Source organism: Chrysemys picta, chromosome 2 (assembly GCF_011386835.1).
Source record: "Chrysemys picta bellii isolate R12L10 chromosome 2, ASM1138683v2, whole genome shotgun sequence".
Classification (NCBI taxonomy): domain Eukaryota; kingdom Metazoa; phylum Chordata; order Testudines; family Emydidae; genus Chrysemys; species Chrysemys picta.
Window position 1 is genome coordinate 165,283,000 of NC_088792.1, and position 72,089 is coordinate 165,355,088.

General features: G+C 41.5%; 1 long non-coding RNA gene across 1 annotated transcript; it reads left to right on the forward strand.

Annotated features, from left to right (window-relative positions):
* Positions 1-23,585: 23,585 nt before the first annotated feature.
* LOC135981586 (uncharacterized) lies at positions 23,586-30,694 on the forward strand. The gene is made up of 3 exons (XR_010598674.1): positions 23,586-24,375; positions 25,037-25,160; positions 25,259-30,694. It is a non-coding gene; the product is annotated as an uncharacterized LOC135981586 (long non-coding RNA).
* Positions 30,695-72,089: the final 41,395 nt, after the last annotated feature.

A 72,089-nucleotide genomic window follows, 5' to 3' on the forward strand; every position in this document is an offset into this window, starting at 1 on the left:
GTGGTCCGGGAAGTAAATACCTTCCTGCAGCCATCTAAACAGACCAGAGTTCCTGAAAACACAAGCGTCATGAAACTTGCCCGGCCATCCGACGTTGATGTTGGTAAAACGTCCCCTATGTCCCACCAGTGCTTGCAGCACCATTGAAAAGTAGCCCTTTTGGTTAATGTACTGGCTGGCCTGGTGGTCTGGTCCCAGGATAGGGATGTGAGTTCCATCTATAGCCCCACCGCAATTTGGGAATCCCATCGCAGTGAAGTCATCTATGATCACCTGCACGTTTCCCAGGGTCACTACCTTTGAGAGCAGTAGCTCAATGATTGCGTTGGCTACTTGCATCACAGCAACCCCCACGGTAGTTTTGCCCACTCCAAATTGATTCGTGACTGACTGGTAGCTGTCTGGCGTTGCAAGCTTCCAGAGGGCTATGGCCACTCACTTCTGGACAGTCAGGGCTGCTCACATCTGGGTGTCCTTGCGCTTCAGGGCAGGGGACAGCAACTCACAAAGTTCCAGGAAAGTTCCCTTCCGCATCCGAAAGTTTCGCAGCCACTGTGATTCATCCCAGACCTGCAGCACTATGTGGTCCCACCAGTTCGTGCTTGTTTCCCGGGCCCAGAATCGCCATTCTACAGCATCCACATGACCCATTGCCACCATGATGTCCACGGCGTGGGGTCCCGTGCTTTGTGAGAGGTCTGTGCCCCTCTCAGACTTAATGTCCTCAACGCGCTGCCGTAGCCTCCTCGCCCGATTTCTCAGCATCTGCCTTTGAAAAAGGTGGATGATAATGCGCGAGGTGTTGACAAGGGCCATAACTGCAGCGATGATCGCAGTGGACTCCATGCTCACGGTGCTGTGGCGTCCGCACTGTCAATCACCAGAAAAGTGCACAAACTGATTGCCCGCCGGCGCTTTCACGGAGGGAGGGCGGGAGTGAGGGTTGAATGACGACAGTTACCCAAAACCACCCTCGACATATTTTTTGCCCTAGCAGGCATTGGGGGCTCGACCCAGAATTCCAATGGGCAGCGGGGACTGTGGGATAGCTACCCACAGTGCACTGCTTCCAATGTCGACGCTTGCCCCATTAGTGTGGATTCACAAAGTCGAATTACTGTCCTTAGTGTGGATACACACATTTGACTTTGTAATATCGGTTCCACAAATTCGCTTTAAGTAAAATCGAACTACTCTCGTAGTGTAGACATACCCTAGGAATCACATTTATTGATGTCTGATCAGGGCATGAAAGAAACACCGCTAAATGCAGATTTAGAAGAGATACTTTTGACCACCAAAGCTAACTAGGATTCAGAAGAACTGGGACTCAAAGTTCACACCCAAATTCTCTTGGGTGAAAAGTGAATCTATCACAAAAATAAGTGGGGCTAAAAATATTCCTGCCACACCCTCATATTTCAATAATTCACTAGAATCATCTCCATACTGTTCAGATTGAGCTTCAACCAAGGTGCTGTTAAAATCCATTCTCTCTTGCCCCCTTCCTCACCATTTTTATAACCTCTCTGCCCCTGCTGTGCATACTCCCCCCACCTTCTTCCCTTGTCTTCTCTGTTCCTCTTTTCCCCTTCCTTTAATCTCCTTTCTTCCTTCTTTTGCCTCTAATTCCCTTCCACCAAAATGCCACCCCCAAAATTAAAACAACAATAATAAATTATGGCACTAACGTGAGGGTTGCAGACCAACCCTCTGTTCTGTCATGTTTTGTTCCTTTCCCCGCAGCCCTTACGCAGACACTGAGAAATGGGGCTAACAAAATAGATCCAATTGCCCAAAGCCATCCTTTGCAAATCAGAGAGGAGAAAGCATAACTACTCAAAAGCAAATCTATACATCTTGACCAAGGTACACTAAATAAATAAATAAAACCAGATGGTCAGACACGTCAGAAGCTGCTGACAAGTTGAGATATTAAATTTGCATGTCTGCTGATTGTCCATTGATTGTCTATTGATAATGGATAGCACCAACCAATAAAACTAAAGCTATCAGTGATATATCCAAATCAAAACCTAAGATGAAAGGTGACAGTTATGGGGCTAGCTGCTCTTCTACCTTTCTGGTCTCTCTGGGTACATCTCTGCAGGTGTTGGGCATCTTGCTGCCCCTGTCGTGGTATGGAATCTTCCAATTCTTAAGTTGGTCTGGGACCTGTGTACACTATACTTTTTATACAAACAACTTATCATCCTGAAGGTCCAGCTGGGTTTTGCATTTCCACCCTTGAGGAACCTATGACTAATGAGATTAATCAATAGCCTTCTTAAAACAGAGTAATTTTTTTAGTAATTGTAACAAAGCATCAGATAAAAAGGATTTTAAAACAAACAACCTGTACAAGTGTCTGTCTTACCTAAAGTACTATCACGCTATAATTGCAACCAAGACTGGCTTAGAGTCTTCACATATCTCAATGGGTTCCTGTGTATGAGCATCTTTCAATCTGGTTGTCCCTGCTCCCCTGAGAGTGTCTTTTTTAATCCTGCCAGTTTCCTTTGTTCTCTGAGAAGTTTCTTCAAGTACTAGCAGGCTTGGGGCTCCTGGTCAAACAAGTTGCTCCAGGAGAGCAAGCCAGATTTGTCAGAGCCTATGGTTCTGGCACTGTCCCTTTCTCAACTTTAAGTGGTGGAAACTTTTTCATGACTATCTTGAGCCAGTTCCTTCTTCCTGCCTGGACCATTCCAGATGGTCCTATATTGGCAAACACTTAATCAAAAATATCCTTACAGGAAACACACCATGTGAGTCGCAGGCTTTGATATAGTCTTAATTATTAAAGAGCACCTGAAAACAGTCACAAAAGGGAGCAAGGAAATCTAAGGATACCAGATAAAACCAAAGTTGTCTGGCTAGAAACTTCTCACTAATCTTCCCAATAAGACAAAATAAATAAATAAATAAATAAAATAGGGACAGGGCAACAAGTGCTGAGATTATCAGTGGTTTATCAATTCTTGTTTGATGGTAGCTAGCACCACAGAGAGATATTTACAAATGCCTTATTGAATGTTGAAGTCCAGAAGACAACAATCCATGAAGAATCCAACAGCTGTGCTGACAAGCTCAGAGTATTCAGCTACAAATGGCCTGATCCTCATCATAACTTGGTGATCTACATGCCAGCAGAATCATAAACATAGATCTTGCCACAGGGACACAGAAAATAGGCAGATGCTCAAAACAACTTGTCTCTTCAGATGGCTCCCACATTGTCAGCAAGATGATGGGTGTGGGGTGGAGGGCAAATCACACTTTCCCCATCTTCTCTTTGTTTTGTAGAAGGCTGGTAGCTTGCATCATCATCCAGCCAGATCTATATGAGATATGCAGAGTAACACTCCACACCAGAAATGTGAACTGTGAGCCTTATTTACAACAGATTTGGCATTATATAGTTGCTTAAATACTCCCAGAATACTCCCATGTCACCCAAGTTACTTGAAAATTTCTCTGTGGGAATCAAAGGGATTTATTGAAAGAGCCTAAAATGGAAAAAGCCTAGTCTGAGTACACAAGCTGATATTATCAAAGATTGTTCCTTTTACTTTCTTTCCTTCAAGTGGCTATTCTTGTGGAAATTGCTTCAGTCCAGCCATTGAGCAAGGCACAGCCCCTTATGTTATATTTCTCTCTTAACCATCTTTCTTAAAACTAAGATGGTTTTATGTCTCCACTCTGAGTTTTTTCCCTAATGTGGTCACTGAATTCCACTTAAATCAGTTTATTTTCATGCCAGTATTTCTCTCTAGGTCTCATATCTCCCCAGGAGCTGTCATTCTGAAGATGGATGTTAAATGAGCTCTCTGCTTTTACCTAGAAAGAACTGGAGAGTTTTGTAAATCTTCACATCTCTAGTAGTATGCAGAAGGGCAAGGGGGAAAACTACCCCTATCCAAATTTTATTGAAATGGATAGTACAGTATATCAAGACCTGCCATAAAGAAGCAAAAATCCCAGTCTCGGAAGATCTCAAGGCAAATTTTGTCAAAACTATTGTGTCTTTGAAGGTTTGCCTTGGCAATTTTCCCAACTTCTCTACAAAGCAGTTCCTTGGAGTTCAGTAAACACAATTAAATAGAATTACTGTTTGGATGCAGAGGGGAGATCAGGGATCCACTTTAGGGAAATGGTTCTGAAGTCTATATTTTTAGTTAATTTACTCCTCAGCCCTACTTCTGTGAAAGAGGAGTTCACTGCTTGGTAGTCTCTGAGAGTGGGTAACCATGAGGTAATGTCATAAAGGAGAAACCTAGGTTAATATCTAGTAACTATAATTCTCTAAAAAATATCTCCACAGATCCACATTCTCAGTTGCTCTGGCACTTCTTCTCTTTGGAATTTGTCTTCTAGAGTATGGTCTGAGGACATTGGGGGGAGGGGGGGGAAGAGGCAAAGGTATAGGGCCAAATTTTGTTCTAATTTATACTGATAACATTGCTGTCTTCCAATTTATAATGGTGTAATTGGGAACAGAGCTTACTCATGTATCAGCATTGATGAAGGAGTTGCAACTGACCAGCAGTAACGTGTATTTGGATTTCTGTTAGAAATGAACCTGAACACACGTCCAGTTGCTGCTCCCTGGATTCATCCTACCATCCCTTTCACAATTGCTGGGACTCTACTGCTGCTCTCTCCCCATTGCAGGTTTGGACCATAACTTGGCACCTCTTGTTACTTTACTATACAAGGAGCAAGATATAACCTTCTGGTTTGAGGGCTAGATTCTACTGTCTTGTGCACACACTGGTGTAATTCTGGAATAATACCATGGAAGACAATGACTGAGAGCAGAATCTAGCCTTTTAAATTTGGTGATACTCCAGTTTTCATTTGGCCCAGAAAAAGTGACTAGCTATGAAGATATTGTGCCATGACCTACAGGCAGATGAATGCTGCCATGTTAAATATCAACAGAGGACATCGTATCACATTTGTCTTTGGCTTCTGACCTTGAAATGTATGTTGAATGTGGAAACTAAATTAACTACACTACTTTACTAGTGCCCCGTCCTGCAAACACAAACTCAATATATCCAGTTTCCTGAAGTAGTACACAGAAGAAAGTTTAACATCTTTCCCCCCCATTCTTTCACTACCAACCTATAGACATTATTTCCCCTAATTGTTTTGCCCACCCTTGATATCTCCTCCATCCTTCTCTATTCAATTGCTTCTGTTTTCTGCAGCACATCAGCATGCTATTCTCCATCTAAATAACACTATTTATACTCTGGGGCTGATTTCTCCATTTTTGACAGTTTCTAAAACAGAAATTCCTATGATTTTGTTTAGAATGTCTTCATTGGAATTATTGCACAATATATTTAGTCAGGCAGGGGGTAGGTACAATTAAGATGAACATCCAGAAATCTCAAACTCAGATTACCACGAGGGCCACATAAGGACTAGTACATTGGCCCGAGGGCCGTATCATAGAAACCTTTTCATACAATGATACAAAAGTATAGTCAAAAATTAAAAAAAAAAAAAAAAAAGAACAATTACAGCAATTTTTCCCTGTGGGTGCTCCGGAGCACCCACGGAGTCAGCGCCTATGGCAGGCCGAAGGAAATAACTCTGCAGGCCGCGTGTTTGAGATCCCTGCTTTACACTAATGTACAATCTTTAAAGCACCACACAGGCATTTGTCATTACATTCTTGTGTCATTTTCATAATGGTATGTCAATTAGACATTTCATTACTCATAGTTAAATAGCTATTAAAGGCCTTTAGATGCTGTCTAAATTCTCTGAGGGATGTCTATGGTTTTCATATTTACGGGTATGTCCAATAAGCAACATTGAGTAAATTCTGGGAAATGTCACTATGTATTAGAACAACATTATCATGAAAAATCTTAAATTGATTACTAGATGTGACAGTCCAGTAGCCAGAAAAGTCTCATGTGATCCTCTTTTCCCAGTTGCTAGTGTGTCAATAGTTGAAAAAAATCTATTGATGGGTTAGGAGTGGGAGTGCTAATTATTTTAGATTGCCTGACTCTCTCCTGGAAAATTGGACTGTTTGGTAATCCAAAGGTGTAATACACATACTATATATGTTTATTAAAGTATATAGTGCCATAAGTGTGGAATGGCAGGCTGAAATATACCCAGACCTCTGTATGGTAACAGAATTGTTAGAACAAAGCTACCCAAACCTGAACTCTCCCACTGCTTTGAGTTTGCATTGTACTAAAAAGTTGATATTAAAATATGTGCTTTAAATTTTCCCCTCATTTCTAAGCTCTCAGCGGATAATTTAATCAATGTTATGGTGACTCATGTGGGACCAAGTCAGGATTCCAGTTACATCAGATCTGCCACTTTAACTGATCTGGATTCCCATTAAGTAAGCTGTAGTACAAGGATTCTGTGGCCCATAAAACATGCAAGTGTGAGCCTCTCAGTCTTTGCTGAACTTCATCTCATCATAGAGAAATCATCCTCTGATCTGACAAGGTCTTTGTTAGGGATGTACTTATTTATAAGTTTCATTACTGCAGGCGTGTGAGAATAAGAATGTACTGGGAGAGCTTAATTTATCACTAAAAGTTACATTCAAAAGAGAGTTATAAATCTTTCAGTCACTTCTTGTGTGAGAAAAAAATATTTATCATTATTTAATTAAGTGATGAGTCTGATTAATTTTAAACCTAAAAATAGCAGTCTAATCACTTTGCTGTGACTTGTCAGAATACAGCCTGCTACCCTAAACTGGAATTGTTGTTTTTGTTATTCCCTCTTCCCCCCCCCCCCCCAAGTATTTTGCTGCCAGATAAATGTCTTTCAGGAATATTTATATGGTGACACCTAGTGGCATTAAATTACACTTGAATATTCTTTGTTGATAGCCAGTGGTATCATTGTGCCACATGGCCAGTTTGCTTCCTGGAAGTGGTATTGTGAATTTGATTACATGTCCTTTTCAGTTGTATGGAAATGTATTTACAATTGCTTGTCTCACAGTACTTTGTATGGATCCACTAACACCTATGTAACACTTCTCAATCCCTTCAGCTTCACAACAGGAGTCATCCTTTTTAGAGGTTATTTTGCACCAGGGAGCCTCCTTCTGTAATGGTAGTAATGCCATACATACCTTCTGCCTCCAACTTTAAGCTAAACCAGATGCAAACTCTTACAATGCCCTTCATGACTGGCAGTGAAAAAGGTCACTTCTTTGCATGGACATTCTCCCATATATTTATAGAACAAGGAGGAGACTGATACCACAACACACCTGTCCCAGTAGTCAGAACCGTGGGATTTACATAAGACAAAGTGGATGAAGTCTTCTCTCCTCCTTTCTGTTTTCACCCTCCTCCCACTGAACATTACTCATTTTCTGGAATGACCTTTACAAGTAGCGAAGCATATGGAAAGCACATATATTCTGAGCTAAAGATGATTGATGATAGAGGAAAAACTGGCATAATTGCAGCTTAATATCCAAACAGACACCTTACCTACAGCCAGATAAATACTGTACTCTTTGCAGTACCAGTTAAACTGAGATTTTCACTGAGCCTAAGTGACTTAGGAGCACAAATCCTAATGAAAGTCTGTGGGACTTGTGCTCCTAAGTCACTTACATGCTGTTGAAAAATCCCATCCTTAAACATCAATGACACTTGATTCTCATTTAGTCCAAGACTAAATTAATATACATTCACAACTGACTTACCATATTTAAAGGCAGAAGCAGAAGTTAGCAGGTAACACAGTTATTCATGAATCCTCGTATTCAGGTTTAGGTATCATACTTTTTATTTATTCCATTGGATTCATGTTCCCATCTATCCGGTGGGGTAGAATGTGGAATAGGGAGATATATGGTATACAATGGCATACATGGGGTGACTTACTGTATTTAACGTTAGATTATAGGCTTTTTGCACATATATAAAGCCACAAGGCACAATCCTTCAGAATTTACTCATGTCCACATTTGCGCTAAAGTGAAAAGGGTGGCTTACACGGTATGAGAATACCATTCAAATGGTAGTTATTTTCTTTGTATTCATAGCTGGACATGCTAATTAAAGCCAGTATTAGAACTAACACTTCTGTATCAACAATCTGAATTCATCATGGACCAAACCCTGCTTGCCTTACCCTTGTGAGTAATTCACTACAATGAGTAAAATAAATAGGATCTGGCGCCATATAACTGAATAAAATAATAGGCTCTAGTGTTTCTCTACCCAGTTACTAAGAAACTCTCCTAGGAACAAAAATCAGAAGCTAAACTGTATCTTCAAAGTAAAAGAATCTTTTTTGTTTATATTAGGAAAAATTAAGTACATTCAAAATCATGGTTTAATCCCAGGAGAAAAATCTAGTCCAGTTGATTGCATTTCCTAGAAGGAATGTTACAGACAGTTCAAGGAAGTTAAGGTCCTGATCTAAATCTTATTGAAGTCAATGGAAAAACTCTCAGTGACTTTATGAGCTTTGGATCAAGCCCTTAGTGAACATTTTTTCCTATCACAAATATACAAGATGGAACAGAGAAATCGATGCGATAAAGTACAGAAGCTTTCATATGATGAAGGAATGTCTCTAGAATATAAACTGTCTCAATTATCAAATAGGTTTTCTGAAGGGTAATAAATTAGAGAGGAAAAAAGCAGAGAAAAAGAATGCATTATAAATATCTGTGTATATATACAGGCTATATACATAAACCTGCATAGAAAAGTAGTAGATATAAGCATGCTTTATAGAAAAAAGAAACCTTAAAGAAAACTAAATCAGATAGTAGTGTAATTAGAAGCTGAGTTCTATTATGTCAGAGTCACTGCTGTTTTAATTTAAAGGCAAAAATCATTACTAGCCAAAAAGGGAAGAGGATAATAAAGCAAATTAATAGGCTAACAAACACACAGTTATGTTAAGACTTTTAAAATCATTTACAGAATTTTTGTTTTTCTTATTTGCTTGAATTACAGGCAGAGGTAAAAGTAGTTTTGCATTTAACTAAAAAAAAATTAAAAGTAGATGCTTTTCTATTTTAGTATTTTACAATATGTATTTGATTTTTATTTACAAGGTGAAAATTCACTATTTCCTAGTTTTGCCAGAGATGTGAATTTTTTCTGGCAGATCTCTGAAGAAGCACACCATGAATTCTAATTTTTAAATCATTCACATTATACTCAGGAGACATAGGCACAAATCAAAAGCACTGGAGTTACTGTCAGCATGCCTAAAGTTATTTGATAATTAATGATACTAATATGTTCACTTCAGGTTTGTATCTCCAATGGCTCCCCACAAGTATTATCATTTCCACTGTACTACAGTGCTGATCCTCAGCTGCTGTTACATTTTTCATAGCTCCACTGACTTCAATAGAGCTATGACAATTTACATCAGCTGAACATCTGCCTCTATTCATGACACTTTTTAGACAACTACAAGAAAGTGGATCCTGCCCCAAGAAACTGTACCTAGTACTGATCCTGCGAATACTTTTGTATGTATTTAAATTTATACATGGGCTGTGTCATGGTGTAAATAGGATTATTCACCCAAGTAAAGATACCCTAAGCACATGCATAATTACTTCACTGTATGAAGATCCAAATGAATGACAGTGGCTTGCCTGTTTGGGAGAGCATCGAGTGCAAACAAGGGAGCAGCAAGAGCTGAGCAACAAGATGTAGGTGGGTGAGATGGCATAGGTGCCGACTCTGTGGGTGCTCCTGAGCTGGAGCACCCATGGAAAAAAAATAGTGGGTGCTTAGCACCCACCGGGGAGATCAGCTGTTGGCAACTACCAATCAGCTATTTGGCATGCACAGCTGCCCCCATCAGCTCTTTGACTGGTGTAACACCTCAACAGCCCCCTCACTCCCGTAGATCCCCTGGGGAGGCAGATTAGCACTGTATATTGCTAACACTGTTGCAAGCATCACAAGGCATTTTGGGGAAGGTTAAAGGTGTGAGTGTGGAATGGACAATTCCTTTGCAGGTTGCAGAGGCCAGAGGGGGAAGGAGTAAGAAAGCAGAGAACGGGTTAACTTGATATTCCAGCTCGCTCAGTCAGAAGATAAGGCACCGACTCCAGTCCAAGGCCGCAGCGCACAGCTGATGCTTGGCTGCCTGCCGAGAAAGACGGGGGCCTGGAATCCACCGACCAGCCATGAGAAAGGAAGATGCAGCTGAATAGACCTGCAAAGGCAGCCCATAACGGGTGAGACAAGCGAAGGCCAGCATGGAGGAAAACAAAGAGGACAACAAAGTCTAGCCGGTGTGTTTTGGGAAAGTTGAGGAGACCACAGAAAGCTGGTTTTGACTGGTACAAAGAGCATCAGGAGCAGAGGTCCCTGAACGGAACACCCCCAAAGGAACCCAGGACTTAAAACCCTCCTGAGAGCTGGAGCACCTCAGAGATCACAGCTGACGCCAGAAGACCTGGGCTCAGGACAAGAACTCCCATCCATCCCTCCCCCTCTTCTTTTTATGTTGCACCCAGGCTTCGCCAGCCTCGGGTGTGAGTATGAAAGTGGGTTAGTGCTTGGGGCACTAATGCTTTCTTCCTTTGTTTGAGTGATGTGGGGACCACACCCCCCCCCCCGCACACTCCGTTGTTATTTTATTATTTTATTAATAAAGCTTTAAAATTTAGACACTTGGTGTGTTTCATCATCTCCTCCCCAAACGATCCTGCAGCCTCAGCCTGATCACCTGATGCAGATTGGTAACAGAAATCTGTCACACAGGCTGCAGCCAATCAGCTGTTTGGCACCAAGTCCCCGCCTATCAGCTGTTTCCTAGCATATGCGCCTGTGAGGCTGCTGAAACTCCCAGCTGGGCTCCCGCCTCCCACTGCAGGCAGGTGTGAGTCCTTTTAATTTTCAGGCCAGAGGGAGCTGGGCTAGAAGGGCAAGCAGCTAGGGCATGGCAGTTTCTGGGTTAGCGGGGCGGGGAGGAGATGGGGTGGGCAGCTTCTCGGCTGGAGATTTCTCGAGGACCGAGCTAGGCATTCTCAGCCCACCATGGTATCTACCCAAGGACCCATGCCTGCCTCCATCCAGGAGGAACCAGCTGCGGACCCCCTTAGTGTGGGGCGGAGGACACAGCTCCTTTAAGAAAAGTTTGCCCTGGCGTCTGATGAATGAACTTGGGCTGGGGCATGCCTCCTCCCTGTGCTCCAGCCAGTTGGGTGCGCCGGGCCATGCCCAAAGGTGTGCAGGGCTTTACTGCAGCCCCAGCCCCAGGTACAAACGAGCAGCCACCCCCTACCACCAGTAGCGTAGCCGCTCCCCCACCGAGCACAAATGGTGCCTTTTTAATTTTACTCACCCGGGAGCAGGGAAAAAAAAGGCGACACCTGCTGCGGCACTTTTACTGATGGGGCGGCGCTCCGGGACTTCGGTGGCACCTCAGCGGTGGGACCTTCACTTGCTTCAGGTGTCTTCGGCGGCATTCAAGCTTCATCGCCAAAATGCCGCCGAAGACCTGCAGAGCGAGTGAAGGTCCCGCCGCTGAGCTGCCGCCGAAGACCCGGAGCGCTGCCCAGTCAGTAAAAGCGCCGCAGCGGGTGGCGCCTTTTTTTTCCCGCTCCCTCTCTTCCCTCCACCTGGCTACGCCACTGCCTACTGCCTCCCCCGGCCCAGACCCTGCCCATTCCTGGACCCCTCCTATGCAGGCATTGGGAGCTCCCAATCCTCACCCTATCCCATTCCCCACAGTTCCGACCCAGGTCCAGGTTTGGATGGGGACCCAGTGCTCCCAACCCATCCCTTCCCCTGTGCGTGGGAGGACAGGAGGTGGCTACAAACTGCCAGTACTTCTAGCCACATCCTCCCTGTGGGCTCTCCTCCCTGGCAGGCTCTCATGCCTGTGAAAGTAATGCTTGCCCAGCTCAAAGCTGTCCCTTCCCCCCCTCACCCCCACCACCCAGATCAAGCCTGCTTGAGGGGCTTTTCCTCCCAGAGAGGAAATTTATCCCCCACACACTCAGATCAGTGCCAAAGGACAGATTCCCTTCCCCTGGATCCACACCCCTCCACTCCCAGGGAATTCCTTCCATTGCATCCACCTCCCTCTCCCCTGTATCAGCTTCAAGCCAGGAGATGCTGCCTTGCTTCACCTTGGGAGACCTGAGCTCCTGTTGCTTCAGGATGCTGTGCTGCAGCAGCCCAGTTGAGGAAGCACTTCGGCGGCAGGTCCCGGGGCGGAAGGACCCCCCACCGTGGGTCTTCGGGGCACTTCGATGGCAGGTCCTGGAGCAGAAGGACCCCCGTGCTGCCGAATTGCTGCCGAAGACCCGGAGCAGAAGAAGCTCCGGGGGCCCGCAAGAGTTTTCCGGGGCCCCCGGAGCGAGTGAAGGACCCCGCTCCAGGGGCCCCCAAAAACTCTCGTGGGGGCCCCTGCAGGGCCCGGGGCCTGGGGCAAATTTCCCCACTTGCCCCACCCGGGCGGCCCTGAACAGAGCTACCAGGAGGTGGGCAGGCCTCCTCAAAAGTCCGGAGAGGCTGGGCCACTTCCAGCTTTTGAGGCACTCAGCCATAATAAAAATAAAAAATGCCGACACATGAAAACAAAAAGAGTGAGACACAATTTGAATATTTTTTTATGTATCAAATGCTTTTCTAACCTTTTTCTGTGAAAATGCTCTAATTATTGAGGAAAAATCTAGCTTTCATGCAATGTCACAGCTGATATTATGCATGGCAAGCCCATTCAAACACTCTTGTCCCATAGTTGAATGGTGATAGTTCTTTACCTGCTTCAACATGTTGAAGATGCATTCACCTGAAGCCACTGATGCAGGCAAACTGGCAAAAATATGCAATGCAATTGTGTGATATTAGGAAACACCCCAGAGAGTTCAAGTTCGAGTATTTCCTGAAGCAATTCCTTTGGCTTGCAATCCAATTTAAAGTTCGTGGAATATATTTGTTTGAGGAAGATGACCTCGTCACTGAGATCTTTTTAGATTTTTTTGTTGTACTGTTGCTGAAATTGTTCAGCTGCAGAAAGTAGATCTCCATTACTCAGTCTGTTGAACTGCCAAAGAAACCCCAAAAGGGTACAAATTAGTTGCAGTGACTCAAATCGATGTGAAAGACCTGATTGAATAGAGTCAATGATGACAAGGAAGACATTGATCCTATAATGCTGCTTAGCATTGGATTCACTAGGTAAATTGTGATTGGTGGAGAGATTCAATTGAGAGGTTCAAGCTCATTTAAAGCCTTTCTCACTGAATTCAAATGCTGCTCAACTGGTTGAACACTATCAATCTGTGCAGACCATCTAGTTTTGGACATCCCATGCAGTAAAATATTGCTTCAGAACTTCCCACCTTTGTGGACTGCTACTGAAGAGATTGTACATTTGCTGAACAGTTCCAAAATAAGTAATGGCCTCCTTGCATGATTCAGCACTGTCAACACCTACAAGGTTTAGTGTGTGGTTCCTACAGCTGGAGAAAATACAGTTTGAATTATGCTCAAGCAGAACTGCTTGTACACTTTTATACTTCCCGGCCATATTAGATCCATTGTCATAGGCTTGACGAATGCAGACATGAAAATCTAATTTATAACCTTCTAGAATTGCTAGTACTCAAGCAGCAATTTCTTTTCCAGTTTTTCTGGTGAAATTATCAAACCAAATAAACCTTTCTTCAATTGAAAATTTTGAGCTATCTACAATCTTATCATATTGAATACCTATAGTAATCTGTTCCTTGTGAGAACAATCTGGAGTGGCATCAAAAATGATTCAAAAATACTTGGCATTTCGAATCTCATCAAGAAAAGGTGTTTGTACGAATGACCTACATAGCTCAATAAACTCGTTTTGTATATGTGTGGAGAGATAATGGACTTGCATGCGCTTTTATCTCTCTTGTGATTCTCGAACATATTTAACCTGCTCTGATAAAAGTGTGTCATATTTGCTGAGGAGCTCAACTATGCCTAGAAAGTTTTCATTTGCACGATCACCAATATGTTGACTGGAAACAAAGAAAGCCAATCCCCACCCAGAAAGAAAAAGGAAGACAGTCAGGATGCACTCAAGATGTTTTTTTCCCCCAGTTATTAGTTTCTATAGTAATTTCGGTTAAGAGTAAATTCTCAACTGAACTTTCAACTGATGCTGTCCTACTGACTGATTTCCATGCAATGTAGTTTTCTTTGTGTGACGTTGAACTCTCATGTGATGGTATTCAGTCTTTCAACTTCCTCCAACCTTTGTTAATGCTCCATCTTGATTGATCAGAGATAACTGATGCATTTGCAGCACTTTTGTTTAAAATGAAGCAGGGTGCACAGTACAGAGATTGTTTTTCCGTACTCCAGCATAACCAGTCTCTTGTGCAGGTCTCACCTTTTGGAAGAGTTTTTGTCAGCAGACAAGTAGGGAAAGCATGATTATCGGCATCTTGGGGAATGTTACTTGGAATTTGAAAACAACTAATTTGAAGAAAAGATTGCATTTGGGCCGCATTGCTCTTGTCAATCATTCCAATGTCCGCCACAGTCAAACCTGTAGTACTCATGAATTGTTCTTGCTGCGTAAGATCTTCATCTTCATCTTCCTGTTGCTGTTGAGTTTCTTGATAGTACACAGGATCTGCTGCTGCATCTATTATTGTTGGCACATCTCCTTCTTGACTACTGTCTTCATGTTCAGATATTGGCACTGAAATATCACCTGTTTCAGTTGTGGAATTTTCATTAGCTGTAGCATTGTTTGTTGGGTAAGGTGTGTTTTCCACTGGTTTGAGAAATGAAGTTATTGGATTTGAGCTCTTAGCTGCTGCTTCACTTGGTTGTTTTCGATGTCTCTTGCTTGCACCACTTTCAAATCTTCTCTTCCTAGTGATCTATCTGGTCAATATGTATCCTATCCACACTTGAAATATTTTGCTGTCAATAAGTAGCTTATCTACACTTGAAATCTTCTACTGTAAGCATAAACACAAATGCTGAAAGGTACACAAATGCTGAAAAGATTTAAAACGAAGGAATACTAATTAAGAACACAAAATGAAACAGTCAGGTTATTATCCTTATCACTGAATCAAAACTCAAGCAAGGTAGGTATAATATAACAGGCTGAGCTGTAGACAAAGGGATGACATATATATAGTAAACACAGACACGTATACAGAAAGAGAGATAATGTCAAAACATTTTAAACGTGTGTCCTCATGAAACTCACTGTACAGATTGTCCTCACAGATTTTCACCTTGAATCTGGGCCTATAGACTACAAAAGCCTATGATGATGGCCAAGCTATCAAGCTAGGGTTCAACCTACCAACCAGTCACCTCTTTTAGTTACTATATGAAGATAATAATGAGGAATTCTCACACATAAATAATTCCTTAGTCAACTAGATGTAAAACTATAAAGACATTAAAATGTAACAATTCTCTACCTTTCAGCATGCACGTGATCCAGCACCAGCCACTAGTAGTGGTTTGTTTATATAATCAGCTGATCTGAGAGGACACGTTCATCACAGTCTAATCTTGTGCCATCAGAACCGATATATTTTTATTAATATTTATGAACATTTTTAACTCTTTAGTATAACAAAATCTATATCAGTTAACAAAAAAAAATGTCTTTTACCAAATCACATCTCTTATTTGCTTAAATTTGCAGCTCTAAGCTGAGAGAGTGTGTCACATTTTGCCACTGTGGCAGCATGGATGCCAGATCATTGGTCCAGGTTCCTATCCCCACACATAACAGGGCTGGCTCAGGCGGCCTATAGGGTACTAGATCTTATGGATATTGGGGCTACCATAAGGCCAAAACTGCCTTTAGAGACTATGTTGATCTTGCCCCTGAGACGTACCACCAGCACTTCTGGACAGTAAATACCTGCTAGGGACCTGCTTTCAGGTAGTGGCCCAGTGCCTCAAGTATTATAATAATTATTGCTGGCATTGGCTAATCCCAGACAGGCGAATTGGAGTGCAGGCAGTGGAGGATGTTGGGCTCTAGCAATTTATCCAGGTTCTCCCATCCAGGGACAGGCATGAATGAGGAGACACTGGCCAAGCACATTGTCAGGGGTGGTAGACCTCATGGAAAATTACCTGGTAGACCCCTAAGGAGTCCCAAGGTGAGGCCATTGCCAAATCTGGAAGGCTTAGTGTGGTAGCAGGAATGGGGACAAGAGACCATCGGCTCACACAAGGTTTAAGTCCTTTCTGTGGCAGAGACTTGGAAGCTGAGCAAGACCACCCCAGGATGCAGAGACCTTGGTAGACAAAAGCATAATAGCTAAGGCTCTTCTTGTCATGATGCCCCCATCAGAGGGGAAAAAGTAGGCAGCCCCACAGGAACACTGTTGCTCCAAGTGTGAGCAGCATGGCTATTTTCAATATGACTGACCCATTATGGATTATAGCTATGGGGAAGCCTGTGCAGCTGCCCCCAGAGCCCAGAAATGGGGGCTGGTCAAGAAGTTAGTCCCAGATGAGGGTCTATGAGTCCAAAGTGATGGGGTCAATAGATTCAGGGTGCAGCCAGACCCTCATCAGGGATAAAACTGGTTGAGGCCCATGGGGTGCCAACCAACACAATTTTCCTTTCGTATGTACACAGAGATGTGTGGCTGTACTCTATGGAGGAGATACAGCTTACAGTGGTGAACCACACTAAAACTCTCCATGTGGAGGTAGTAACCTCTCTCGCCTACCCAGTGGGCCTAGGCTGTGACTGGAAGCACTTTGGCTAAGTCTTACAGATGCAGGAGAAGGACTTGGCTGAGTAGGATGACCACATCTCTGAGGTTGGAAAAGAGACTGGATCGTCGGAGATGCCTGACTCAGGAGTGTGAGAATACCTGCGGGAAGGGACTTCACAATCTGCAGAGAGGCCCCTGTGGGACCAGCAAACTCAAGACCACTTTAATATGGAATGGCTGATCCAAACTGGGTATTACATAGGGAAACAAAAGGGATATCCCATCTAGTGCCAGACATACAAATGGCTGGCTGTGGTCAACAGGGAGGTAGTCAACCGACAGAAACTAAAATAATGGCCATGCTGGGGGAGCTGAGAGAGGAGTGACTCTACCAGTTGGTACATGACTATCAGATCAAATAGGTATGGTCTCAATTTCTGGTACTTTGGCCCTTTTGGAGGGAGCTGCTTTGGCTTGCACATTCAGTTCCATGTACTGGTCACCTGGGAAGGGAGTTCTACTGGCTGTGCATATGCAAAGAAGTAAGAGATTACTGCATGGAGTGTCCGTTGACAAGACACACAAGTACTCCAAGGACCCCCTGGTACTGATGCCAGTTGTAGACACTCAGAGAGGATCAGAATGGATTTGATGGGACAACTAGAGAAAAGCTTGAACAGACACTAACATGTAGGGATAATTAATTATGAAACATGGTACCCTGAGGCCATTCTGCTCCACACAACCAACACAACGACCATAACAACAGAACTCTCGAATATCTTTTTAAAGTTGGGGATCCCCAAGAAAATAATAGTGGACCAGGGAATAAACTTCCGTGTCACGACTGATGAAGAACTTTTGTGAGGTACTGAAAATCAAATCTTTGAAACTATCCCTTTACCACTGCCAAAAGTATGGGCTAGTAAGAACGCTGTAATGGGACTGTGAAGAGGATGCTGAGAAAAGTTTATGGTTGAAGACCAAGTTTTTGCCTGGAGCCACTCTTCTTAGTTTTCATGTTGAAGTTATGCTGATATTGAATTAAACATTGTATGCTCTCACTATTTACCCTTTCATTACTATTAAATGATCATGATAGCACACCATATAGATAAGAGCGTAAAATGCTAACAATAGAAGTATTAATGTGCATGTATTTCTTTACCATCTCTCTTCTGCCCATCTCTCTCTCTCTCTTTTTATTGTGGACAGAGTGGAAGAAAGGGTACTATAGCAGACACATATCTCTCCATGCAGGTGGCATATTGGTAGTGTGCCAGTTTGGCACAAAAGGAAGCAACAAAGCAGAACACACCACGGGGTTAATATGTACAAAAAACAAACAAACTCCTTTTCACGCAAAATTACCAAGCAAAACCTCTCTATCACAGGGATTTATACTGTCTCAGAAATGTTCAGTTGAAAGAAAAAAATAATGGCAGATTTTTTGACATCCATGTTTTCTGTGGGAACTCCTCATTGCCCCCTTCCCCTGCCCATTTTCTGATCCACACTAGTGTTGACAGAGTGTTTTTTTGTCCAAGGGAAGGCCAACTTTCCCTTCTGTGCCCAGATGGTTATAGGCCCTGACCTGATGAACCCATCGTTCAGACCTGAAAGGGACATCTCATTATCGCCGTATGTGGTATTTGGTTGCCTGACATTCCCACCATCAGTTAGCACCTTCCCACCTATGCATCCAAATTCAGACCTTCCTACTTCTCCAGTCAGTGTGTTCCTAACCCATCCCTCTTCTTGATTTTAACCTTTGTATTTTCTAAAGAAAGTTCTAACTTTCTCCGTTCCTTTTCTACTGGGAAAAAAAATGTCTTGTGAGTAACTTTATTGGATTTTGTCTGTTAAAATGTAACACACCTATATAATATCATGGGGTTTGACTTTCAGATTGCCATTAGCCAGATGTCATGGTATAAATGAGGGCACAACTTGGGCCCCAATTTAGAAAGTAGGACTCAATCTTGCAAGTAGTGAGCACTCTGCCTCCAACAAGTAAGCATATATTTAAATTTAAGCTTTTGAGATGACTTCAATGGGACTACAAGCACACTGAACTTTAAACATCTGGTTAAGTGTTTTGCTGTATTGGGGCCAGAGTGAGCAGCACCTTAAAGATCAAGCCTCGTGAGAGCACCTTTTCGTTGTGTTTTGTGGGTTGACCTTATCAATCAAGCTCTTGGCTGCGGATACAACACTCTCACATTCAGATAACTCAAACAAATGGAGTTATTTATATTAGATTTTCCAAAGTTGAATGCTTCATGTTGTTATTTAATATTGTTGGTGTGTGGGTGTATATATGTTTTTATCTCTTCCCTCGTTTGCTAATACCAATTTGACAGCCATGGCCCATCTTAACCAGCCTTATTAAACCAAAGGAAGCCGTTTCCTAGCAACAGGATCCATGTAAAATCTCTCAGAACACCTGTTCTTTCCACTCTCATTTAATTAAACTAAGCAGTGTACCTTTAGAAAATGGGACATCAACTTTAATGTCTAAAGCCAAGTATTCAGGGGAATTATGGCAAGGAGACATGGTTAAATCTGGAGACCCATATTACTCAAAGACTGACAAGCACTGCAAGTATTTGACCCATTTCTAGATATTAGGGATTAACATCTTACCAACAAAGCCTATATTTTCAAACTATATTGCAATGAAATCTTTGGCAGCCAATGACATTGTTTAAACTTGAAAAATCCAGCTAGGTACAGCAAGCATTTTCTGAGTGTGAAATGACAGCACATTACTGACACTGCAGCTCCATTGTCACCCTTAGGCTTTCTAGTCAGCCAGAATTCATAATTCATGATGGATAGTAATATAAAAGGGCAATATGCCTGAGTGCTTGACAAAATTACTGTCAACTTCTAGTTTATAAATTTTTAAAATTATATATTTTCTTGATTGGTTCAGGTCACTCTAAAAAATATTGCAGAGAAAATGGTTAGGGTTATTTTTAGGCCTTATTTTTAAACCCTTTAGTACATTGAGATTAGTGTGTTATGTCTATCAAAACTAGTCTTAAAGTACACTATCATTACCGGAAGTCTCTCTGGTACTATTTTTTGGCTCCTATTGTATCTCAAGTTCTGTTATAACTATCCTCTTTATAATATTGTAAAGTGTACGTGGTAACACGTTTGGATGTCTAAACTAGTGCTATTAACATAGCAGAGTCCATTGTAAAATACAAGTGGGAGGGACTCAGCCTTTCCCATATGATACAAATTTAAGGGATTTTCATACACACATCACAATTTATTACTCAGCATTGCCCTGAATCAGCAAAGAAATATATGTGTGTGTGTGTGTATATATATGTGTTTTCCAGAGGTGCTGGATAAACCCCATAATAATTAGGTTTTATGGGTTTCTGCAACATGAAACGCAGGCACTTGTTTTGCTGAATCAGCCTTTCCATTTTGCCACATGCACTTTACTTATTACTGAGAAGGGAGAGAATGAAATATGCTGTGCACCTCATTCTAGGAATAGCAGGCATAATATGTTGTTGTTCTCTAATCAAAAGGGGGAAAGCAATGTAGCTCTTCTGTAGACATCAGCAGCATATTTTGCTCATGGTGATTTGGATACCACTGGTTATCTCACAAATTATGTATTGATGGATAGTTCTTGCTCACGTACAGATAATTATTTAATTGATAGCCAAGTGTTGGTATGTGAAGTCACTAATTTCTCAATATATCCTGTTTAAAAAGAGAAGCTTAGAGACTGAGCTATGATTAGCATAGATTATATCATTATTGGTGATGGCAAATGCTTGCCAACTTGAGAGATCGGATCTTCATTTTTGAGAATAAGGCATTCACTAGCTGAGGGCCTGACCCTGAGTCCACTAACGGCAATGCAAATCTCCCATTGACTGAAGTGGTACAGGTCCCTTGTGAATGGGGATATATATATTCTCGTAGAGCCCTTTACAATCAATAATGGATTAGCAACAGTCATCCCGAAGCTGGTGGGTCTCCATGATCTCTTATTGCTGGGAACATGCCTGTCAGAAACTGATGTGAATCATCCTATACCAAGACCAGTTAGAAAAACCTACCTCTTTTGAATATAGCATTTACAGAATATGCCCAGTTTTGAGGCAAAGAAATTAGAAAATCCTGACAAAAAGTCACTGAGGAACCTGTCATATGTAGGTGACATTCAGGCATTATTAGATCTCTTAAAGACTCCTAATTATTTTCTCATGCCCTCTGTTTTTGACACCAGTAATCATAGAATCATAGGACTGGAAGGGGCCTTGAGAGGTCATCTAGTCCAGTCATCTGTACTCATGGCAGGACTATGTATTATCTAGACCATCCCTGACAGGTGTTTGTCTAACCTGCTCTTAAAAATCTCCAATGATGGAGATTCCACAATCTCCCAAGGCAATTTATTCCAGTGCCTAACCACCCTGACAGTTAGGAAGTTTTTCCTAATGTCCAACCTAAACTTTCCTTGCTGCAATTTAAGCCCATTGCTTCTTGTCCTATCATAGGCAGTTAAGAAGAACAGTTTTTCTCCCTCCTCCTTGTAACAACCTTTTATGTACTTGAAAACTGTTATCATGTCCCTTCTCAGTCTTTTCTTCTTCAGACTAAACAAACCCAATTTTTCCAGTCTTCCCTCATAGGTTATGTTTTCTAGACCTTTATCATTTTTGTTGCTCTTCTCTGGACTTTCTTCAATTTCTTCACATCTTTCCTGAAATGTGTCACCCAGCAATGGACACAATACTCCAGTTGAGGCCTAATCAGCTAGGAGTAGAGCAGAAGAATTACTTCTCACGTCTTGCTTACAAAACTCCTGCTAATACATCGCAGAATGATGTTTGCTTTTTTTGCAACAGTGTTCCACTGTTAACTCATATTTAGCTTGTGGCCCAGTATGTCTCCCAGATCCCTTTCCACAGTACTCCTTCCTAGGGAGTCATTTCCCATTTTGTATGTGTGCAACTGATCCTCCTTCCGAAGTGGGCTACTTTGCATTTGTCCTTATCGAATTTCACCCTATTTACTTCAGACCATTTTTCCAGTTTGTCCAGATCATTTTCAATTATAATCCTATCCTCCAAAGCACTTGGAACCCCTCCCAGCTTGCTATTGTCCGCAAACTTTATAAGTGTTCTGTCTATGCCATTATCTAAATCATTGCTGAAGATGCTGAACAGAACCGGACCCAGAACTGATCCCAGTGGGGCCCCACTCATTATGCCCTGCCATCATGACTGTGAACCACTGATAACTACACTCTGGGAATGGTTTTCCAACCAGTTATGCACCGACCTTATAGTAGCTCCATCTAGGTTGCATTTCCCTAGTTTGTTTATGAGAAGGTGATGCAAAACAGTATCAAAAGTTTTACTAAAGTCAAGATATACCACATCTACTACTTCCCCCCATCCACAAGGCTTGTTACCCTGTCAAAGAAGGCTATCAGGTTGGTTTGACACAATTTGATCTTGACAAATCCATGCTGACTGTTACTTATCACCTTATCTTCTAGATGTTTGCAAATTGATTGCTTAATTGTTTGCTCCATTACCTTTCTGGGTACAGAAGTTAAGGTGACTGGTCTGTAATTCCCCGGGTTGTCCTTATTTCCCTTTTTATATATGAGCACTATCTTTGCCCTTTTCCAGTCTTCTGGAATCTCTCCCATCTTCCAGATAATCGGTAATGGCTCAGATATCTCCTTAGTCAGCGTCTTGAGTATTGTAGGATGTATTTCATCAGGCCCTGGTGACTTGAAGACATCTCACTTGTGTAAGGCCTTGTCTACACTGCCACTTTCAGCGCTGTAAAGTGGCAGAGTAGATAGGGCTACACCACTGGGAGCTGTGCTGGTAGCTATTCCCCACACTGAGGTGGTTATTTTACAGCGCTGGGAGAGCGCTCCCAGTTCTGGAGCCGCAACTACACAGCTACATTAAAGTGCTGCCGCGTCAGCGCTTTAACATGGTCTGTGTAGACATACCCTAAGTAATTTTTAACTTGTTCTTTCCCTATTTTAGCCTCTGATCCTACCTTATTTTCACTGGCATTCACAGAAACAAAGAAGTCATTAAGCACCTCTGCCATTTCCACATTTTCTGTTATTGTTTTTCCCCCTCATTGAGTAACGGGCCTACCCTGTTCTTGGTCTTCCTTTTGCTTCTAATGTATTTATAGATGTTTTCTTGTTACCCTTTATGTCTCTAGCTAGTATGATCTCATTTTGTTCCTTGGCCTTTCTAATTTTGTCCCTAAATACTTGTATTATTTATTTGTATTTGTCCTTTCTAATTTGACCTAGTTTCCACTTTTTTTGAAGGACTCTTTTTTTTTTTTTAGATCATTGAAGATCTCCTGGTTAAGCCAGGGTGGTCTCTTGCCAGACTTCCTATCTTTCCTACCCAGTGGGATAGTTTGCTCTTGTACCTTTAATAATGTCTCTTTGAAAAAACTGCCGACTGTCTTCAATTGTTTTTCCCCTTAGACTTTCTTCCCAGGGGATCTTACCTACCAACTCCCTGAGTTTGCTAAAGTCTGTCTTCTTAAAATCCATTGTCTTTATTTTGCTGTTCTCCCTCCTACCATTCCTTAGAGTCATGAACTCTACCATTTCACGATCACTTTCATCCAAGCTGCCTTCCATTTTCAAATTCTCAACCAGCTCCTCCTTATTTGTCAAAATCAAATCTAGAACAGCCTCACCCCTAGTAGTTTTCTCCATCTTCTGAAATTAAAAAAAAAAAGTGGTCTCCAATAGATTCCAAGAACTTGTTGGATAATCTGTGCCTTACTGTGTTATTTTCCCAACAGATGTTTGAGTAGTTGAAGTCCCCCATCGCCACCAAGTCCTATCCATTGTCTACAGCCAAGCTCTAAGGCTTGGTCTACACTACCCCCCCTAATTCGAACTAAGGTACGCAACTTCAGCTACGTGAATAACGTAGCTGAAGTTCGAAGTACCTTATTTCGAATTAGTTCAAACTTACCTTGGTCCACACTCGGCAGGCAGGCTCCCCCGTCGACTCCGCGGTACTCCTCTCGGCGAGCTGGAGTACCGCAGTCGACGGCGAGCACTTCCGGGTTCGACTTATCGCGTCCAGACTAGACGCGATAAGTCGAACCCAGAAGTTCGATTTCCAGCCGTCGAACTTGCCGGTAAGTGTAGCCAAGGCCTTAGGCTAGGTCTACACTACCCCCCCTAATTCGAACTAAGGTACGCAACTTCAGCTACGTGAATAACGTAGCTGAAGTTCGAAGTACCTTATTTCGAATTAGTTCAAACTTACCTTGGTCCACACTCGGCAGGCAGGCTCCCCCGTCGACTCCGCGGTACTCCTCTCGGCGAGCTGGAGTACCGCAGTCGACGGCGAGCACTTCCGGGTTCGACTTATCGCGTCCAGACTAGACGCGATAAGTCGAACCCAGAAGTTCGATTTCCAGCCGTCGAACTTGCCGGTAAGTGTAGCCAAGGCCTTAGATACAACCGCATTTGCTCCAATCCCTCAGACAGAGACAAGCACCTACAAGATCTCTATCAAGCATTCTTAAAACTACAATACCCACCTGCTGAAGTGAAGAAACAACTTAGGCTTGAATAGAGACTGGGAATGGCTGAGCCATTACAAACATTGAATCTATCTCCCCATGTAAGTATTCTCACACTTCTTATCAAACTGTCTGTACTGGGCTATCTTGATTATCATTTCAAAAGTTTTTTCTCTTACTTAATTGGCCTCTCAGAGTTGGTAAGACAACTCCCACCTTTTCATGCTCTCTGTATGTATATATATATCTCCTCAATATATGTTCCATTCTATGCATCTGAAGAAGTGGGCTGTAGCCCACGAAAGCTTATGCTCAAATAAATTTGTTAGTCTCTAAGGTGCCACAAGTACTCCTGTTCTTTTTGCAGATACAGACTAACACAGATGCTACTCTGAAACCTATGTTTTGGATGATTTTGTTAGTTATTTAAAAAAAGCCTCATCCACCTCTCCTTCCTTGTTATGTTGTCTGTAGTTAATGCCTTCTTGACCTTGAGGCCGCTGCATTGTGGCACTTATCAGAGCTTGCAATACTACTTTGTATTAGCATTGACCTGGTTAGAGAAATTTCACATACCATCACCTTTCTAACTTTCATCCCGGCTATTTCAACTGCAGGAGATCATCACTAAGTTACTGTACTGAGAAACAGGATTTGGGCTAATTGGTAACTCTCCATCAAAAGGAAATGTCACTGAAAAATAAAAAAATATGAACTAAACTATTCATTATAATATTTTTTCTCTTTTCTGACCATTTCTAGTCAGGTTACAGACAGATGCCAGGGAAAAGCCAAATGTGAAAGCCTCTAACAAAACAGTTGAACTACCTATCTGTCCACCTGTCTTAATTATTGTTATGATGCCTCTCACCTTATTGTCTAAGGGGTAAGTACAATTAAATCAGAAAAGTAAGCATCTAACTAAAAATGATAGTGAAGTCCTTGCCTGGGAGAAAACTGTAACTTATCTGGTTCCATCCAAAGTGGCTGCATGAGTTCCAGATGTCTGAAGATGGACGGTCATTTCCAAACCAGAGAACATGAAGCAGAACCTTCAGGTGATGTGTTTCCAGATGTGTAGTCTAGAAAAGGTTGCTCTAGCATTCTCCAGTGAGTGGATGGACATAAATGGAAAGCAATGTTTATGCACTACACATGAGCACAAGACTGCATGAGACCAGTGCCTCAGTCAATTGGTGTCCAATGTCAGGAAATCAGTTGGTTGCAGGCCCTACTTGGAGTTCTTTCCCCCAGTCACAGATAGCAGCACCAACATCAGATAAGCCAAGAACTAGCAGTATGCAGAGACCAAAACATAGGAATGTGTGTGCACAATAGTGAGGGAAATTTTTGAGGTATATTGGACAATAGTCCACATGCTTATCTGAATCTTACCCAGAACTATTCAAAATCATTTAAACTGAGCTGGAATTATTTTGAGAACGGTGTATGAGAGGTGGGGGGGGGAGAGAGAGAGAGAGAGAGAGAAAATTACAGAATTCCCTGGTGCCAGTTGAGAGGGAGAGAGAGGGAAAAAAACAAAAACACCTGAACAGCTCTGTTGCCTCTCCCTGAGCTGTGTTTGGGTACTTTCAATTTCATTCTCAAGGACCAGGAATTGCAAAGCTCTCTGTGGAGAGGGGATTGGAAAAGTCAATCACAATCTTTTTCAAACCATAAACAGATTGGAGTCACCTCTCCCTAGTATAATGATGTGCATAGAACTTTTGGGATAATTTCTCCTTCCACTACGTGCTGTCATTAAATCCTGAGCAACACCTCTGATGGAGATGGATTTACTCCAGGCACATATGGGTATAAAGTGGGAGAAGAAGTTGGCCCACTGCATTTAAAATCCAGGTTGTTTAGGAGATATTCCACAGTGCTGGGTTTTCTGAGAGTTTCTATGGTTTTGTCTGCACTCGAAAATGTTATGAAAAACTCTCCATTAGTGCTGTCTCTGGTGGCAGTTTCAGTGTAGACAAGGCTCTGGTAGCATCAGGTATTTTTACTGCTATGTCAATTAATAATAATAATAGGTTACCTCTTTTATAGTGCTTTTCATCAGTAGGTCTCAAAGTCTTTACAAGAAGGTCAGTATCATTATCTCCATTTTACAGATGTGTAAATTGAGAGACAAAGAGTTGAAGTGACTTGCCCAAAGTCACTCAGCAGGCCAGAGGCAGAATGGGAAACAAAACAATGAATCTCAGTCCCACTTGTTCTTTTGGTAATGTCACCCTAGAATTAGTAGGCTCAGAAATAAAAGCCTTAACTAACAGTATGGCAACTGGAATAAACTGGAGATGGATCCCCAACTCTCTGCAAAGTTATGGCACTTGATAGATTAAAATCCAGTCTCAGTCCATTCAGTCTTGGTGTTTCTTTCATATGTGTGCATTTTCTATCACACGTCACATTTCTTGCAATAGCTTTTGGATGAAAAAAATGTTAAAAGTAGGGAGCATTGCTGAGATACTGTTTTGAGAGAATGAGGCACATTTTGCCTCCAAGCAGAGTTTTTCAGTCAGTTATAGTACTACCCTCACCAGCACTTGACATATGCTCAGTGAAAATACTCAGTGACAGAGAAGCCAGGCACAGAATATCAAAAAACCGGCACAGCTGCGTTTTCATTTACCAAAAAATGTAAAGGCTCTTACCTTGCAGTTTACACTCTTATCATTCAGTAATTCTGCAATGACAGGTATGTGAATCTCAGTAGATATTTCCTTACCCTCTGCCGATGTCAAAAGCTGCAACCTTTTTCTTTACCATTTTTTTCGCAGCTGAAAGTAATGCAAATACAGTTACCTTATATAAATCATAATATGAACCTTATAAGATTTCAGATTCAAACCTGTATATAATCATTATGCTTAAATACCAAAGTGTAGGCAAAATACTCTAGGTTATTAACTTAATTTTTTAATAGTCTCACAATCAGTCTTTCTAATTTGCTTGGGAAAGGAATTGCATTTACTTGAAGAGTACATATGAGAATTTCTTATCTACAACATGGTTGTATTCTTCAGGCGTAAAGTACACCAGACCAATACAGGACGTGTTCCAGATATAAGAATGGAACAGGAAAAATATATAGAAAATTATCATGGAGCCAAAGCTTTTTAGTTATCTGAAACTCATTAGGAATCTCAAAATAATTAATGTCAGGATAAAGCTGTTCAATTAGAAGAAAATGCCACCAGTTATACTGTAGATAAACCTTAAATCAGAATACCACTGATAACCTTTAATTTTGTATTATAAAAGCTATCTGTTAGTTAAAAATCATTTCCAGTGACTGTTATGCAACATCATATATTTTTGAAAGACTTAGTATGCATGTTAACTTGTATAACTATGAACCATATTCCCAGGATACCTTGCATTTATGTCAAGCTTTATTGTGGAAAGTTACTAGGAGTTAAATTGTCCCAACCTTTCTTCTTTGTATGTACATGTCAGGAGTAAGATGTATTTTCTGTTAAATAATGTTATCTATGAATTGTTCCAAGGTACCTTTAGTACAGAACAGTTCATGTCACTACAGCCTAATGCTATTTGTATTCTTTGATCTACTAACATTTGGAAAGTTATTGTGCATGGTCTTTGTACCTTGAAAGATGTCTTTGTACATTAAAAAATTGATATGAAACTAGATAAGGAGTTAATATTTTGGAACAGACACAGTTAATGTGAGCTGTGATTGCTGTGAGACTGCTCCCCAGAGACAGGTAATGCATGAACCTCTCTGTGCTGATCTTTCTATGTTTAATAAACCAAATGAGCTGAGTTATCTGATGTTTCATTAATCAGTAATCTAAACCAAATCCTAACAGTGTGATCAATACTATCGGTGAAGTCTATTGCAAGAAGAAAAAAATAAAAGTCAAAGAACACTGTGAGGTGGCATTTACTGCACAGGTCTGAAAATCAAGAACAGATGGCTGTCTTTATGCTGTTAAAGTTATCTATAAATTTGGGTAGTTGTTAATTCTTTATTCCAAGTCTTGAACACAGTGGATCTCCAGGGTATACTTTAAATATGAAACAAATTGATGTGTGATCTGGACTTCAGAGATATAGACAACATCCAAGAAGACAGAACAAATATTTCAGAGCAGTTGTCTATCAATTTTAGAAAAGAAGGACATCAGAAGATGGACCAGAGCAATGTATCAGGTGCAGTTTTGGCAGCCTTCACAATAAATTTCTCTATTAACAGATGAGAGCCATTGAATCCTGAAAAAAAAATATCCACCACCCACTACAATATAAAGTATCTGCTTGAAATAATTGACAAACAAAACTTTTGATACAATTGTTCCTGAAAATATCAGTAACGTTCAGATCTGGATCTGAAATTTGTGTCTCAGACCTATCTTTAGTATGTATATAATTTTCTTTTAATTCAAAGTAATCCAGTATGAAATTTAAGGTGCTGTATTGATGTAGGATGACCATATTTCCCAAAGGGAAAATGGGACACTGCATGGGGCTGGTGTCAGTCCTTGCCTGAATCCTGCCTGCCCCCTGTGCAGCTGTTGCTGCTTGCCCGCCAAACCCTGCCTCCCCCAACGTGGCTGATGTCGCTGCTTGCCCGAACCCTGCTGGCCCCCCGCATGGCTGTTGCTGCTTGCTTGCCCCCTGCCTGCCCGCCTGACATGCAGCTGACATTGCTGCTCGCCAGAGCCCCATTTCTCCCCCAGCCCACAGGGCTAGCATCCCTACTCACCCCCTCTCAGGTTCCTCTGTGCCCTGCTAGGATGTGTGCCCCACTTTTTTTGGCAAATGTGGGGATTTGTCCCATTTGTTCTTGCCAACTGATCATCAGGACAGCTGGGACAGGGCTTAAAAAAGGGACTGTCCCAGGCAAAATGGAACATATGGTCACCATATATTGCTGTATAAAAACCTCCTTTGGGCTAAATCCTGAAAGTCCATGCTCAGTTTTTACTCAGTCCTCATTCAGCAAATCATTCAGGTCAAGCTCTTATCAAACATCACAGCAAAAACTGAGTAAGGACATCAGCCCGAATCCAGAGAGAGGACTAGGCAATGCAATGCTGAGGATTGCAATGCCTAACTTTTAGGCACCTAGAATATCATTGGAACAACACTGTGATGCACGAAGTCTGGCTTTTTGCCTATGCTCCATATAAAATGAATGGTGAGAGATAGGCACCCAGGAATGGGATCTGTGAAAGCTAACACACTAGGTGGGGGCTGCCAAAGCTAGCCAATTGGAGATGCTGACAAGAGCGGTTTGTCCTAAGCCCTGACCCTCTCATGGATTTAGGCACCTATCTCTGCTTGCAATCCATAGCTGGGAACCCCTCTACTGCAGTCAGGAGGCGTAAGTGCCTAAGTCATTCTTGCAAGAAATGACATTGTAGGGATATAAAAGAAGGTACTAACAGTGATTCCTCCAAGTGACAGTGACCCCCTCATAATTTGTCCCCCACACTTTAAAATCCAACAGTTTCACCAAGTACAAAAATCTCTTGGGTCTTCTGTTAAAACTTGTAAGCTACTGTCTGTAGAAACCATTGATTATATCTATCCTGTGAAAGATACTTTATTACTATGTAAAACTTACAAACAAGTTAATTGACTTTGTTCTTGAAGTAATTGATACAATGTAAACAAACACTATAAGCTGTTAAGTGACTTTCACTTCATTCAATGGCTCCTAGGACAGACCCCCACCCTTTGTGATTAAAGGGCTGGGAGTCTCAAATGAATTAGCACACACCCCAAAAGTGGTGGAGACAGTAAATTAAAATATGGTTAAGGTATGGAATGTATGCTGATGAATGCTTGATATACATGGATGGTTAGGGAGGTGCCAGCCTAGAAAGGGAGTATTCATCGGCTGAAGAATGTGTCGAGTAGGACCACCAGACAGCCCCCTGAGGGTAAACTGGGATCCACCCCATCACCTGGAAGGATGAGAAACACAAACTTTGGACAGTGTGGAGCCATCAGGAATGTGCCACTTTGGACAGGAATGTGCCATCTGCTGATTGAGTCAGCAATGGCAGGATGAAACAGCTCCCATAGACTAACATAGGAATTAATTCCTATAAGAATGGACTCTAAAGACTGATGACTTTGAGTCTCTGGTTCTGCTACCAACCTCCAGGAGCATCAGGTGCACCTGACACAGACTCAGCTCCATACTCATGACCAAGATACCTGGCCAGTAACTTGGCATGAGCAACTTCTAGGCTGGTAACTATAACACCTATACAGAACTTGAATGAATGATTGTGTGAATGAATCTCTCTCTCTCTCTATATATATATATATATATGTGTGTGTGTGTGTGTGTGTGTGTGTGTATAAGAAATAAGTAGTCAAACAACGTTATTTACTTTTATCTTTTGTTTTATCAGTATATTTACATTAAATGTGGCATCTTTGCCTTATCCCTCTTAATAAGATCCTGCTGGTTTTTATTCTATTGGTATAACAGCATCACTTGTGGTATCACTGCTGTCTCCCTTGTGGCTATGGGGCTCCTAGCTGCTAGTCTAGCCATTCTGAGGGACAGGAGTTGTCCTTCCCCTGCATGGCCCACTCTTGGTGGGGAGATCAGACCTACATCCAGAGGCAGCGCAGAAATGAAAGTAATGCCCCCTTCCCTCCTGCCACAGCTCAGGGCTTCCTCCCTTGGGGGCTTCTGCTCCTGGTGACTGCAGCCAGGGCAGCTCAGGCTAGGTGCTTTTGCCTCTGGCCGGGGCATCTCGGGGCTTCTCTCCCCCCTGCCCCTGACTGGGGCAGCTGGGGCTCTGGGCTTTTCCACTCCCCCCTGGCTTCTGCAGCAGCTCTGGGAGCTGAGCTCAGGGCTTTCTCCCCCGGTAGCTCCTCCAGGGACTGTGGGCTTGCGCTCTGGTCAGCTACAGCTGGGGCAGCCTGGGCTCAGGGCCTCTGCTCCCTGCCACTCCAGTCAGGGCAGCCTGGTCTTGGAGCATCTGCCCCCAAGCAGCTCCAGCCGGGGCACCCTGCGCTTGGGGCATCCACCTCCCCTGCTGCTCCAGACGGGGCTTGGGGCTTCTTCTCCCACAGCCCCCATAGGGACTTCTACTCTGGGGCTTCTCCTAGATGAGTTGACGTACCCCATGGAAGACCTCTGGTTGAGAACCACTGAGCTAGATCCAATCCCCCTTCTTCCTGATGTAGAAAAAGAATTTGAGCAGAGGTTTTCACCTCTCAAGAGGGTTCTTTAACCACTGAGTTGTGGGATATTCTGACATGGGGCTCCCTCAGTCTCTTTTGATGAATCTGTTCCACTTTGGATAAATACTTAAATAGTCCTTGGGTCAGCAAGTGAGAATTAATCTGTAACCTGGTGGTTAAGGCACCCACCTGGATGGTGAGAAGCCACCCCCAAAGGTTTAGTCCCTCTGCTCTAATGACTATTTAAGTATTTATCCAAAGAGGTACACCTTCAGCAAGAGAGCTGGAGGAGCCCCCCATTGGTATATGCCAGCAATTAGAGTATTCTCCTGGGGTCAGGCAGGAAGACCTCTATTCAAATCTTTTCTCCCTATCAGGCAGAGGTAGGAATTAAACCCAGCTCTTTTACATCCCAAGTGAGCACTCTAACCACTGGGCTGTAAGTGAACTGCTACCATGGTTTTGAAGGCCTACAGTGAGGCTGCAGTGTGTGTACCCAGAAGCAGAAACTTAGGTGCCTAGGAAACTTTTATAATCAAAAATGTATGGGCTGTGCAAGTTTAGGCACTCACTGGGTGAAGCCACAGCAGACAAGGTGCTTTGTGGATCATTGGGTGCATACAACTGAGATTTAAGCACCTCCATCTGGATTTAGGCACCTAAGTCCTTTTGTGGATTTGGGCCTTCTAAACTTATCCAATGGTTTGGGTAATGACTACCTTAGCTACTCTCCTCCTCCTCATGAAATAGGGTGATAAGTGAAAATAATTGAGGCCTTTGAGCTAACAGCTTCAAAATTTAAATATGAGGAGGCTGAGAAAAGGTTATTTACAGTGAAGGATCATCAGATATGAAACTCAGGCCTTTTTCTACTACAACAGAGATCCCATCTATTGACTTGTAGAGCATGCTGCACAGCTTGTATGTTTTCCTGGGTTTTCTAGGAGAAATTCACCATGGTGCAAAACAATTATATATAAGGAGCTATATGTACCTCATAGAACTGGAAGGGACCTTGAAAGGTCATCAAGTCCAGTCCCCTGCCTTCACTAGCAGGACCAAGTACTGATTTTGCCCCAGATCCCTAAGTGGCTTCCTCAAGGATTGAACTCACAACACTGGGTTTAGCAGGCCAATGCTCAAACCACTGAGCTATCCCTGGCACCATTAAGAAGTACAGAGGAACTTACATAACCTTTGGGCTCCCCCTCCCCCAGTAAACCTGGATCAAGCTTACTCATGCTTTTTTTTTTTTTTTTTTTTTTAAATGTAACTTTTTCCCTCTAGCATACCTTTTTTGGACTGGCTCTTTAAATTAGCCAAAGCTGAGCAGCTGCAGCCCTAAAGTAGACATTTTATGCATGGCTGCTGGTTGCTGACTCTCTCTCAGCTGGTAAGTACCTACTATGTTTTCCTGTTTTATGCTATTGTGCAGATGGCATATTCTCACAGAAATATTGAGGTTTAATTAATTACTATGGGAAAGGACTTTTGAATCCTTTGATGAGAACAATGACTGAGCAGTGTCATAATAGTTATTAGCTTGTTATTTTATTAAAAGATCAACTATACTTACAAATGACATCAGAGCACTAATATTTTTGCTGCTAGCAGTAATAGTGTTTATATATAGGATCTATGAAGGTACTTAGACACCTAAATCCCAATTTTGGCTGCACTGAGATCTACAATACTTACAGTGAACCCTGTAGGTGCCTAAACTTACTTGGTACCAAAGTTTGTCCAAGTAAAAGTTCTCTAGGTGCATATGTTCCTTTCTCTGGGTATGTGCACAGCTGCCTCCATCTATGTACCTGGATGTCTATCCTCTGACTAAGCCTCAAAGCAATTCACAAACCAGGGGAAAACAGGTGTTTGCCTACCTAAATCACATGTGGGGCCCGATCTGACTGGTGTGCTCATAGGCCTCCTACAGGAATAGGTCCCATTCAACATTCAGCTGAAAGAGGAGGAGTTGATGTGATGGTGGAAGTGCCTGCCTTATATCTATTAGCTCAGTGTTTACAGACCTCTCCCGAGAGGTAGGATCTCCCTGTTCAAATCCTTTCTTCCCCTCTGACAGAGCCTGCGTCCCTCACATCCCAGGTGAGTGCTGTAGCCACTAGGATAAAAGTTATAAAGTGGGCATCACCACCCCCCATTTTTTGTGGGATGAGGCAGGCACCTAACTCATTCTCTCCAAATGTGGCCTAGGTGTTTAAACTGCCTGTCTCCAGCTGGCAGGTTCCCGTTCATGAATCACTAAACTAACATAGGCACCTATCTTGAGGAGAGGGGCAGAGCTTAGCATACACTCCTATGGTTGGCATTTCCCTTTGGCTAGCATAGGCGGGAGCTGCCTAGCATTCTTAGGTGCCTATTTTCCCCCATTCATTGTACAGGGAACCTAGGCTCCTAACTTGGCTTTGTTTATCACAATGTTGTGCCTGTGATTTTCTAGGTGCTGTGATGCTCCGCAATGCAATACATTAGTCTCATCATGGAACCTACCCTATGTAGTTACCACTGTTACCCCAGATTGCAAAAGATGTAGTGAATGTTAGGAGCTTTTTTATAGTAGTTCCCAATAGTAGTTCCCAATAAATGTCTTCCTTTTTCTAACTATATAGATAAATGTGGTATCTCAGACAACATTGAAAAATAACTGTTAGTAAATTCATGTAATTTAATGATGACTATTGTATAGTTCACAGGCTTGATGGTAGCTGGGTTGTAGGATGGAAGGGTAGCCAAGGACATGGTGAAACATCTGAGAATATTCTTTCTGTGCTCTAGAAAGGGATAATTTGTGTGTTCTTCAGGGTTATGACCTAAGTATTAATTCCATTACATGACTGTATAGGGTTTGTCAGCTGATCAAAAAACTAACAAATATGTAAATTTGTGGAGCAATTGGGAAGGGTAACTGAAAGAGGTTAATAATGCATGGTGTTATGCTTGAAATATTTGCCTTCCAATATTATTGGATTCAATATGCTTCTCTGAACTTTGTTTTTAGCTAATGTTCTGTGTTGTGTGATAGAGTTTTAAAGAGTGTCTGAGCTGCCCTGCACAAGGATTATACATCTTGACATGTATATAGTTTACTGCTAATTGATTTGTGTTCTTTGTGCCTCATAACTAGGGCCTGAACCATTTCTATAATGGCTGTATGAATGCTAACTCATCAGACAACACAACTAGTTACAAACACCTTAAATTATAGTGTACAGTTTTATGAATGTTCAACAGCTAATCTATGTTTTAAAAAAAAAAAGCACTACACTTTTTTTGCAAGGACAACAAATTATTTCATGTTAATCACTTGCACTGAGAGCTCTTCTAAATTTTAAACTGGCACTTGTAACATATGACAAAATTATTTTGTTGAATTGGCTATCTATCATGCCGGAAACTGAATCCTTTCCATGCTATCAGATGTTGCTGAGGCCAAAGTCTCCACCATCTCTGTCTATCTTGGACTGTGTTTTGCATGTCCTCTGTGGTGTTAAATCCCATAAGGTTTCCAACTGTAAGTACTGTTTGATAGAGGGATTATTTTGGTCAGCCTCTTCCCACTGTGCTCCAGTTGCCTACTGCTATGGCAGATTCTTTGGCTTCATTCTTAACACATGTCCCAAATGTTTCCATCTTATTTTTGAGATAGATAAAGGCGTTGTTGAACTCTGATGAATCCCAATGTTTGCTATAAATTAATTCAATTTAATATCTATTTATATCAAATTAATAGTATTTTTCGGAGACATTTGCTTTTGAAGGTGTTTAGGCATTTGTCTGTACTTTTGGGTTCCAGCTTCCAAATCCTTATGCTAAGGTGGAAACAACATTTGAGTTGAAAATTTGTAGTTTGGTCTTTAGTTGTAGATTTCTTTTAAAACCAAATTGTATTTAAGCTGCTGAATGCAGCTGACATTTTGTGACATTATTTCCTTCTGGAAGTCCCCATTGGCTTGCAATACTTAGTATGTATTGAGATTAATTGATTTACAGGTGATGAGCTTATTTTTGTTTATTATATAAATTAAACAATTCATTAATCCACAAACACTTGTTTTATATTGATGAAATTACCCCATGGATAAATGTCCCTTTACACTTAAATTCACCCACTTGGAGATTTTACCATTGACTTCAGTGAGGCCAGAATTTCACCTGGGGTGCTCTGAAATATGATAAAATGTTTACTTGAGATTACATCTTTTGCCTGCTATGAAGTGAAAATCAGCAAGATGCTGTCTTTAATTTTCTGAAATTTTGTTAGCGAGTCTTTTTTGTATACTTTCATCACTATTCTTCTGGCAAATGTTACTGATTATGATTATAAACTATTGCCTTTTATTACAAAGTATTGTGTATTCTTCTTTGTAGGTTAACCATGGTCAGAACTGTCCTATGTTCTCTAATATTTTAGCTATTTTAAATAATTAAGTTTCTGCAGATCTGGAAGGAAACTGCAAAAAAAAAAAAAAAAGTTGTGAACTTCTGAATGCAAACTGAACTGAATGTTATGGTCCTAACTTCTTTAACTAGTTTTTTTGTGAATAATTGATTGAGCTAATTATTTTTCATGAAACTATTTGTAGCAATAGAAAATGTTGTGAATGTTTGCATGAGTCCTTATAACAAGTTTTCACTTATCCCTCTTAAAAACTCTTTGTGAGATTGGAACTCAACCAACCAGAGAGAAGAAACAATAGTTCTTGGCTTAGGTCATCTATCAAACAATGAATACTTGAAACAATATTTGTGTCAATTAGTTGACGAGCCTTACATATGCTAAAAATATGTTCCTTTAAATCATTAATCAAATAATTACAAGAGAAGCCAAGCACAAGACAACTAATTAATTAATTATTATTATTGTAACATGGTAGCACCTGGGAACCAGTCATGAACCGAAACCCAGTGTGCTAGGCACTGTACAAACACAGAAGGGGTGCCCGCTGCCCCAAAGAGTTTACAATCTTAGTATAAAATGAGACAATAGATGGATACAGACAGATGGCGAAGCCCAGGGAAACAAGGAATACAGTAATCAGTGATGGAAAGGGGAAAGCATGCAAGAGGATAACCCCACAAAATGACAAAGACATAGGTGCTGAAACTAGGTGGGCTGGGGGTGTTCAGCCCCCCCTGGCTTGACATGATTTCCATCCTACCCAGGGTTTACATTTTGGTTAAATGGCTCTAAGCACCCCCACTTTACAGATTGTTCCAGCACCCCTGGACAAAGATTGCTAGAAATAAAATTAACCTGAAAGCAACAATGAGGGGAAGGGGGAATCTATTTCCCCCCCCCTTCCCAAGTGTAAACCTGAAAGCAACAATGATGGGGAAGGGGAAATCTATTTCCCCCCCCCCACACACACACTTCCCAAGTGTAAATACTCTACAGCAAAGACCAAAAGTTTTTAGACAGATTGTCATCTTGCATTTTAGCAGCTGTCCAAGTACCAGCTTGCTTGTCTTTCTCTTCTTTCTTTCCACACTCTACAGGGACATTTGGGGGTATTAAGCATAATTAGGAAAATCATTCATATCCATAGGACCATATTCTCTATCCTTCCCCTCAGTCATACTTGGCCCCACTGAAATCAATAGGATTGGTCACCTGTAACTAAGAGTAGATTTTCCCTTTTTAACAGTTTGTACATAGCAAGATGAATTATATTTTGAAAACAACCTGAACAGTGCATTAAAATCACAACAAAGTACAATGGCTGCTAATCTCTATCCCTCTTTGTGTAGTTGTTAGCAATGTTGCATCTAACAGTGAAGTATCTGGGACAGATCTGATTCATCTGGCTCTGTGCTAGTCTCCTCAGTCCTTTTGATTCTCAGACTTTCATTATCAAAAGCGTTGCTCACCAGCACAAAATTTTGCACTAACTTTTCTGCTATTGCTGCTAAGATTTCTTCCTCAAGCCACTGGACTTCTTTTTATAGGAAGTAGCACATACTTGACCCATGTTCCAGCTCGGCCTCAGTACTGGACCTGTCACTATTACAGCTACTTCTATATTGGGATGAGAACTAGTCTGTTCTTCTCTTCCAGCGTGTGCTCTCTGTTTGGGGGATGTCTGGGCAGCCCACTTCCGATTCTGGAATGGCAGCATGTAGGCACTGGGATCCAGTCACTTTTACTCTGACACCAGGCAGCATGGTTAAGTTCACTCAGGACTGTGTTGGGGTGCACTATGCTACTGATCCCCAAGAACCAAATGACATGATGTCTGGGGTGTCAGATGTGTGGTGCTGTCTAGGACATAATAGTGAGCAGCTGTCAGAGACAGTTGAGCCATAGAGGCAGGACCAAGTGGAGGGGTTAGCCCACCTGTGTGCGACTATTATCATTTAGCAAAATAAAAAAAAGTGCTAATGTGAAAGACAGTAATGAAAAACAACGGTTCATTAGCCTTCTATCTTAAGTTACACTCTGTGCTTAATTCTTCTCCTTAATGCCTCCTAAACTGTTACTGTGAAATTCATTTACTAGAATTGAGAGAGGAAGTAAGTAGATAACTCCTGTTATCTGCTTAATATGGTACCAGGGCAGGGTTGACTGTATTGATGACTAGTGTTTGCTAAAATCAAACTGAAGAAAAAACAACATTCAGAGAAAATTCTCTGATGCAGGGGCAATTGGGGAGGCTGCTAAATCTGTAGCTGCTTGTGTATATATGAAGAACCTAGAGTATCCAGGAACTGTGCATCTCATTTGTGGCTTTGTATCCCTAGCAGAAGTACCTGTATAAGGGCAGTTACTCTTAATTGGAAAGCAAAGTAAATCCACACACACACACCTGAGATGTAAGAATTTTACATATTTAACCTACAAAGCAGTATGCTTGGAGTTTCCCTCTGCACTAGTTTTCAGATAGCAGAATGCAAGGAGCTTCATTGAAATTAAGTAGAGAGGTACCAGGTCATGCACAATCATGCACAACCCATTACCAAATGTAGAATAGCTACTAGTAGCCTAGTAATGCACAAGCAGGCTGCTGCATAAAGTTCACAGGGAGTCCTCTTATTTATGCCTGCTGTGTATCTTTTTACAGGATCAAGGCCTCCAGGAGAGCAGTTAGATACAGACATTCTGACCCTTTAAAAAAGGCTTACCCCAGAACAGAAAACATGGCAATTGCTGTAAATAATGTTTTCCTCAGGAAACCACAAATTTTCTTACACCGAATATATGGCATATGTCTGCCTACTGTAGAAACATTTTCTCCCTCCCTGCCACCTGAGTCACCACGTCCATTTTAAGTACTCAGCTGAAAGAGCTGGGTCAATTTCAAAGGGAGTCCTGAGAAAATAAAATCCCAGTGGAAAAAATCAAAGCCACCTGTGAGAAATTAACATTTAAAAAATGTTTAATGAAAGGAGTTGTGAATTCTTAATATTTCACAGTAAATTTGTTTAGCAGATTTGATCTCTCTGAAAGCACAGCTGCTGGGGCTATATTAAAAAAAAAAAAAAAAAAAAAAAAAACAGATGGAGAGCTGAAGAATTGACACCTGTAGGCATTTGGAAAAAAAATATGCCACATATTTCAGCATAACCCAGGGTCCTAAAATATGTTGTGTTTTGGTATTTGAGTAGAGGGGGGAAAAAAGTGTCTGAAGAGATTAGTAATGGACGAGCTACAAATGGATTTGATTTAGATAAGCACCTTGGCCAAGTTTTAAAAAACATGGGTGGCTGAATTTCTTCATCCTCCCTCCACCCCTGGCTGCTGCTACTGTTTGAAGTTGGAGAAACAATGACATACTGTGCCATTGCTGCTGGCCACAGATTCTTCTGAAGGCAGAGGAGTGGAGCTTCCAGTGGGGAAGAAAGAAGTGCAGGAGATACACATCTTTGAATTATGTATACATGCACACAGAAAGAACATTCGAAACATAATATAACATTATTTAGGCTGCAAAGCCAATCACTCAAAATGTGGACATGTCCATATATCCTTAATGCAGCATATGTTGTGTCCAGGGGAGCCCAGACAGGCTTTTTATTCCCAGCTCTGTAGAGATGGGGAGATCCTGCCCTTTGGTGTCCCCAGTAGTGAAAGGAAGATGAGCTTCTGGGATGTGTGGGGAGATGGAGCCTGGCTCAGCTCTTTAACCTATCTTCCCCCTAACTGATAAAGCTGCTTTAGCAGCTCCAGGTTTCCCCAATACAGTGTGTGCTGCCACTGATGGCAGCATCACGAACCCAGCACTTTAGAATGTTCATGTTCAGTTATTATTTTGGCAGGCTGGGGATAAATGCAAGCAAGAAGTGCAAATCATTGAGCTGCAGCTTGGTGAAACATGAATGGAATTTAATGTGACAAAGAAAAGGCACTTCACTAACCTGTGGGCTCTTTCCCTGGTGAATTTCAAAGAACTGCTACAAACAATGCAGTGTTAGAACTTCTTAAAATAAGTCCCAAAAAGCTTTTACAGTGAAAAACATTAAACAACCTAAATACAGAGATCACTACTAGCTGCTCCAGTAATGCATGTATGTATGTGCCAGATCCTCAGCATCTGTAAATTATTGTAATTCCACTGAAGTCAATGAAGCTATACTGATTTATACCACCTGGACTATTTATTTTAAATATAGGATAACACTGGTTACTTTTTCATTCTAACTTTCACTTACAAATATAAGGTCAACAAGGAAATTATTCTTTGCTTTAAGAAGGCTGCTGAATTTATTTAATTGGGATAGTTTATATAAAATAGTGAGTTTGGAAGGACTCTTCCAAAAGATGCAGTGACTTCTTAGATTGCTGAGTGACATATCTAAGGCCACAGTACAAACTTGCACTAATGAATAAGTAAATTGTAAACCCCCTTGGAGGGGAAAACACTGCATAAGTCCTAAGAACTAATATAAATATATTAAATGTCAGTGATACAAATAGAGGTGCTAAATTGTGTCAGCATTAATATTGGTCTATAATAGTATGGAATCCTTTTTAGCTAAGATTTCTGTGAAAGAAATGTTTTCTGTATTGTGAGCACCGAGAGACTTAAAACTATGCTGGAACCCTGCTGATGTGTGGAAACACTTCATCAATGTTTTGCCCAGTTGTCAAGCATTTTTAACACTTTTTATTATTCGGCCTATTTAGGTTGTAGAAGTGAGCAACATCAGGTTGCTGCATGGTTATAAGTTTATTAGTAAGCTTCCTCACATCAGTAGCTCATTTTGCCAGTTTGCTTTCTCTTAATTTGTTCTCAGGGTTTGCATAATAGAATTCAGCGAGTGAATCAAAAGATATTCAGGTAGATGTTTGCAGTGTGACTCTTCTGTACCATGCTCATGGTAGAATTTGACTATAAAGTCAGTGGGGATGGCTGGCCTTTTAAGGCAAGCCAAGCTCAGCCTTGCCTGTGATCTAGTAGCTTGTCCCCAGATGGTCATATGGTAACTTAATGATATTCATGACTCCCAGCTGCAGGTAATCAGGTACGATTGTGATGGGTTTGGTCACAGAGACTGCCTTGGGACTGTCACCTGATGTGCTGAAATTACATCTGAGCCCATTTTTCCTGTCAATTTAAGACTTCCAGAACCCTGTCTTGTTGAGCCAGACACGCTAGTCTGCTGCAACACAAACCCAGGGTCTGGTTCATGCCCCCAAAGCTGCAGACTTAACTGAAAACAGCTCAGCATGTTACCTGTCTCCAGCACACAGATACCCCAATGGGATCCAAACTCCAAATAAATCCGTTTTACTCTGTATAAAGCTTATACAAGGTAAATTTGTAAATTGTTTGCCCTCTATATCACTGATAGAGAGATATGCACAGCTGTTTGCTCCCCCAGGTATTAATCACTAACTCTGGGTATATTAATAAACAAGTGATTTTATTAAGTATAAAAAGTAGGATTTAAATGGTTTCAAGTAATAACAGACAGAACAAAGTAAGTCACCAAGCAAAATAAAGCAAAAACATGCAAGTCTAGGCCTAATACATTAAGAAACTGATTACAGGTAATATCTCATCCTCAGAGATGTTCCAATAAGCTTCTTTAACAGATTAGACTCTTTCCTAGTCTGGGCCTAATCCTTTCCCCTGGTACAGTCCTTGTTAGTTCCAGCAGCATCTCAGGTGGTAAGCAGGGGTTTTCTCATGTCTGGCAGCCCCCTTTTTCCTGCTCCACCCCCTTTTACAGCTTTGGCACAAGGCGGGAATCTTTTGTCTGTGCTTGTCCCCACCCCGCCTCATCAATGGAAAAGTACAAGGATTAAGATGGATTCCAGTATCATGTGACATGATCACATGTCACTGTAAGACCCCGGTCTTCATTCTTCCTGGGCTGGCCCACACATACACAGGAAAGTTTGCAGGTAAATAAACCATTTACAACCAGAAACGACAAGGAGTCCTTGTGGCACCCTAGAGACTAACAAATTTAGGACAACCAATTGTCTTAGACAATGGGAGCCATCAAGATTCTAAACTACCATTAATGGCCCATACTTTGCATAATTACAATAGGACCTCAGAGTTATACTTCATATTTCTAGCTTCAGATACAAGAATGATACATGCATACATATAGGAGGAATATATTCAGTAGTTTATGATGTTTGTTATGATACCTTGCAAGAGACCTTTTGCATAAAGTATATTCCAGTTACATCATATTCGCACTTATAAGCATATTTCCATAAAACACATGGAGTGCAATGTCCAAGGAGAGACTGTGGAGAAAACCAGACTGGTCTGGTCTAGTCTGAATTGAACTGTAGGGTAGGAAGGCAAACCAACAGGGAACACTGTCACACTTTTGTAGGAGAAAACCTGAAATAGGGTCGTAAAAGTACTTCAGTGGAGCCTGAGAGGGGTGGAAGAATTATTAGTTAAGCAGACAATGAAGAAACCAGATACCTGAGAACCAGAGAGAGGCTGTGTTGGGCACAGGAGGCAGGGAAGGAACACAAGGGGATTCAGAAGTATGATGTAGCCCAGGGAAACAGCAGCATGTCTGAAGAAACAGACCTAGCTGCTTAATACAGGGTCCCTGGGCTGAAACCCAGGCACTAGACCAGCAGCTATTTCCAAAGGCCTTTTGCCTTATAAGAACACAGGCAGACAACAAAATATATGCAAAGGGATTATGCTGAGAGTCTGATTCTTCACCTTAAGTTCCCCAGTGCCAGACTGCCATCTGATATAAAAGGTGAATGGGGCAATGTCCCCTTTGGGGCCTCTGGCAATGGTTAACACTACCTTGTTGCTTTCACTCACCGGCTATGTCTACACTTGAGCTGGGAGGTGTGATTCCCAGCTTACACAGATGTATCTGTGCTACCTCTGCTCTAGCTAGTGGACTAAACATGTGGGCAGTGGCTCAGGCTACCTCTTGAGTATGTAACCAGGGGTTCAGGCAGAGGTGAAAGTAAGCCGGTACGCCCCGGTAAGGCGTACCGACAAGAGCCGGTTTGCCGGGACGGACCGGCTTCCCCAGAGGGCAATTTAAAGGGCCTGGGGCTCCTAGCAGGGGCTGGAGCCCCAGGCCCTTTAAATTGCCACCAGAGCCCCACTGCTGGAGCCCTGGGGTAGGGCTGCAGGGCTCTGGAGGCTACTTTAAAAGTCCGGGGCTCCCATTGCTTCTACCGCCCAGGCCCTTTAAATAGCCGCCGGAGCCCCACCACCACTTCTCCAGGGCTCCGGCAGCTATTTAAAGGGCTGGGGCAGTAGAAGCAAGGGAGCCCAGGCCCTTTAAATAGCCCCCGGAGCCCTGGGATAGTGGGGGGGCTGCAGGGGCTATTTAAAGGGCCCAGGGCTCCAGCTGCCTCTGCTGCCCTGGTCCTTTAAATAGCCTCGGGAGGGGCTCCCGCGGCTATTTACAGGGCTGAGGCGGTAGAAGCAAGGGAGCCCCGGGCCCTTTAAATAGCCCCCGGAGCCCTGGGCTGCTGCTGCTACCCCGGTGCGGGGGGCACTTACCTTACAGGGTGGGCTGGGGCTGGCTCTGACTCCCCAGCCACTCCCCTTCCTTCCTAGGCCCCACCCCTTCCGGGGGCCAGAGCTGGCCCCAGCGTACCAGTAATTCACTGGACTTACTTTCACCCCTGGGTTCAGGTGGATACGTACTTGAATGGCTTGCCCAAAGCCACTGCCTGTCCTATCCTGGCTGCGCTGCTATTTTTAGCCTGCTAGCTCAAGTACGTCTACATGAACTGGGAATCACACCTTCCAGCTCAAATGTAGATATAGCCTAAGACTGTAAGTATTGGATTGTTGGCTGATCCCTATGAGAGTTGTCAAAGGGGTTTGGGGGTAGGAAGAACAGCTCTCTGTGCCTTCCACTCCATCTTGTACTCCTGTGTGTGGGAACTAGACTCTGTCCCTGAAACTTCTAAACAAAACTGATCATGGTACAGGGCTAACTGCACGGCTGTCCCCTGTCAGGCCTCTCTCTCAGTGCACCCTCTGAGGTGTCAAGCCTTATGCCTTTACCTATCCTGGGGTGGAATCTTCCACTTCAAGACTGGACTCTGGGCTATATTGCCCTGTGTATCCACTGTGCTCACCCAGAAGGTTTGGCTGGGTTAAAGACCTATCGTTCTTCTCTTCACGAGTCTGTGACTAGTGGTGTATGCAGTGATGAGACAGCCTTTTTAAACCAAAATATTGTTTGCTTTACAGTAGAAGCAAAGCATTTGGAGAAACAGGATTTTAAAATAAGTCAACACATGTCTATCTTATCTAAAGGCTCATCCACCATCTCCTGATGGAAACGTAGGCAGACCTAACAACTTCTGTCTTTCTGTCCAGTTGCCCTCAACACCAAGAGAGACCCTTTTTCAACTTTCTTGTTCTGAGTTCCTGGGCTTTGGCTTTTCTGCACAAAAACAGTTTTGCGGGTTGGCTGGGGAGTAGGTAAAATCAAAGTCAATATTTTGGGAATTTTCTCTTAACAGCCCTTAGATATTTGGCTTATCTTGAGCTGTTCTTTTCCCTTCCTACTAGTTTTTTTTTCTTACAGACCTCTATTGCATTAACCCAATATAGTCATGCAGGAAAGATCACAATAACTAGAACAACACACAGTTTTCGTACATTATTGCAGAGAAGCTCCACTTCCATTACAAAACTCACTGTCCAGTATTCTGATACTGTCTTACAACCTAAGCCCTCTCTTCTGATGTCAACTACTGTATACGTAAAATTCTTCATCATGTAATCCTTTCTTGCAAATTCACATTGTGTTTTGAAACCATGAACGTAAACTATGTAGGACCAAATGGAACCTAGGATCTAGCTTCTAGTTCTGTGCATGTAGTCTTGTGGGTGAAATACCCTGTTTCCCCGAAAATAAGACAGTGTCTTATATTAATTTTTGCTCCCAAAGATGCGCTAGGTCTTATTTTCAGGGGATGTCTTATTTTTCAGAAATGAAAAATGCCTTATTATCGGTGGATGCCTTATTATCGGGGAGGTCTTATTATCGGGGGGATGCCTTATATTACAACGAGAGGCAAAACTGTAAGTAGGCCTTATTTTCGGAGGATGTCTTATTTTCGGGGAAACAGGGTAGTGAACTCCAGTGGATGCAAATAACAGAATTTAGATATCTAGTTCTCAGAGCCCATATTTTCCAGAATTGCACGTGAGCATTTGTGAGCAGAAAAGTGCATGCAAATGATTTATGCACACATCTACCATGTTGCATTTACAAATGCAGTAATTGCAAATTATGCAAGCATAGTTTTTCCACTTGTAGTTATAAACCTCTGTACTCAGAAGTTGGAAATACAAACTCTGTCATTTGCACTTGCAACTAGGGTGACCAGATGTCCCGATTTTATAGGGACAGTCCTGATATTTAGGACTTTTTCTTATATAAGCACCTATTACCCCCCTCCCCCCCCCCCCACACACGTCCTGATTTTTCACATTTGCTATCTGGTCACCCTACTTGCAACTCACTGCTCCCACAATACTGTCTGTGAATATTGGTAGGAGCAAAGATTTAACTGCAGAAAGGAAAATAGAGCCAATTTTTGGAAAACTTGAAAAGTAAAATATAAGAAAAATGAGTCCCTGTTTAAATGTTTACTTCATGTTCAAGGTAACTGAAGCAAGCCAGAAGTTGGCTGATAAATACTTTAGAAGCTCATGATCTAAAACTGCAAGTCACCGAGCCACTTAAACTCCCACTGAAATAACTTCTCTTCCTCTGACTGAAATCAATGGGAACTTGGCATACTCAGTGCCCAACTCAAGATGCTCAGCACTTTGCAGGATCAGACACTTACATCACGTAAATTAACAGTCGGGCTCTGTGAAGGGCTGCTCAAATTCCAGTTTAAAAGTGGCCTCTTACATCAATAAGAGAAGCTGAAGACCCATCTCTCACACTTTATGACATTTTAATGTAGGAGTGTTGTTGTTATAGTGCTAGTCGTATTTCAAAACTAACTGTGCAAGGAGCACTTTAGTGGCTCTCAGTAGCAGGAGTGCTAAAATGTTGTTACGCTATCATCTGGTGCTACCTGTACTCACAAAAACACTACCACAACACTTGGAGAGCAAGGAAATCAGATCAAAGTTAATATTGATTCTTGAAGGGAAGCACTAAGTAGTTGTCATGACAATGAACTACAGCTGCAGTAGTTCTAATTGAACAGAGTCGCAACATGCCCAGACTTGGGAGTATTGTTGAAATTAATGATCTTCAACCAGTGTATTGTGGGTGTTTGTTGGTAGTCATTTCACAGATACCAAGGATCTGGGAAATGCAACTTTCCAAAGCAGCAGCAAGAAATGATGTCCCATGTTTAGGAGAGTAAAATGGAGATGGGTGGTGGGTAGAGTTGCGTTGGGGGTTAGAGAGAACATGGGCTGTGAGTTTTCAGAATGGTGAATGCAGGGAATAAAATTGTTGGGGTTTGATGTTATAGAGAAGCACATAGTTATAATCAGATGCGGGAAAGAGGGACAAATAGCTTTGGAATAAAATAAACACCCCTAATTTCATCCATCCTTAGAATCAAACTTGAACTAAACTTGTTTATTCCTTGATTGAAAACAGAGTCCCACAAATCTGGGAACTATGTGCTCAGGTGATTCTCTGAGGGGCTAAGACCCATCAGCTTAATGGAAAAGTCAGTCAGTGGGAGGAGAGGGTGCTTGGTGCATCTCAAGATGGTTCACAGGACTTTATAGCATATTCCTATTGATGATTAAAAGCACACTTACCAGAAATCTCCTTAGCAGGGCTGTTTTCATAAGATTTCCATCTCACTAGTTTTGGAGAGTGCACATTAACATTCAAACCAAAACAGTACTCCAAGCCTTTTGAGGTTCATTTATCAGTGATTACAATGGGACAAATCCTGTCCTTATTTACAACTGTGCAATGCTACTGATGCCAGTGCATTTGCATAGTTGTAATTGAGGACAGAGTGTGTCCTAATTTGTACAGAGGGCACAGATAACAGCGCACATACCTTCTTTATGCTTTTACATCTTATCTCCACTTTATACATATGCTATGTCTACACTACAGATTACTTCAGTATAACTTAGGGCTTGTCTATATTTACGCGCTGGTTCGGCGGCAGGCAATCGAACTTCTGGGTTCGATTTATCGCGTCTTGTCTGGACGCAATAAATCGAACTCAGAAGTGCTCCCCGTCGACTCCGGTAATCCTGCTCGCCGCGAGGAGTACGCGGAGTCGACGGGGGAGCCTGCCTGCCGGGTCTGGACCGCGGTAAGTTCGAACTAAGGTACGTCGACTTCAGCTACGTTATTCACGTAGCTGAAGTTGCGTACCTTAGTTCGATTTGGGGGTTTAGTGTAGACCAAGCCTAAGTCACTCAGGGGTGTGAATAATCCACACCCTGGAGCAATGTAAGTTATATACCTAAGCACCAGTGGAAACAGTGCTATGTTGGCAGGAGAGTTTCTCCCATTGACATAGCTACCGCTCTCTCCCGTTGGCTTAGAGCATGTTCATCAGAAGTGCTACAGCAGCACAACCAACCAAAACTTCTCTTTGCATAGCACTGGGATTTAAGGCTCCAGGTCTGTATGATTTTTTTTTCTTCATTTTCAAAGCATTTTGCAAACATTAAGGCCCCATGTTCCCCTTCTCCAAATGGTGGAAAGCTGAAACCACAGATTCCCTCCATTACATCCTTCCACTTTGCATATAACTCATCTCTCTGAGTTTTTGAGTTCTGGGGTAATTGACAGGGAGGGTTTGGATCACCCACATTCTTTCATATTCTCTCCCCACCCAGCCCCACACTTGCAGAGGAAACCAAAGCAAGTTATTATAGACAGGCTGAGATTTTTCAAAGGCAACTAAGTGATTTAGCAGCACAAGTTCCAATGAAAGTCAATGAAACTTGTGCTCCTAACTCACTTACATCCCACCCACACTCTACAGAAGTTTGTGTTTCCCTTGTATATTATGGAAGTCCTTTTAAGGAAAATTTTTGGGATCAGTGGTGTTTAGAAACAGGAGATATACTGTCAAGGGGCTGCTGAAGTAGATGAGGAGATGGCAACATGAAGACCAAGTACAAATGATGGATGCCTCCAGCAGATTGTCTCAGTTCAGTATGCTGTCAATCCTGAATCCCCAGCAATTTATATGTGAGAACAAACTTCACCAAACAATGGAAGAATTAAAAGGAAATGCTGCAGGTGCAAAATTCCAGCATTTTCCCTTTCTAATGTATGTAATTTTCATGTTGTGGGACTAATAAGGGCTTGAGTGTTCTTCCACTGAAGCAAAGTTCTCATCAGCATCAATGGAAGCAGTATTAGCTTCTTAATCCTCCCACCACTGCAGAGTGACTAGACAAGTATTATCATGCCATTTCACACATTCAGAATTCAGACTAATGTCATTCCTCTCAGGGATGTTAGCTATTGCAGCCTGTAAACAAAGAGTGCTTGTTACGGATAGATATGTATGGATATTACACTATCTGGACGAACCAAGAAACTACCAGTCTTTTATAGACAACCTAACTAGCCAATTACTCATACATTTTTGAGGGAGAGAGCATAATTCTAACTTTTAACAAGCACTCCATTCCGTATTTATATCTCTAAGAGAAGAAGCTGTCAGTGCCGATTGAACAAAATTTTCTCTATCAAGGCCTTGAGTCATTAGTATGTAGTAGTGACTCTGGAGGGGGGGCCGGGGGGAGGGGAGAATTGCCTGTCTTATTGGGAGACTGTATTTTAATATACATACCCTCTTCTTTGATAAAGTTGCTAATTACATATTCACTTAATAGTTAGAACTTTTATATACTGTTCAGAAGGAAATAATAAGCAGTTTATCAGAAGTGTATTAGAGGTCCTTTGCTTTCCTTTTTAATAACCTACCATGAAAAATGTACCAGTAAAACATGTTTAAGTAAATATTATAGGGTCTGACTTAGGAAATCAAGCAAAGAGTCAAAGCTTGACAGCTGATATTTAGCCTACTCAGTTATACTATGTATATTCAGTTGTGTTGGTTATAGAGAGTCTAGATTAAGGAAATTTACAAGAAGAAATTTCCCACAGGTCCTAACACTGGTTCAGCTGAATAGTGTTAAAACTGACAGGAACTCTAGAATGCAAGGAACTTACAGCCAGAAGTGATTTTATTCCAATTTAGTTAAAGCTATTGAAATGCAAGTTTAATTGAAAGGGTTGTAACAGGTCTGACTACTGAAGCCTTTTTAGGATCCCCACTAGTTTTAATATCAGTTTAGCTGACCTATTGTTGGAACCAGAGGGATTTTTAGTTTTTATATAGTCAACCAATTCAGACATGGCCTAAATGTTAGAATTCCTATCTCCACTTCACTTCAGATTTGAGTTATTGCTTGTTTGAAACTTTCACTAGATGCAAAAGGTATATTAAAAGTATGTCTTTAAAAAATATAACTTCTTGGGACATAGACTATGCAAAATGATCAACGGCTCTTAGGAAAGAAATAGAAAACCTCTTGAATGAGCCATGTTGCAGGTCACCAGAATAATTCCAAACATCACACAGCTGAGTTTGGCAGACATAATGTGGCAAAACAACGTTTCAGTGCCACCCCTCTGTTGCCATGTGTTCTTGAGGGGTGGGAGGAGAAATGAAGTTATGCTAGCAGAGAATTTGGCTTTGAGAATTCATCCCCCAAGGAGAAGGAAGACCACAGTCTATTGTTTCCACTCAATCACAAAGCACAGGCTGTGCTGGACTGGTGTCACAATATAATTACTTTGCAATATTAAAGTTGTCACAAGAAGATTGGGTTTCACTATACTTGGTAAATGAAACCTGAGCAAGAATCTAATCATGTTTCCCACTTCTAACATTATCCATTGTTTAACGGTAAGACAGATCTATTGTGGCATGACTGGAGGGTTCAATAGTGTGACAATGCAGTATTTGGTCTTTTACCTCTGTCTATATTTCAAACCCAGCTCAGTTCAGTAGTGATCAAAAGTTACCAGCATCCGATTGCTGTCAGTGGCCTATCTACAATAAGCTTGTTGATTTCAGACCCTTTCACAGCAGATATGTATTAGTCAAGAAAAAACACCCTCATAACTGACACTGTTGTTGGCAGTCTTCACAAAAGACCACTATCTCTATCTTGGAGGTGTTCTGTCTATGTCCAGGTTGAGACACACCAACAAGCAGTCTATAGTGCTTCTGCCCATGTTGTACCTTTTGAGTGAATAAACTAAGAACGCTGTTCTCTTGAGTTGTAAACCACTCCACTCCCACTGAACTCAATGGAATCTGAAAATGTTCAACACAGGAGTCCTAGGTCATATTATAAGACTGGAGTCTAATTTAACTGTATATGTAACTTCTATTACTGCTAATGTGTGTTGCATGTCCTTTTAGGAGAAGAAAACACCTCTTCGTTCTGTCATTTAGATGGCTTTCATTTGTATGGTACATAATACCTGAATTTAATAACATGTTATGCTCAATAGTATTAATTGATATTTGAAGATAATTAACAATTCTAAAGATTCTAGCCTATTTTAAAATAATATAATGTTAATAGTCCCAGTCTTGCAGCTGCTGCATGATGGGAACTCATACTGATTTAAATAGGAGTTCTACCCAGAGAATGGCTTTAGTATCAGGCCCAATATTTTGGACCAGATCCTACAAGGTGACTAGCTCTTTCAGCTCCTGCTCATTGCTTCTTGTAGGATCTGGCAGTGTGGTTGTTGTAGCCACAAGTAGTCTCTCATTTTAATATTTTAGATTTAAAACTCTTAGAGCCAAGGGGCTGTGTTTTGTTATGTGATGGTACAGTGCTAGCACAATGGAACTTGGGCCTCCAGCTGCTACTGCAATATAAATAATAAGTTATATTAATAGCTACTGAGAAACTTTCTATTTGCCTATAATAATAGCGAATTGTTAGCACTAGTTTTGCCTCTTTCAGGAATTAAACCTAAGTATTCTAATGAGAGTCTGGATTAATCCCTCCCTTTGTTGCCATTCTTCACTAGAAATAGTTTTGTTTTGTTTTCTCCATACATATAAAATACTGGTTAGTGATTCTACTCTGAAAAGGGACTGTTAAAACACAATCCAGTTTAGTCAACAGACATATCTGTGTGAATTCAGAGTTGTATCCCTGACTAGTCACAAAAATAAGCAGTTCTCACAAAGCTAATTGAACTCTCCCTGCTGGACACTCACCAAGATGCTGTGTTTAGATTGAAATACTTAGTTCCTGAGTGCTTCTAAGCCCACTTAGCCTGAGCAGTACGTAGGCACAGTCCCTGGCATCTGGCTATCTCTAAGGGTGCAGACTCTCTATTTAGTACTCCTGCTTGAGAGTTGGACCTCATGGTCCCACTGCCCTCGGCCCCAAGACCAGTGCTGAACTCCTCAAGTCTCCCCAATAGCTTAAACACTCCATTTCCTAGAGCTCCACCCTATGGGTACTCCAGTTTAGAGCTTAATCCTTCAGGGACACATGTTAGTTATAGGAAGGAACTCAGATTTTGCTAAGCAACTTCTTAAACACATGGACATGCTCTTTATTCATTGAGAAAGCAGAGAGACTTACAGATCTTAGTAAAAATAATAAAACCTGCCTGCAAAAATACTCTGCCCAGCTTCCTCACCACTCTAATAGCTCTCTATATTTTGTCTGCATTGGTGGTGTAGGCATGTTGATCCCAGAATATTAGAGAGACAAGGTGGGTGAGGTAATATTTTTTTATTGGATGAATTTATGTTGGTGAAAGATACAAGCTTTCAAGCTACATGGAGCTACACTTTCTTCAGGTCTGGGAAGTTCTGGGGTTTGGTCAGTCCATTCAGGGTCTCAACATCCTTCTCTCCTCTTGCTCTGTCTTCCGGTTTTCCCTCCCTGCCTTTGCAACAAGTTCTCTTCAGCTTGTTCAGGTCCGTACAGTAGTCAACAGCCCCTAGTTCAATGAGTCCTGTTCAATAGTAGTTTCCTACACCATTTTCTTTTTTCTTATTTTCTGCAATGGAATTTCAGTTGTTCCAGCCCTCCTTCCCTGCAGATAACCTGGGGAAGAACCAGCTTTCTTTAGGTTGGCTATTCTCATAAACATACCTATTGTTTTACTGTGGCCAGTATCTTATAAAAGCCATTATGGGTTAACTACTCTTTTGAATGCCCTGTAGTTATGTCCAGACAGGGTTTGTGATATATGTGATCAGTCCTTTCTAGTATATTGCTGACTGAATATACACTAAGGGTTTGAGTTGTACATAGAGTTCATAAAAGTTAATCACAATTCATAAATTGTACAGACAGATTGCCTAAACCTACACAGTGTGCTACTTTCTATCCCAACCTGTAAATGAGAATATATTGAGTTCCGTTTGTTTTATTTTGATATATAAAGAGAGAGAACACATAGACTGTAAGCATACTCAACCGGTTGTAAAATTACAGTTGTCAGTTTTGCCTGAAGCGACGAAGCTCAAGCAACAAACAAATAGTAAAAATTTCCCTGGTCTCTTCCCATAACTCACCACACTAAATTCTTTCTCATTCCCAAAAGTCAGAGAGGATTAGATAGGCTTTGAAGCATGCCCTAAAGATCAACAAATATGAGTTCTCTTGGAACCAAAGTTTCTTGAATGCAATGGATTTGCATAGGTGTCTCTGAGAGCATAAAATGAAGACTATAGGGTTAAACAGGTGTCACTGAGGAATTTTATTTGGCCTTCAGAACCTTGATTACTGGTGATGATGAGGGGGAGTGAATGGGGAGGAGAAACACAGATTGATATTGCCAAAAACAATTGTCTGTTCTCTTGTAAACCTAGCATGCTTGACTCAGAAACTCCTGAGACATAATGCCATTTTGACATTCACTTCTCGGAGCCAAGCTTCACTTAAAAACATTAGAATGGGAGCAATATGAAACTTTTTAAAGTAAGGTAGCTGATAGAAGTAACTTCTAAAAATTCTAAGTTGTAAATCAATGCACATTGAGCAATGAGTTTGACCTGATCCTGTTCCCACTGATGTTAATAGATAATTCAACTGTAGTAGTATCAAACCAAATAATTATTGGTTAGTAAATAAAAAAAAAATTCTGTATTAAATGGAATTTCAGCACCTAAGACTTTCTCAGTCTCTTTTGGGCAGAAATAACAGGTAGTCTCTTCCATTTTTCAAATTTCAAAGAATAAATAGCATTCCTATTTGTCAAATTCAAATACTGCTACATAAAGAATATTTCTAGTAATATATAGTTACAGAATTTTTATATTTTTATGGGAATCTGCCTCTTTGAATTATTTTTTTTCTAATACACCTGTCAGCACAGAACTGAAGCAGCACTAATACTGCAATTAACTAATAATTGTACTGATTTTTTTTTCTGTAAGTTTATGTACTTATTAACACTTCCTTACTAATAATAAAACTCTAAAATTTTGACCAGCATCTCTTGCTGTTTATCATCATTCCAATTTTAATGAATAAGAGTGTCATTTTATTATAATTGGAATAATGTTGGTCATTCAATGCTATGATGCTTCTTGGGGAAACCTAGGGTTGTGAGGCACCTTGCTACCACTCGCTCTTTGCATGAGGAAGTCTTGTCTGTGCCTGTTGGGGGTTCAGCTCCCACTCCACCAGTCTCAAGCACTCCCCTCTGAGCCCAGGCAGGCTCTGCTGTCCCTCTGCTGGTCGGCAACTGGCATGCTCCCACCTCCAATCCTCAGAGCATCTCTGTGAAGTTCCCAACTTACTGGATACTCACAGAATGTGCAGATCCTCTATTCCCATAGGAACAGTACCCCACAGCATATCAGCTACATCGAAGGACACACAACACTTAGATTTGTTTATAGAGAAAGCAAGTGTACATTTATTTAACAAAGACCAGACATTCAAATGATAGCAAGCAGAAATACAGTAACTCCTCACTTAATGTTGTAGTTATGTTCCTGAAAAATGCTACTTTAAGCAAAACTATGTTAAGCGAATCCAATTTCCCCATAAGAATTAATGTAAATGAGGGGGTTAGGTTCCAGGGACATTTTTTTCACCAGACAAAAGACTGTATACACGGTATAAGTTTTTAAATAAACAATTTAATGCTGTACACAGCAATGATGATTGTGAAGCTTGGTTGAGGTGGTGGAGTCAGAGAGTGCCTTGCTACTAAATGATGAATTGACACTCAGCTGAGCCCTCAAGGGTTAACACATTGTTGTTAATGTAGCCTCACGCTCTACAAGGCAGCACAAATGGAGGGAGGAGACACAATAGATGCATAGCAGGGTCTGCAAACATTCCCTGCAGAAACTGAATGTGATGATGAACCCACTGGAGTGCACCACTCCCTCCACTTTCCAAAGTGCTGGGGTGTGTGTGTGAGAGAGAGAAAGAGAGAGATGTGTATTGCCCCTTTAAGTATGCTGACCCCCACTCTAAGTACACAACTTGCTGATCTACTTGAAAAGGTAGAGACAGCAGCTGCTGCCAGCAAGCACCCTCTGTCCTGAGCCCTGTCCTGTCCTCTCCCTGCTCTGTGGAGATGGGTTACATGAGCGGTGGGGGGGGGACACCCTAACATCAGCATGCCTCTTCATCCCCACTCCCTGCACAGCAAACAGGAGGCTCCTGGGAGCAGCTCCAAGGCAGAGGGCAGGAGCAGCACACGGCAGTGTGGGGAGGGACACCTGAACTGCCTGACATTTGATAGCCTACTGGGCGACTGCCACACAGGGAACTTAGGGGAACCGATAGGAGGGCTTCAGGCCCACCCTGTTTCCAAGCCCTCACCAGCTAGCTCCAATGGGCTGCTCTTCCTGCAAGCAGTGGACAATGCAGGCGGCTGCCAAACAACATTCTAAGGGAGCATTGCCCACCTTTAAACGAGCATGTTCTCTAATAGATCAGCAATGTAACAATGAAACAACGTTAACCGGGACGATGTTAAGTGAAGAGTTACTGTATTGGAAACAAGGAATTACATATAAAACAAAATTACAACATACTTTCTAGAGACTAAACTTAACTAACAAGATGCCCTCTTGTCTAACAAGGTACTGCTTACCCAAAGGCCTTCTTACAGCATTTTTTCAATCAGGATGTGTGAGGCATTCCTTCCATGACACAAGCTCACTGGCAGCTCATCTACCCAGTTGAAGAATACCAGGATGTGTCTCTGCATCCCTAAATATATTATCAGTCCTCTGTACTTCACCTGTAAACAGAGTCCTGTCCCCACCGCCACCACCAAACCTCTGCTGTTTACCTCTTCCTATTAATTTCTTCTCCTGAAGTCCCTGCTATTGCTTCATTAACATTTGGTTCAACTTGCAAATAGACTTCCATTGTAAGATACACAATGTTCATCCAGGGAGATAAATGTCTCCTACCTCCTGTCTAGTGGAACCTATCTTAAGGTATGTCACCTCCTAGTGACCTGGCTTAAAAAACATAATTTCCAATATACAAATATCTCCTTACATATTATATGCATATACATTTCACAAAGAATGTGATCATCAGTGAATATGACACAGGATTTCAGTAGAAATCTTATGTGACACTAGAGCTGCAAACTTTTTAATCATGCAAAACTGCACACCCCCACCCTGTCCCTGGGCAGCCATGGAGGCTCTACACACTGCCTTCATGCCCGCAGGCGCTGACCTCCCACAGCTCCCATTGGATCTGGATCCTGGCCAATGAGAGCCGAGGAGCTGGTTCAGAGCCCTGGAGGCCACTTCCAGTAACCAAGTGGAACTAGGGCAGGCAGGGAGCCTGCCTTAGCTGCGGGCCCCTGCTGCGCCGCCAACAGGACTTTAATGTCCCAGTCGGTGGTGCCGATTGGAGATGCCAGTGTTTGTCTTCGACCGGGCATGCCAGTTGAAAACCAGATGGCTGGCAACCCTATGTGACATTCTTTGGTGAATGTAAATATCAGACCAAGGAGATCCCTGTAACTCTTATGCATCTCTGTACCCTCAAGAGGTCCTTAGGTCACACATGCCCTTCCTCAGTGATAGTTATTGTCCTCTGTATTCTCCAAACAAGAAATATTATGGAGACATATGAAAGTGGCATATGGAGTGAAAATGAGTTATCTTCCTTATTGAATAAGACTCCTCTGTACACACGGTATGAGTGCTGCTCCATACCATAGCAATAAATTTTACTTCTACAGGACTTAAAAGTTTTACAAACATTAATTATGGCTTGCAACCCCCTTTTAAGATGCCATAGTTTGAATTAGTGCAATTCACACTTCTTGAGGCTAAACTTGAAGGCAGATAAACAACTCTCAGCAGAGGCAGAATGCAGCAGACCATATAATGGCAGTGTTTCCAGAAAAGAGCATGCTACTCCTGTACTCAGTAGTCTGCGCTGGCTGTGAATCTGTTTCTGGGTGCAAATCAAAGTAATAATTTTAAGCTCTAAACAGTTTGGTTTGGAGCTACCTTAGAGACTGCGTATTTCCTCATCTGATATTGCAGCAGCTGAGATCCCCTAATGCTCTTCTGGCAGCAATCTCTGAGCTTAAGTAAGGGAGTGGGGGGAGGAGGGTGCAGCGCATTGTCTTCTAATGGATTTTCCACTCCACAGGTCAGACATAATCCAAATATGTTGGCTGCCTGTACACTGGTGGTGAGAGTTGAACATAAGTGAGGAGAAGGGGTGTTTTAAGTTTTGGCACAGTGGTGAGGTTTATGTGGACATTGTTGCTATATGACTTCCTTGTGGATTTTATGAATTGTGCATGTCCCGACAGTGCTAGATAGGGAGACTTCCTAACTCCATGTTAATGATAACCATTTTACAGGTGGGTAAGTTGAAACACAAAAGCTGCCCAAATTGTTCAGTGAATCAGTGACAGAGCTTGGGAATAGACCTCTGTAGTCTTGTCACGAGGCCTTCGCTATAACCACTAAACACATACTCCCGTCTAAGCACAAGGCTCTATAATTTCCTTTGCAGAAAAACATTTCTGCAATGTATTGGTATGATGGAAACCTATTTGCAGACTAAAGGCACAATCAGAGGTTCAGAGGAACCCTGCTGTTCTCTTGCAGAATAGAATTGTGCTGGGCAAAGTATAATTGAAAATGGAATTGAATCTGTAAAAGTAAACTATTAAAAGATATCAAAGATATAAATGTTCATGTCCATTAGCCATATGTAAGGCATTCCTCAGCACCACTGCAGGTCAGTAGACAAAAATAGGGTTTAGAATTTATGAAGCAAGCAAATTTCCTTTATGCTCTCATTTAAAGGTTAGAGCATACAAAAAATGCACACATTACTACTTGAGTGTTATTAGGATAAAAATTACCATTCTAACAATTGTGATATCTCCAGAGAAGACAAATTCCAGAATAGAAAATATTTAAAAGGATGCTACGAACAGAGGAAGCTGTAAAAGGACAAAAGACTGCAAGTATTAAAAAGATGTCATATCATGTCTAGTTCCCTGCAATATCTATGTTTTGATCTGTGTCTCTGGCCTGGGTTCAGAGAATCTGAGAATGACAAACACTATGTACTTATGGGGTGGAAGTGCCCTATACTGTACTCACAGTAATACAGGAGATGACTACAACTATGACAGTCCCTTCTGTGTGGCATACAAGGGGTGATTTATATGTATTAACACATATTAATTGTTTCATAATCATTTGTATTGTGATAGCAGCAACTGGTCAGGAAATGGTTTGATGCAAAAACTCACTGGGTGGACATGGTCCTTGTACCAAAGAGTTTATCATCTAAGTTATTGCATTTGACTTTCCATTCAAGGACCAGACACAATTAGGCCCTACAATCATAGCAGTATTTACTTACAAAAGACCAGGGCAAGGATGAGAATCTTATTTATTTTTATTTTTTTTAAATCACTTGGAGTCCTTTTTCTTCAGACCTTCACATAATCTGTCTTCGGTTCCCCTCCCCAACCCCTATATAAATTTGACCTTTGCAAACACAGTTGAAAGTTCACCTTTTCCCAGTTTTCCCACGGGATGGTAAAATAATGTATAACCACTCTTAGATCTCTGTATCCCTTGGGATTTGGGCTCATTCTATTTCACCACCATCTTGAGCAGGTTTCTAAACACTGTGTTCCCATTGGTTTGCTGTTTCCTTCTACAGAACTATGTGACAGTGTACGCAAATGACACACTGACTCTGCAAAGGGGTTTCTAAACACACACACTATACTCATGGAGAACACACAAGAGACTAACAGACCCAGGTGAAAAATAATAAACGTCTGCATGCAGTAACCTTCCTTCCACTGACCTCATTGCTCCAAGAGCCCTTTGTGTTTTGGTCAGTCCCTTCAAGGTCCACTCCTCTTGCCCAGTATTGCCTTTCTTGTGCTAGTGTTGAGAGTGCTGACAAGAGCAGACCTGAACAGGAAGGGAAGACTGTCCTGGTCAGCCTCAAAGTCCACCTCAGATGACAAAGGTCTCCCACTCAGTGATCTGTTGCTTGGCTACTGTCCATCTGACACCTAGACTTAGGCATAGATTCACAAACATACCTAAGTGTCCAATTCCCATTGATTTTAATGGGAGTTAGGTGCCTAAGTATTTTTGTGAATCTAGGCCTCAGGAGCCCAAATCCTATTGATTTTCAATGAGGCTTAGGCTCCTAAGTGCCAGATTTACAAAACTATCTGCATTTTTAGGAACCTAAATGGTTGGTGGGATTTACTAAAGCACCAAAGCAGGTTAGGCACTGAAGCAATTAGAAGTTAGGCGCTTTTGAAAATCCCTCTAGGCACCTTTCTGCATCTTTGAGTGCCTTAATACCTTTCAAAAATTTGGCCTTAAGTGCCTACATTACTCTTGAAAATGGCCCTGTGGATTGTAAGTAACTTAGGGGCTATTTAAAATTTTACAGAGAGAGAGAGAGAGAGAGAGAGAGAGAGAGAGAGACATTCAAATCACTGAGTTAAGCATAACCATTTTTTAATGTAATTAGATTTGCCAGTAAATGTGAACAGCAGGTCATGTTTAATTGAATACTGTAAAAATACATATACTTTATTTTACTGACTAATGTTATGGCATTTCACTGTCTGTTAGCATTTTCATTATGAACCACATTTTGGGGGCAGGGAGTTTAATTAAACAGTATTTCAACAGTTCTAAACTTTATTGGACTGAGGGCTGACATATGGACTGGGGATAAAATATTTCACATAGTCATTTCCCTAAAGGAATCACTGCTTACAACAGAGTAACTTCCCCCACATTCTCAAAATACACATTAAAACGAAAATGTAAAGAAGCGAAAGTTAAGGGAGCTAGATTTCCAAGGTGACCTAATAAGAGCACGGTATTTAAAATTATGAAGGAGATAGGTTATGAAATGGTTGGTCTAGTTTGTAGTGCATATATATTATAATAAAGGGGCTGAGATCTTCTTCCACAGGAGCCTCAACACAGTAGTATTTTTAAGCAGGTAAATGTCTTTCCAATGCTCTATGGGCATGTTCAATCAAGCTATGAAATCCATAAACAAGTTACACAGATCAAATGCCCATGTAAACCCAGCTGCCATTCAAGAACTTCTGAAATCAATGGCCAACCACTGATTTAGGCACAGCAGTGCAAACCCCTAAAGTAGACAAGAGAGCCCAGGAGAACTTACCCATGCTTAAAACCAGAGTAACTTTCATTGGTGTAAACTGCAAACTTACCTTGTTATGCTTGTAGTTTGCATTGGCATTTGCATTTCCACTGTATCTGTGTGTGGAATTGGGAGGGGTGAAAAATTCCAAATCTACACCAGATCTAATTGATATGTAGTCAATACAATTACTTGCAGAAAGATAAGTGTCTAATCCAAGGGTTCAGTTTCTGTGCGTTTGCTACTTGTGCACAAGGTCAGTATCCAGGGTGACAAATTACTAGGCGGTACAGCCATGTATACCTAAGAACAGGATTGAATTTTTAGAATTAGGAGATCAGGTGTTGCTCTGCTGCCTGATATGCATCTGACAATTGCACTTTCAGTACTGCTCTCCGTAGCACTGTGCTGTTATATTCCATTGAGATTCCAATGCGGGAGCACAGCTGTTTCAGCAGCACAGATGCTAGAGGATCAGTACTGAATCTGTTAAGATTAAACAGAGAATTAAGAGGAATTATTTCAAACATATGGAACAATCTACCAAACAAGGACACTGAAGCAAATGGTATAAATGAGTCCCAGAGACAAGTAGACATTTTGATAGAGAAAATGTGAACCGAAAGGTCCTGATAAAAAAAGAAGTAGACTTGAGGTAATCTTAAAAGGAATAGGTGTAATTGAGGAGTTTATTGAGGGATGAAAGTTGAATGTAAAAGGAGGATACAAACTGAGTGGCTGGGAGAGTGTGTGTTGGGGAACTTGAGGCAAAAGGAGATATAAAATCACATAAGTGCAGAAAATAGTTTTAGGCGCTACCAACATGAGTCAGGCTTGAAGTCTGTGACTAGAGATGGTTGAATTGTTCATTGTTAAGAAATTACCAAAATCTAGCTTCCTAGTTTGTGAATTTTTCAGGAACAAATCTTTACTATTATTCATAGCGTGGGACTGGTCATCAAATTTTTCAGGAACAAATCTTTACTATTATTGAAAGTGTGGGACTGGTCACCAAACACACATGGAATTGCCTCTTTCCTGACTTCATGAGTGACTTTTTTTAAACAGGAGAATTATTTATCAAAAGATGAATATGGAGTAATAAATTACATGTTTTCTGTATGATATTTTGGACAAAATTGTATGTGTGAAACTTCAGGAAGCTTACAATATTCATGAAATTTTTCATCAGCAGCTGTCTGAATATTAGCAACAATGAAATTGAACCCAAGAACAACAGCAGTGCAGAAGTGCCATGTTATCTGACAGAAAATTCAGGAGACATTTCTTGCATTATTCGATTGACTCTTCCTGTGATCTGGAGGGGAAAGTGTTCTTGTTTCAAATACAATCCCCTGAGCCATTCACTGCCTTGTAATATACAGTTTGCAATATCTTTAAATACTATTGTTTACTGACCAGTAATGGGTAATTGGAAAATAAGATATGAAGGAGAAAAGGGATGTTCTGAATGTCTACACTTTGTAAAGAATATTAAAGTCAATAGTATGAAAGGTGTTAATTTTAGGTTTTCTTTTCTCTTTACCCTTCCAGCAATGGGGGGTGGGAAAGCCTCACATCTGTTTACTCTGTGACTGCTTCATTTACAATTCAATTAGAATGACTGGCACTTGGAGGCAAATTACTGTGAACAATATTTCTGGATTCATTTATGAAGATGCCTACCAGACAGTGAAGATTCAGTTACCAGGAATTAGACTCCTACAGAACGCTAGGAAGTCTAGTGGGGTTATAGTCCCTTTTAATCAGTAAAATATATGCATGAAGTGCTTCTAGCTAGTTTATTCATCACTCCTGAAGTGCTTGAAAAAATGCTTCAGGGCTGACTTCAATAAGATGAGGAAAAGGCAAAACAAGTTCTTCCTATAATATATAGGTTGGCCCTGTTTTAAAATGACAACTTATAAAAGCACTTCACAAAGCAATGCATTAGTTACTTGTACGAGCATGGTGACTTTGTACATTATCATGGGAGCCATTAAGTATTCAGCAGATCACACTCATAGTTTAAGATAGAGAGAATTTTGTGTAGGGCCACTGGGATTATCCTACTCTATTCTTTCCAGAAAGGTGGCAAAGGATCTAACTTGCACTTAAAGAGCCCCCGGAAGCTAGCAGAAGACAACTATGTTCAATGTCCTGTTAAAAAGTATTTTTTTCCCCAACAGCCCAAGTCCTAGTTCATAGACACAATTTTTAGATATGTTAGCATACCAGTTGAGCCAAAATAATACCCTCCAAGATATGGTATTTAATTTTGAGATTTCCTTAGGTTTTGTGTCCTCCAAGATTATTACTTCACTAAACTTTTTCTTTAGACCCAAATTTGCAAATCTTAATCCTTAGTCACATAAGTAATTTGTATCTATTATTATTAATACAGTGCATAAAGTGTACTGTACACTTTACAGAACAAATTAAAAACATTTTATCCACCCCATGGAGCTTACAGACTAATTGTGGACATGACACAATAAGGGAGGCTGCAGGCTGGCAAATAGGAAGGTGAGAGGGTGGGTGAGGGGAATAATATTTACATGGTTACTTTAGTGCATTATGTATACATCTTGATGGTACCACTGCTTAATTTTATTTTTTTATTTTGAATAGGAATACTAGAAGAAGCAGGACAAAAGAAGCACAGAGAATAGTTTGGAATAAAGTTACAGAGAATATTCATAGATTTTTGTGTGAGGGGGTGGATAAAAAGCATTATGATCATCTACTCTGACCTTACATATGACACGGGCCATAGAATTTATCTCAGTGATGCACCAATCGCATTAATTAAATCTTCTCTCTTAGAAAGATCTCCATTCTCGCTTTAAAGACTACAAGTGATGGAGAATCAATCATGTCCCTAGGTATGGAGGTGTGGAGGTCCAATGGTTAACTGTTAAATATGAAAGGAAGTAGGAATAGCAGTGGGAATAGCTGAGTGAGGATGTACTGTGGGCCAAGGTTAGGACAGGTATGAACAGCAGCTAGGAGGAGAAGGTTGTGAGTGAGCCCCATTGTCACACTAAGAAATTACAGAAATTACTTGCTCAAATAAAGACTACTCACAATATAAAAAGACAAAGTCCTCTGATTGAAAAGTGATCAACTGGTGTTTATAACCAGCAGGATTCCAAAGCAATGCTTCTTTCTTTCAAATTATGTCTACATAAAGTTCTACTGGAATCCTTTTCTTGTGCTGTTTACTTTTAACATTGGAAAAGATAATCCATCAGGGAATTGTACTAAAGTACAGTAATGCAACTGCTTTCTCTGAAACAAATGGGAGAAGATTGCCAATGATGTGCAATTCATAAAACCTTTCTTCTTCTTCTTCTCTTTTTTATTTTTTCAATTGGATTTTAAATCTCTGTAAAGTAAAATTAAACTATTTTGAGAACAGCTTTATTAAAAAAAAAGAGTTCAAATGGGAAAAGCTCTAACAATTTTAAATTATAGCATACCTGGCAGGAGCTCTGATCACCTTTAAATGAAGTGCTTATAAAAATTTAAAGTGCTCTAGTAATTTTAAACCAGTATGTGCCAGTAGGCCCCAAACTCTGATCACTTCCAAATTTCACTTCCAATAAATTTAAATTGCTTTGTGCAGAACAGAATGGTTTAAAATTATTGGAGTGCTTTAAATTCCATACTGAAGTGCCTATAAAATTTGAAGTCCTCCAATAATTGTAAATCACTGTGCATACTGTAGAGTAATTTAAACCTGTTTGAAAGCTTGGAATTTTGTTTTCAATACTTTAATTTGGAAAGGTGACCAGCAACAATCCAAAATGGCAGTTAAGGATGTCTGTAAAATATATTACTTTCCTGAGTCTGAATTGAAATAAAATTATTCAAAGATAATTATAGAGCAGTCAAAGAAGAGAGTCAGGTTTCTTTTTAATGGGATAGGATAATTATACCATTGTGATGGATAAGACAGATCCTCTACTATTATAATATAGTGATAGATCAGGTACCCCATGGACTATGATCTCAGGGAGGAGAAAGTGCATTAGGTTGACACTATTCAATACTGGTAATAGCCCAAACTATAGATGAAACTGGTCAGTAGATCGACAGCACGATAGGTATAGAGAATGAATCAAATAATTTAATCACAAATGTTGGAGAATGAAAGGATAACCCATTCAGCTGTCAGTGCAGAGGTGTTTTTTTATAACAGACTTTTGGTGCCAAATTCTGCTTTTAGTTATGCTAGTGTAAATCCAGAGGAACTCTCTTCACTTCAAGAATTTGGCCTAAATATGCTCACTAAGTTTTACTTATGATATGGAAACATATCATCATGATATCAGTATGACCAAAGGCATGTATGGTATTTCCTGTTTTCCATGTATATCACAACTACGTGTTAATCTTTCAGATAAAACAGATACCAATCGTAATAGCAACAACAAAGCAGTACACTGAGTAAAAATACCCAGGATAAACTACTGTGTAACGGTGGTTAGGATTTCCAGATGCCTCCATTCTTGCTGCAACTGTACATGTATTTAAGTCCGTGGGAGTTTTACCTCTGATGTTAATCGAAGCAGTGTTGCAGTTTTGCATGGCTTTGACATTAAAACAGATGAAAACTTAGTGGTTGCATTCATATGAACCAGACTCATGAAGCAAAAGCCATAGGGTGCAAAAAATCCCCATGAAATGAAACTGAAGGAAATCTTCACCCACCCCATAAGCAAAACTGCTAACTTTCACACAACTCTAACTGAAACCCACTGATGAAACTGTTGTTGTGACACATACAATAAAGTACATAATTCTCTGTGGTATACTCTGTACTCTCATGCAATGTATATCCTCCTTGTGCCGTAGGCAACACACACTAGGAATAACGTTTTATGTTTATATAGTAGCTATAATCCCAGAGGATCCACTAGCATTTTACAAACCTTTTATCTACAGGAATCACTTCACCCACCACTGAAATTAAAGACATTGATAGCACACAACAGCTGTTTCACAGCCCTACCCAAAGGGGTTGAAGAAGAATACAGTATCCAGCTGAAGCTGCAGAGGAATTTTACATATGCAGAATACAAATACCTAAAACAGAATTAGACCAAGGAACTATGTGAACACTCTTATTCTCATGGAAGTGCTGTGGGTCCTTAAATATGTGACCAAGAGCTTGATTTTGTACCTTGTCTGAAATACAGCACCTAGGGCCTGATAGTTCACAGCCTTGCACCTGGTGTAGTCACTTACATTTGTGCAATGTGAATGTAAATTGCTAAGATATGGCAAATCAGCCACTATAGACTCTACACTGGGGGATTCGTTTCACTATCCTTTCAAAGGAAGGATTTCTGCCTTTGCTATTACTAGTGCCCGTCCTCCAACTTATAGGCCTCTCATTTTAAGTGTTAACCCAACCTGGCCATCCAAATATTCCAAGAAAACCTTCTTCGATACCAAACTAAAACTCCCTCTGACTGCACACCCCAAGTTGTCATCTACCACCCCACACTGGAACTCCTACAGGATATCATCAAACAACTACAATCCACACTCAATAGGGACCCAATCCTGAACGAAATGTTTCCTGACATCCCCACCCCTTTCTCGCCTTCAAACAATCCCCAACTTCTCATCATCATCATCAGAAACAAGCTCCCCACAGATCAGGACACATTAATTCAAAGCGGCACCAGATGCTTCCAGAACAAGAGATGTAAAACCTGCAGATATATCTCCACTGCTACAATGATCAACAAACCTTTCAAGATCCATGGGTCCTATACGTGCCTATCACAACATGTAGTATACCTCAGCCAGTGCACTGAATGCCCCAATAACAATTATGGGTATGCCTACACTGCAACATAAGCCTGTGCTTGAGCCCTGGCACAGGCCTAAGCTCCCTTTCATCTATATTGCAATTGTGATAACCTAGGGCTCGTACTCAGAGTCCCAGGACTCTGCAGGGCTGGAGAGTCTGAGCTTGAGTTAAGCTGGGAACCTAGGTCTGAGCCCTATTGCAGTGTAGACTCAGACCCGCTTGACTCAGGTCCCAAGAGTCAGCCAGAAGTATCTCTCAATTTCACGGGGCAACTTGCTTAGTCCTCTCTATCCCAACAATCTGCAATCCACTCTATTGAAAATGGAAGCCATACTCCTTTGTGAATGGCAGCAGCTCAGGTCAGTGTTAGCCCATTCTTTCCTGATCACTGATCTGCAAGCACACTATCAGGGAGCCTCCTGGGTTTGCAATGAAGAGAGAACCAATCAAGTCTTTTGCAAAGTGAGCTGCTTCAAATTTCCTGTAACATGCAGGGTGGGCAGCAATGTTTTCCCAGAGTGTATCATAATCCTAGGACTAGAGCGGGTGCTAGGGATTCTAGGATATGAATACTTTGACTTGGGTCTGCACATGGCAGTATGGAAACCAGGGCTCTAGTTTCAAGCACAGGTTAGAACGGTTTTAACATGTGGTTAAAAAACAATGTAGATGCTCAAGCCCAGAATTCCCTAACACGGGTCAGCTGACTCAAGTCCCACTAACCCTGGCTTTACATTGCAGTATAGATATACCCTATGTGGGTGAAACCAGATAATCACTACGCTCTTGAATGAGCTCCAACAGGAAAGCGATAAAAGACAAATCACCATAACACAAAATGTCACCCTATATCTGACCTATCGGACCTTATCCTCAAAAGAAACCTGCACATCATTTTCAAATGACGAGCCTGGGAGCTGAAATTAATAACTTGGCTAGACACTAAAAATCATGGTTTTATTGAAGACCCTGGATTTATGGCTTATTACAACCATTTGTAACTTTCTCACCCCCCTTTTTGTCCTATGACGACAGGGGTGTTGACAGGCCACTTCACCTTGAATAGTCCCTTAGTTTAGCATAAGTTAGTTAGTACATATTCTATCTGTTCAACTTTGTATTTAGCTATGACAGTCTGAGGGCTTGTCTACACTACAAAATTAGGTTGACTTAAGTTAGGTTCACCTACAGCCACCGTAGCAATTACATCAGCTTTTGGTGTCCACACTACCCGCCTTCTGCCAGTGATGCATGTCCTCACCAGGAGAGCTTGCATCGACTGAAGTGGGGCATTGTGGGGGCACTGACAGCTACAAGGGGCTCAGAGCTGAAGCCTCCACCTTGGGGCTGACAGCCAGAGCCAGAGAGGAACTGTGGAATAGTAGCAGCCATGAAACTGACAAGAATGTCAATTTCACTACAGGTAGGCTCCCTGCTGTGAAATTGAGCAGGAGGGACTCCAGCTGTGAGCTTAGTGTCCAGCTGACAGCTCAGGCTGTCAACACTGGGGCCGGGGCGGGGACCCAATTGTGTCTGTACAGACACTGTGTCACTCTAACTACATTGACTGAAGAACTACGCCTCTCACGGAGGTGGAGTTAAGTCAATGTAGTGGGCAACTTACATCAGTGGGAGCACCATTCTAGTGTACACACTGACAGAGTTAGGTCAACATAAACTGCCTTATGTTGACCTAACTCTGTGGTGTAGACCAGGCATGAAGCTATAGGCCTGAAGAAGAGCTCTGTATATGTTGAAAGCTTGCCTCTCTTACCAACAGAAGGTGGTCCAATAAAAGGTATTACCTCACCCACTTTGTCTCCTAACGTTCTGGAACTGACACAGCTCCAACAACACTGCACATAGCCCAGCCTAGTGTTACTTAAAATTAACTTGTGAAATCTGGGAACGCAGCCCAGGTGATATGGCTGCAGGAACCTTTTTATTTTTTACTTAACAGCAAAACACAGACTGGCAAAATTAGCTAGTAATAAAACGTATTAAGAGGGAATAAAGATCACTAAATCCAGCAAGGCTCATTCTTATTCAGTATTCTGTTGTCCCTAGAAGCATATGCAATCACAGCTTGAATGATCTGTGGTGGGGTTTTTGTTTTGTTTTGCTTTTTTGTCTCAGCCACTTCGTTTGGGAAGGATCACGTGTTTAGTATTCTCTGCATATAAACGTGCTTCTTGACATCTGTTCTCATTTTAAAAAATCATTTATGCCTTTGTCCTATCTGAGCTATAATGAATGCTAAAGTAAGTCACATTATTTGTACCATTTAAGGTTTTATGTGCCTCAATTACATTGACTGTTAATCATGTCTATCTACTTTATAGACTTGAGCTGCTTTACTTTAACCTCTCCCTGTAACTCATTCTTTCAAAGTCTGTCTGTTTGCTTTTTCTTGTGCAGCATCAGTCAAAAAAAGTGAACAAAAGGTTAGGACGTATAAGGAATGTGATAGAGAGTAATACTAAAAATATTATAATGTCTCTATAAATCAGTTGTATGCCCAAACCTGAAATGCTGAGTTTACTTCTGCTCACAATGCCTCCATAAATAAATAAATAAATAGAACAGAAATAGAGAAGGTTCAGAGATGGATGACAAGAATAACTGGAGGGAAGGGAAAGACTTCCATATGAAGAAAGATTGAAAAGTGGGAATGTTTACTTGATGTGGACACAGACACAAGGAGATACAGAACCCAATATTAACACTTAATACCAACTGAGGTGACCACCTAAAACTATCCGGCAGGATTGTTCCAGTGTAAATCTCAACTGGCACTCATGGCTTGAGGGTGAGTGTGAAGACCATGGAACCTCCATACATTCACATCTGCCAAGAGACCTTGACTAGAAGGTAGAGTCTTGACCTGTCCCCTCCTCTGCACCAGAGGTAGGAGATATGAGATAAGCCACAATCTGTGCCAGACATAGAGGAAACCCCATATCACATGATGTGAATGCCTAGGAATAATGCCCAAGTAGCCCACTGGGTTTGGGGGCCCCTCATTTAGATGCTTTCTAACTCACCAGTTGCCCTGGAACACACTACAGCTGACCATTGTAACATATTGCTGCCCTGCAAATCGGACATCCTGGCGTTGAGTCAGAAGGGGAACCCCCCCACACACACCTCCATACATCAGCTTTTTGCCAATTTCACCATATGGGGAAAAATCCCTTCCACACTGCAAAATTGGTGATCAACCAAGTTCTTTGAGATCAATCAACTAACTGATGGATGGAGCTGAAACAGAAAGACACTTCACTGCAGAGGATGGCCCAAGCAACAGAAGTCTGTCATTCAAACAGTTTGATTTTTAGTGTGGCTACAATAAGCAATGTGGCCTTGTCCTTTCCTCCTCCCCCACCCCACCCGGGCTACCTTGTCCGTTATCTCATATTTATTTTAATTAATAAAGAAAGAATGCATGGTTTCAAAACAATAGTTACTTTATTTCAAAGTGGGGAGGGTGGTTGCCTTATAGGGGATTAAAATCAACGAAGGGGTCAGGTTTGCATCAAGGAGAAACATGCACAACCATCACACCAAAGCCCGGCCAGTCATAAAACTGGTTTTCAAAGCCTCTCTGATGCACAGTGCACCTTGCTGTGCACTTCTAATTGCTCTGGTGTCTGGCTGCTCAAAATCAGATGCCAGGCAATTTGCCTCAACCTCCCACCCCACCATAAATGTCTTCCCTCTTACTCTCACAGATATTATGGAGAACGCAGCAAGCAGCAATAACAATGGGAATGTTGGTTGCACTGAGGTCTGACCTAATCAGCAAACAGTGCCAGCGAGCTTTTAAATGTCCAAAGGCACATTCTACCACCATTGTGCAATTGCTCAGCCTATAGTTGAACTGCTCCTTACTGCTGTCCAGGCTTCATGAGCCATGGGAGCAAGGGGTAGGCTGGGGTAGGTGCGACCGTGCGGTGCTGCCGGCTGGGAGAGCAGCCTGAGGCAGAAGCCTCCAGCTCACATGATATTCCAGGCATTGTAATGTCTGACTTTTAGGCCTCTACTGCCTAGCGGTATTCATAACCCCAAGTCAGGCATTCAGGTTCCCTCTAATGCATGGGGAAACTTAGGAGCCTAAAACAGGATTCTCAGAAGCTAGCACATTGAAAATGGAGCTGCCTAAGTTAATCAATAGGAAATGCTCAGGGGCAGGACCTAAGCCTTGCCCATCAGTTGGAGTTGGATGCCTAACTCAGGTAACTCTCTCTGGCCCAATCTCTGCTCAGTATTCACATTCATGAAGCCTTTCCTAGAGTCAGGCACCTAAGCCAAGTCAGCTATTTCCCAAGGGGGAAAAAAAAGGAGGAGGAGGGGGCCTTCCTGTTAAATCCAGTAGTCCAATAGCCAGAGCCTTCACCTAGAATGTAGTAGACCCAGTTTCAAATTCCCCTTCTATCTGATGTAAGGCAGGGACTTAAATTCTGGTCTTCCACATTGCAGATGAAACTGCTAACCACTGGGCTATGGGAGGGTACTTGGCAGGGAGGTGATCAGTCTCTCCCGTTGAAGTTGTTCCACTTTGTATGAAATACTGACTAATACTGGGCCAGAGAGAGAGAGAGAATGATCCTATAGCCCAGTAGTTAGGGCACTTGGGGAGGTGGAAGACCTAGATTCAAGTCCGTACTCTGAATCAGGCAAGTGAGGGTTTGACCCTGGGTCTCCCACACCCTGAGTAAGTCTTCTAACTATTGGGTCTAAGAGAAGTGCAACCACCTCCTCCTTGCTGTCTTTTGTTGGGGGTTAGGTATGTTTTTGAAATACCTATTGGATCAGGCCCCACAGGCAAAATAGGCAGGGGAAATGCCTAGTTTATGAATTCTGCCAGGGTTTAGGACATAAGATAAGCACTAAGCCACTCAGCAGTGTCAAGACTTAAGAAGCTTTTCACCTGCCCACCGGCAGAAATTTATGTGCCTAGAGGACTTTACTGATGCAAACTTAGGCGCCATAGGAATTTAGCCACCTACAGGGTTACGTGGCAGCTGGGCACTGATTTTGTGAATACCAGTGTCTCTTAAATGTTAGAGTTGGGTGTATAAAGGAGCAGACTGATGTCTAAATCCTCATTGTGAATCTAGCCCTAGGACTGCTGATGACTGGCTGGCACCTCACTTATGAATCTTTACCTTCTAGATGTGTGTGGAGAGTTCCAATAGCATTTTAGTTTACTGCTTATTATGGTGTGTGTGTGTGTGTGTGTGCGCGTGTGTAAGTGACTCATGTAATAGAACCTTAACTATGGAATTTCATGACTCTGTATGTGTTTTAAATTCTCATGTTGAGTACTGCATTAATGCATTTTGCTCTATTGTTAAGAAATTGTCTTACAGAATTTGGCGAGGAAAATGCCTGAAACCCACCCCTCCTTTCATTTTTTTTTTTACCCCTGCCATCTCTAACTGTTGATTCATCCACCCATTAGTAAAGTGGGGTTTAAGGGGGAAGAGAGATTTAGATGAAATATAGTTATGGGAAAAATTATATTGCAATAACTATCAGAAATGATTTTTTTGTAGTTTTGATACACAGTAAGTCTCTTTTCAAACAGCGAATAAGGGAAGAGAACAGTTGTTTGGTAAAAGCACATCAGCACTAAGTAGTAACAAAAATATGTTATTAAGCAATGACATTAAGAAACCACTCAGAGTCAGAGTACACTTTTTTTCATTTCTTTTCTTTTCTTTTTCTTTTCTTTTCACACACTAGAACCTTCTCAATGGAATTATAGCATTATGTACAGTTTACTGTATTTTACAGTACATTTAGCAATCCTATATATTATTACTATTTTGCAGTTATTTACATTAGAGAACACACCCTTGTTTTCTATAAAACTGAATAAAAAATAACCAGAAAAAAGTAAATGTCGTGTATTGTTTTTGTTCCCATGAGCAATATCCATATAAATGTTCCATGATAAGCAATAAGGATAGGCTGTCAACTACTGCAGACAACATAAGAAATGTTGAAAAGTCAGTCCAAACCTACACTGATTTTCAGATATCCCAGTACTGTGGGTGTTTTTCTCCACTCCACCAGAACAAAATGGACCCAAGTCTGCCAGGGAGAGAGTGCCACTGGACAGTCCCTTCATGTTGGGATGGAGCCACACGAGTAATTCCCTCACCACTCCGACTCTATGTAGACAACTTAATCCGGGAGGGTCCATGTTCTGGGGTCCTCTGGGCCTCAGTGTCATTATGGGACCAATGACAGCTGGTATAATTAAAGCCCCATGAAGTTGACTGTAAGTTACACCGTGCCTAATCCAGAATCCAGGGAGTACAATGTTTTAAAGGCATGCTGAATGCATTGTTCTGAGCCACAGCCAAGAACTGAGACACAAATTTTTTTTGGAGTTCAAAATAATTTAATTAATATTGTTGTACATTAGTTTGCACTGTCCCTGATTTTGTATGTGTGTGTTTAATATATTTATATAGTATAAACAGAGAGGGCTGAGCAAAAGGTGGAATTTCCATCCCTGAGGAAATTCTGATACTTCAACATCTATTTTCATCCCAAATTAGGATGAAAAGTTGAAATATCAACATATGTCATTTGTTATTTCAGAAATATTCAAATATTTAGAACCAAAATTGCATCAGAGATGTCACAGCGCCTCTTGTAGTTT